We start from the raw sequence: 72,089 nt of genomic DNA, 5'->3' as shown, positions 1-72,089 counted from the left end.
TCTTAGAGGATATTTTACCTGGCAGGAAATGGAAACAGGAGAACTGAAATTGTCTGGTTGCAGGAGAATGCTAGATGAGAACTGAGAAATTTCCATTGTTTGGGGACTGGAGGCTGAGTTGTTGGAATGGATGGACTTTCTAAGGGAGAAAGCTTGTAGATAGGAGAGAAGATGGTTGAGGATGAATTCTGAGGGAAGCCCACAGGGAGAAATCAACCACAGAACATGGAGCAGAGAGTGAAGATGGGTGAGAATGGGTGAGACAAGAAGCCGCAGGCTGGAATAGTTTTGTGCAGAATTCAAAGTTAAGGAATGAAAGTATCATCAGAGAAAATAATGTGCCAGGAAAATGAAGAAGAATAGAAGCCAGACAAGCAAAATGAAGGGTTTATACTTTTTCTTCTTGCTTGTATTTCTAAAATAAAAGAGGATTTTACTTCTAGATGCTAAAATAAGAAGACATATGAACCCTATGTCATTACCATGCTTACTATAATAGCAAGGACATGAAAACAACCAAAATTTTCAATGACAAATGCATGGATAAAGTAGTTATGGTACCATGACAATGCAATGCTATGAAGCTATAAGTTGAAATCATTCAGTTTCCTGCAACTTAGATAAAACTAATGCGTATCATGTTGTTATAATAAGCTATAGGATGCACCTTAACCTCAGAGCTACTGGCATTCTTGGATAAGCAAGGTACTGATACTAGCGCCTCTGAATCAGTGTTCATTCTTGTCTTTCCTCTCTTGGTGTCCCTATTGCCACCCTGAACCCACTCCCTCCCCCAACTCACTTGGGAGAGACACATAATTAACTTCTCTCCACCCCCTTTAGATTCTCCTCTTCCCACTGTTTCCTTGATGCAGCTTTCTTTATTTTCTTTTTTTTTTTAATTTAATCTTTCTCCAACCAGTTTGCTAAGGAAAGGGGTGTGTGTGTGTCTGACTAAAACCAGGCTTTTTGTGGCTTGTGCAATCTGTAATCTGATGACTTCCTGAGGTAACAGGTGCACAATAGCTGGCTCTGTCTCTCCAGGGATATTTTGTAGGTCTGCCCTCCCAGGGCCTCTAATTGTAGTTCCAAGTGTTAGGAGAACTTCTCCTTAATGCCCACTGTAGTCCCAGCCTCAGCACCTGGACTTCTGGCTGCACACCAGCAGGTCTCATTATTTTTTTTCAGGAGATATTCTTAGGAATAACCACAATTCCAGTCTGATTCCCTCCCATCTGGCCACCATAACTCATCCTACTGTGGGCACAATGGTATTTATTCTTCAGGTATAGCTTCTCATCATGTTACCCTGAAGCAAACAACTCTAGCTGTAATTTTTCCCTGTGCTGTTTCCCCAGGCAGGAGAGAATAGATGATGAGCTTTCTGGTTTCAAGTCCAGGGAAGAAGCATGCAGCTTTCCTCACATTTGTCCCTGGAAGTAGGTCTCATTTGAGGCAATGGAGAGGATAGTCTTCCCTTTCTCCCAAAAGAAGAACAAGGGATGCTATGTATGGTATATTGCATAGCAAAGACCAAAGAACTATTTGGACTATTCTTAATCAGTGGGAGAAAAGACTTTCTGATAGTCTAACTCTGTTCCCTATCAATTCATTTGATATAGCAGGAGGCAGGAATGTCTCAGTTTATTAAGACATGCAACTCTCACACTTCACGTTAGGTCTGAGATCTCTCTCTCTCTCTCTCTCTCTCTCTCTCTCTCTCTCTCTCTCTCTCTCTCTCTCTCTGCCTTTTGGGCTACACCGGGTGACGCTCAGGGGTTACTCCTAGCTATGTGCTTAGAAATCGCACCTGGCTTGGGGGACCATATAAGACACCATGGATCGAACCTTGGTCCATCCTAAGTTAGCAGTGTGCAAGGCAAATGCCCTACCACTTGTGCCACCGCTCCGGCCCCAGAGATCCGTTTCTCTTAATCACAATGTTCTAGAATGGTCAAAGCATTCATTTTGAACTAAGTCAGCAATAGTATAGTGGATAGAGCATTGGCGTTGCATATAGCTGACCTGGATTTGATCTCCAGCAATCTATATGGTCCTCTGAACACACCAAGAACCAAATGTAAAAGTAAGCCCTGAGCTGGCAGGCTGTGGCCCCCAAACAAAACAAATCAAAACATTTGACTTCAGGGTTCACTGTTACAGGACATGATATAAAAGAAATAGTGTGACATTGTCAGTATTTATATCAATTTAGAGTGCTGTCAAAAAAGCTAAAGTATGTGTTGAGCATCAGATAAATAAGTTTTTTAGTTTTGCTCTGCTACATACTAGCATGTAACCTCAGGTAAGTCACTGAATAATTTAGAATTTTGTTTATTTGGGGCCATACCTGGCAATGCTCAGGTAGTATTCTGAGCATTATAAGATAAATTACTTTGTGCCTGCTAAAGAGTCAGGTTTGAAGAGTGAGTGGGAAACTGAAGGCAATGGTGAAGGGAAGGTCATATTGGTGATATGAATGCCTGAAACAAATATATTATGAACTACCCTGTAAACCATACTGTTTAAATAAAGTCAAAAATTTTTATAATTTTAAAATATGAGACATAACATATGTGTGCCAGAGTAGTAGCACAGTGGGAGGGCATTTGCCTTGCTGACCCAAGGCTGACCCAGGACGGACTTAGGTTCAATTCCCAGCATCCCATATTGTCCCCCGAGCCAGGAGCAATTTACGAGCACAGAGCCAAAAATAACCCCTGGATGCCACTGAGTGTGGCCCAAAAAAACAAACAAACAAACAAACAAAAAACATGAAATATGCATATTATAGAACATTAAAAAGAGTAAATATCTAAAAAAAATTGCCCAGTTTTTAGACTTACTTTGATCAGAGAACTATGGGAGAAGTGATGACCACTAAGTACAATTTTCTAATGATAATTCTCAAGACTGATGACTGTTGATTTAAAATTCTCCCCTAGGCAGACCTCCGCATGTGCCAGCGGCCTCTTGGCCTGGCCTAGGGTAGGGGGGCCCGGACCTGGGTCACCCGGCCCCCCTCTCCCCCTTTCCTCCGGATCTCCAGGTGGGTTTCTGGAAAGAGCTGATGGGGCACCCTGGGTTTTCCCCACTTAGGGGGTGGAGTCTGATCTGGGGGGTGGCAGATAGCTGCTCAGCTATACTCAGGCTGTCACTGGCAATTTCATACCAGTCTACATTATGCTCCTCCCAACCATCAGTACCCCAGATTTACCCTTCTTAACTTCAGTAACACAGAGTTCTATTCTCTGACCAAAGACATACAGTAGATCTAACAAATCCCAGAACTATTTAGAAGGACACAAATTGAACACATATTGAACACATATATCTTTTGAATATTTTATGGGTATTTTCTTTAACTGATGTAACTCTCTATATATTCTTCTACCATGATGTTTCTATCCACTTTTCATCTTGTCTTTTCTTTGTAAGCTGTTCAGTAAGGATTGTTGGTGGAACTGTCCCTCAGTTTGACACCTATGATTGAACTATGTCATGGAAATTGCTGGTCTTGTTCCTATTGCCTCCAGATGCACCAATAACGTTTCATGGCATTGATCCTTGTTTGCATAGACACATTAAAATGGGAAAACACTATACATACAGATAAGTTCTTATCTAATAAATCTCAGTACAATGTACCTTACACCCTGAACATTGATATAACGACCTGGCACAGGCCTCAGAAGAATGGGCATCCTCCATTCACGCCGGAACCAGGCAAGCTATCTACGAAACATCCAAGGTCTTTTATAGCAACAGCTGGAAGCAGTCCTCTACCAGGAAAGACACTACCAAGGGTCTGACATCGACCTCCTAAAAAGAGACTTCCGTTTACACTGAGAAGACTTGACAACAACAATGACCTGCTCTACAGGACATGGTTCTCTCTAGTGCCCCTTAAGTGTGAGGTGAAACGAGAGGATGCTCTGCATCATCCTGACTGCAATATGGGATATGCAGACTCCAGGATCTTTAATACAGAAGCATGATACCAACAACAGAGACTATGTGAGGAATGGAGGTGTATTGCTACTACAGACGATGACTTGAATTGGACAAACTAGTGTGCCTGAAGCCTAGAGTCAGTCCTGTGCCAGGAAACTTCAGGGGTAGGGTCTCCTTGTATTTAGACCATAATTTGTCTTTCCATGTCCTTTATGTTTTGGTGGGCTTATGAAAACAAATGCCACTTTAATACTGTTTTTTACTATGTTCCTTTGACTCCAATCCTTAAGAAAAACAACCCACTAAAACTTTTGAGGTTAACTTAAACTAGTAAGCATGTGCATGGAACTAGAGAAATGTACTTTGCCCTCAATGTTTAAGGAGTTACATAAGTCTAATGTCTTTAGATTATATTGTGTGCTGCTAAGAAATAGTATGTACTACAACTGGGGATTTGAGGGACAAAGTAATTGTATTGTACATGGGTTCAGTTTTGTTTTTCTTACTGTTCTTTGGCTGAAAGTTCAAGGCTGGGATATCATCGATGGGACTACCGAGAATTCTGTTTATGGGTGATTGGGCTTCCACTGTAACTTTACCCTGTCCTCTTTCTTTGCATCTTTGTTGTCATAATTAAAATGATAAAAAAAATTAAATTAAAAAAATTCTCCCCTAGTCTTAAAAATAGTTTTCTTTGGTCTGTTGGAAGATGAGGGACACTTACCTGATGAATAGACCTAACTGAGGCCATCTGAAACCAGCTAGCCACTAGCTCAGTGTTTTTCAACCTTTTTTGTTCAAAGGCACACTTTTTTCATAAAAAAAAAAAATCACGAGGCACACCACCATTAGAAAATGTTAAAAAATTTAACTCTGTGCCTATATTGACTACATATATAGAAAGTCTCTTGAATAGGAATCAAATAAACACAAAGAACTTATTTTATTTACTTTATTTATTTATTTAATTACTTTATTATGTTGATAAAGTATTTTATAATTGTTCATATTTCTGTTTACTTACTCAGTGTGAAACCTGGACCTGCTGGGCTGAACACAAAGCTGATATTCTGGCAGGAATCAAAGAAAGACACACATGTAGCTCTTGTCAACAGCTCTCAGTCTCTGTTAACAACTATGTATACCAGCTCAGTGAGATCAGTTAAATTCACCCTAGTCTAGTAAGTGTGATGGGCAGACTATTAGATTTATTTATTAATTAATATATGTACTTACTTAGAAGCATTTAGAATGTCAACAAAACAGCTGCAACATTTTTTGCAATTAGAGTGGTATTCAATTTACGAAACAATTATTTCATATAAGTTGCATATGAAATAATTAGTGACATCTTACATTTTAATAATAATACCTTACATTTCAAACTTTTTTCTTTAAAAGGAGTGAATTGTATACAGGGATGTTGGATGCTTTATAGACAAGAAAGAAAAACACTTGTCCTTGAACTAACTTATTCATCATCATCTTCTTTATCCTTCTCTTTATTCTCCTCATTTTTTCTTCTTTTCTTGCTCTCAGGCTTTAACAACTCCTGTTTGTGTCTCATAAGGCTTTCCTTTAGCTTTGTATGTATGTATGTAACAATGTCCTTTTCATATTTTCCCTTCAGTTTTAGAAACCTTCTTTTCATAAGACAGCAGTGTTGTTCCACATCTTTCCTAATTTCCTTTTAACATCACCAATAGACAAACCAGTATTGTCTCCTTTGATATTTTTGGACAATACTGAAAACAAAATAGGAAAAGGTCAAATTAGGCCTCTTGGATCCATTGGGATCCTTAAACTTCTTTCTGCTTCCCCTTTAGTGAGTTTTCATTTCTCTCTTGCCAGTCTTTGCCTCACACTTTGCTCTTTTTCTTTTTTTCTTTTTCCTTGGGCCACAACCGCTGACGTTCAGGGATTACTCCTGGCTATGTGCTCAGAAATCGCTCCTGGCTTGAGGGACCATATGGGACACCAGGGGATAGAAAAACAGTCCTTCCTAGGTCAGCGCATGCAAGGCAGACAGATGCCCTACCGCTTGCACCACTGCTCCAGCCCCAATATCCTCACACTTTTCATTCTCAATAGCAAGCATGGTTTTCCACTTCTCTAAGAACTTCTTAGAGAATTCTAAAAAGTTGAATAAAGCCTATGCTACTTATTGTGCTTCTTCCAGTAACTTTGTACAAAGAATGACTATGATGGTATTTTACCTCTTGACTTCTTAGGATCTCTTTGTCTATGTTCAATCAGATTTCCTCAGCAAGGAATAAAGTCTCCTGGTGCCTGTCAGACGTTTAAACTCATAGCTTTACAATCAATAATAAAAGTTTGTTTGAAGTCACTGTGGAATGTTTGCTGTCATTATTAGGACAAGAGATGATTGATATAAGTGCATCAAAAAATCATGGGAAGACTGAAAGAATACTCTATGGTCACACCACAGACTTACCTAAGCCAGGAATTTATAGAATTAGAAAACTCTATAGCGACAAGCCACAGAGCCTGTCACTTCTGCCATAACCAAATATCTCAAGACAATGAGATATTATATCACATCAGTGAGAATAGCACATATCAAATAGTAGGAACAAGCTGTGCTGACAAGGATGTGGAGAAAACAAAACTCTCATTCATTGCTGGTGGAAATGTTGCCCGGTTCAACCCTGTGAAAATGGTATAAAAAAGTCCTCAGAAAATTTAAAGTTGAGCTGCCATATGACTCAGAAATCCAACTTTTGGTTATCTACGCCCAGGATTTCATTCAAAAGGACATATGCATATTACCATTCATTGAAGCACAATAGCTAAGATGGAATCAGCCTATGTGTCCATAAACAGACGAATGGATTTTGAAGATGTGGTACAGATACATAATAGAATACTGTGCAGCTGCAAGGAATGATGAAATCATGCAATTTTCTGCAGTCTGGGTGGAACTTAAAGATGTCATGTTGAGCAAAGTAAGCTAGAAAAAGAAATACAGACATAGGATGATCTCACATATCTGTGGTATAGAGGAAAAACTAGATGAATAAATGTAATGTAGTAAGGGTATGTGTTCCTAAATCACCCTTGACTCCAGAGCTTAGGGAGGAGGAGAATAGATAAGGAAAGAAATCAGGGTGAGATGGAAAAAGATGAGAAAGGAAAGTCATGGTGGGATGAGATCAGGTGATGTAGGAGAGTGGTATGGCTATACATTCAAAGCACAGACTCAACAACTCTGGAAACATGAGATCTAAGATGCAACCATGGAACTTTGTAATGTGCTTGTTAAGTGTCCCACGGGGGGTGGGAGGGATAAGCAAAACGATGGAGGATGGGGTGTGTGAGAACTAGTGATGAAGTTGACAGGTGGTGGGATTGGTGAAAATAATATATACATAAAACTCACCTATCAATTGAAAATCAATGTTCTTTAACTAAATAATTTTTTTTTTAAAATAGCTGCTGAGTTGACAATTTAAGACTAAGTTACTTTTGCTACTGCAAAGATTCAAATCATCACAACAGTTACCTGTGTCTTGTCTTCCATCTGATTCAGTTTATGCAAATGCATCTCACCAGCAGAATATAAATTGCACTGGAACTTCTGGTGCAAAGAGGTCAAGGATAAAGGGCTTTCAACTACCCAGAGTCTGTAGTTTATGAGGAGGTTGAGATAGAATTAGAGTGGGTCAGTCTTAGTTTCTACCAGTGTTATGATTAATTAAAATGAGTATGATTTTTTGCCACTTATTCCACATGAGTGTGTTTTGATATTGAAGCAATTTCTTTAAATTGTAAGATTACTAGTGGGTATATGACTTTCTACTTGTTATACACTATTAATTCAATTACAGTACGTTGAGAGATTAGAATATGGACAACATAAGACTAATTATGAATATTTCTCCAGAAAAATGTAAAAATGTCTTAAGGGAACCAATAATTACAAGTTCCTAAAGAGAAAATGGTTTAGTGCTCTGAAATATCTTATCTCGTATTGACACTTCATAAATGGGACAGTTTTAAAAAGGAATAATATATATATATATTTGACCATAATCTAAAGTTACTAAGGTGCATATACAATAACTATGTGACCAATATTTCAAAGTTTATTTTTGCGTGGAGTGGAGTAGAGAAAGGCAAAAGGGCAACTTCATGTGATCTGACTTTTAGGCATGAAGTTGTGTCTTAAATGATAGAATTAGTACTTCTAAGGGTGCCTAAATCTTTGTTCTTAGGGATGATTTTTTTTAGTCATAGTATTTTAAGACAAAGAATAATTAGAGAGCAAAAGACAGAATCAGTAAAAGTGAAGGTGTAAAGAGAATAGAATTTTGTGGCCTCCAATTATGTCCCCTGTGTCTTATTCAGTGAAGGTGCAAAATATTACTATGGTATGAAATACTTGCAGTGATTTATCCCTTATTGAGAATTACTTTACTCAACCATGGCCTGGTAGGGCAAGAAGTGTCTTAGGCACAGAAAGAGAAATCTTTGTTGTGAAGAGACCCTGGAGTCTCACCAATGGATGCTCTACTGATTCAAAAACACTTCTTCATGGGGCTGGAGTGATAGCACAGCTGTATGGCATTTGCCTTGCATGCGGCCGACCCAGGACAGATCTCGGTTTAATCTCTGGTGTCCCATATGGTCCCCAAGCCAGGAGCGATTTCTGAGCGCAGAGCCAGGAATAATCCCTGAGCATTACAGGGTGTGGCCCCAAAACCAAAAAACAAACAGCAACCCCCACAAAAAACCAAAACTAAACCAAAACAAAAACAGTTCTTCATTTGCAGAAAATGGTAGACTGCACCTGGATCATTGGTAAGTTTCTCTCTCAGACCTTATTTATTTCATTCTTTCTGATCAGAAAATAGCAGAAATTTCCTTCTGAGAAGAATCCATGGATTTAATTTTATCCCTCCCAAAGTTGTACAATAAAATTTATTCCTAAGATAAAAAGGTAGTAAATACTTATGGAACAATGCCAAAGAAAGAGTTTGTCATAATAATTATTCAATGGTAAAAGTGGAATTTGAGAATTACCAGAGGAAGCTCAAAGAAAAGAGGACCCAAAAGGAAATTACAGAGGTCAAGAGCAAACTTGGAAACTGAAATTTCAGTTACCTTGCATTTCAGAGAAAAATCACACATATATAAACACAGGGTCGTGTATCTCAGTACACCATAAAAACTACCATAAAAGGGGCCGGAGAGATAGCATGGAGGTAAGGCATTTGCCTTTCATGCAGGAGGTCATCGGTTCAAATCCCGGCGTCCCATATGGTCCCCCATGCCTGCCAGGAGCAATTTCTGAGCCTGGAGCCAGGAATAACCCCTGAGCACAACCGGGTGTGACCCAAAAACCACAAAACACACACACACACACACACACACACACACACACACTACCATAAAAATGGTAGTTTCTTAACTAACTCTACTTGGATTTTGGATGCTTGGATGCTTGAGAGTAGGCAGGGGAAGGGGAACAAAAGACAGTAGACAGCAAGTAATTTGCTTTTGGGGGAACCAATTTTGAATGAGCATTTCTTAAAATCTTTTCCAGGATCATCTGGCCAGGATTCAGCTAGCTAGGGCTGAACAAAAGAGAAAGTGAAAAGTTTTTTAGATCAGGTTTCTCAGGATGGAATTTAAAGGCAGCTTCTTTATCCTGTCTGCTCTTAGCTCCCCAGTCTTGGACTAAATAAACTCTCTAGCAGGAGATTTAAAAGCAACCTCAGAATCTCAGAGCATTCATATTTAGCATCTTTCTTGATTTTTTCCCATTTACTTCTTTTGTTCTGTCTATATTTGTCCCAGTTTTAATGTAATCAGATTTGGAGGCAAAGTATACATCTTTGTATTTTCTTTCTTCAGCCCTTTTCTGACAGTGTTTTCCCATACATGTAATATGAATTTATTTATCTATTTTGCTTATACACTTTATAAGACATTCTTGTTAAAAATGAAGCAAGAGGAAAATACAAATTCTGCATTATTTTCATGATAACAAGAGAATGATTGTTAAATTTGTGAAGTGAGTGACTTCCTATTTTAAATTGAATGAATAGGTTGTATTTATATTTCACGTGTAAATAAAAATTTCTTTACAGAATTCTGATGTTTTAGTCTCTAAAATAGAAGTTTCAGTCTTTCTAAAATCTTAGCAAATCAAAATGCATCTGGGAAAGATAAATGAAATGAGTAATTTTAACTTTAGTGATAGTTATTAATACCATGGTTTGCATAATTCATAAACTAATTAAATATAATATGCTATTTTATAGTTGCTGTTAATGGAGTTAGACTATTAATTAAAGATAAGGTGTCAGTGTATAATGCCATTATACATCATTTGTTATCTTTGTCTCTTATCCCAACTGATGGTACAGTATACCATTTTGTAAAGTATACACACACATTTTTTCTTTTCTCAGGTAGTTTTCTTTTCTTTTCTTAGATGCTTCCATATAAGAACATAATAAAATGCCTTTTTTTGTTTGTTTGTTTTTGGTTCATACCTAGCAGTGCCCAGGGTATACTCCTGGGTTTATGCTCAGAAATTGCTTTTGGTAGGTTCGGGGGACCATATGGGATGCCAGGATTCGAACCACCAACCTTCTGCATGCAAGGCAAACGCCTTACCTCCATGCTATCTCTCCAGCCCCAATAAAATGCTTTTTATAAAAAGAGTTATATCACCTATTTTAATGCCCCAGAACACTATTCTGAAAGTATTTTTGACCTTTGTTGATTATAGCACATATAAAATACCACCACATTTCAACGATCACAATGGGAAAGCAACACAGAACCCCACTACGCATAATGCATGAAGATGGTAGTTCTAAAGACCCAACTAGTATCAGTCACTTATATAGTTTCTCTGATAAGGATTTTAGAGAGGGACTGTTGAGGATATTCAAGGAACTCAAAGAAACCATGGAATGAGTAGTCAATAAGACTCAAGAGGATATGAGAGTATCAATATGAAATTTCAAACAGAAATGACCATTGAAAAACTCATTGAAAGGCCTTGCCAATAGAGCATCAGCTCTGTGAGCTTGAGGATGAGCTGTACAACACCTTCAGACAACAGCAGAAGATGGAAAAGAGTCTTAAAATAACAAAAGAAGATATATAAAATCCTCAAAATAGATAAACAGATGACAATAAAATTTTGGGAGATATTAAACAACAACAACAACAACAACAACAACATAAGAATTGGTGGTGTTCTAGGGAGTCAGAAAGAAAAGTCCTATGAAGAAGAAACAGTCAAAATCATCATTACTGAGAAATTCCCAGAGCTGAAGTGTGTATGCATCCACATCTTGGATGCCCCAAAAGTACCAACTAAAAGAGACCCAAATAAAAGCTAACAAACAGAAATAAAAACCCAAATTGTTAATGTCCTTTACGTGGTTCAGTTTAGTGCCCACCATGGAATAGTATCTCCCACTTTGGGAAACAATGGAGACACCAGCATCATCTAGGCAAGGACATGTTCTTAGAGTCTGACCCACTCCATTAAGAGTTTTTGGAGTGGCAAGTACAGCAAACTCAGCCTTTTCTTTTCATTCTCCCAGTACAACAAATTTTTAGCTCTTCTTTGTTTTTAGCCCTTTTGTGTTTTTTTTTGTTTGTTTGTTTGTTTTGGGGGGGCCACATTTGGCAGCACTGGGGTTTGTTACTGGCTCTGAGCTCAGAAATTACTTTGACAGGCTTGGGGGACCATATGGGATGCTGAGGAATCCAGGTCAGTGACATGCAAGACATATACCCTACCCATTGGGCTATTCTTCTGGCCCCAATCTTTCTGTGTTTATTATTATTATTTTATGTTTTGACTTTTGGGTCACACACCATAGTGGTGCTCAGAGCTTCTTCTGCTCTTTGCTCGAGGATCACTGCTGGGATCAAACTTGGGTCAGTTGCATGCAAGGCAAATGTATTAAATCCTGTACTATTCCTCAGGTCTCCTTTATTGTTTATTTTAATTTTCATTAAATGTATTTAATTTATTAAATTTCATTTAATGTGGGCAGAGGGGCTTGGGATATATCTGTCTGTGCTTAGGGGGACTATTCTTGATTCTGTGTTCAGAAATGATCCCTGGAGGTGCTCTAGGGACCATATGTGGCTCTGGAATTTTGAACAGGGATTGGCTGCATGCAGAGCAAGTGCCTTATTTCTTATACTATCTCTCTGGTACACTGCTCTAAAATTTCATTGAAAACATTATGAACACATTAATCGTACTTTAGAATTTTGTCTTTTTCTTTTTGGGTCTAAACCCAGTGATGCTCATTCCTGACTCTATACTCAGGGATCACTCCTGACAAGGTTGGGGGACAATTTGGGGTTCCAAAGTTTGAAGCTGAGTTAGTTATTCACATGCAAGGCAAATATTCTACAGGATTACTATTACTCCATGAAATTTGCATACTCTGTTATCTATTCTCCATTTTAAGGGAAGACAAAAAAGAAAAGAAAATATGTATAAATCACAACCCAACTGAGTTATACATGAAATAGAACAAAATCTACATATAGTTATGATGTAAGCAGAGATGTGGTTTTTGGCTTACATCTTTGGTTTAAAACAGTCTCTTGCATCTCAAATAAAGAATGAGCAGATAAATTAGGAAAGTGAAAAACCTCTATTAGGCAACAAGATTGACCTCCTACCCCAACGAACCAGTACCCAGCACCCAAGCGAAGGGACACCCAGTCAAACCCACACCTCGTCTCCTGCAAGAAAAGTCAGCCAACTCCCCTGCGGACTCATGCTGCGCGGCCCTCCCTATCAACTCCCCCTAATGTGGACTGTTACTTGAAACTGGTCTTACTTCCAAAAGTAGCCCCAATGCAAGATCTCTTCCAGGACCTCCCTGCCGCAAACCTTTTGCCAATCCGAAGAAGGTCAGGGGGCGTGATGGAAAGGTGCCTGGGAACCCACACACCACAAGAAAAACCCAAAAGACAATGGGAAAAACTGTACTTCCAACATAAGCATAAGACCTGTATTACACCACCTCTTTACTTGCTTTTCCCAAAATGTAAGGTAGTCTATTGCATCACTTTGGTCCTTTAAATACTTCTTTATTTCGTAGTTTTTTGTTTTTTGTTTTTTACTATGTTTTTTAAATGTGTCTGTCCTACATATACATATGTGAACACATATATTTATATTCCTATACATATATATATATATATATATATATTTTACCTTATCTGGGTATGTGACCTGTTTTTGTTTTCCCCTTTGTCCACCCCCAAATGCACCGACAATATAATGTAGCGCCATTTCCCCCTGCAAAGGCACATTAAAAAAAGGGGAAATCTTACATACAAAAAAGAACTCCTATCTACTAGAGATGGGAACTCATAGTTGTTTACAATACAGGGATATCTCCTACCTCGAACAAATATCATGTGGAAGCAACTTAGACCACAGGTGATTAGATACCATCCGTCCAGCCTTGAACCCTGGATCCCAGACATAGAAACGGCACAGTTCTCCACGACAGCTACAAGAAACAAATCCCAGCCAGAACAGCCTTAATACGGCAGGGTCACCAACAAGTCCCAGCTCCAATATGATATCCTGACAACGAGGAAAATGGGAACAACTTGAGCTAAGAGCAGGTTACCTACCTTACCAGCTAACAATAAGACAAAATCAGAAGACTTGTCACCCTTAGGTAGATCCAAAAGCCAAGATCGCGATTTACAGATGACTGGCTGCTAGAACCATGACCAGACGGTATACACCGTGGGACCAATAAAAAAGCCCTAGTCTAGGGTTTGAACTACGACCTGCACAACAACCATGAACCCCACTTCCAAAGGTCTAGCAGAGACAATTGTAATGGAATCTGGCTTCTGGAAGCACAAAGAAAGATGCTATCCTAAGTGCCATCCTAGGTACAGTGCAAAGACCAAGACCACCAACCACAGAAGATGGATTAAAATGACACTGAGGGAACAGAACTCCTGAACCACAAAGACTGACGTCATCATAAGTCCCAACTCTGAATCTGTGCAGATACTGAGATCTCTAGACACAGAGGTCTGATTGTACCACCCAGAACAGAACAGAAGTCTTCCAAACACGACAAAGACCACCGGGAGAGTAAATGATCCTGAACAGAGTCTATAGTTGATCCCATGACAATATACTCCAAGGACGGAGAAACCCATAACTCTTAGGCCAAATGAATTCCTTTTCGAATGACCCCAATATTTACTGTGCCAGGGCAGGAGGGAAAAAAAAAGCACAAAACATTGTTTACTTTTTATATATTATTTTTACCTTTATTTATTATTATTATTATTATTATTATTATTATTTTACTTACCTAACTATTTTTGGTCGATTTCTCTGTTTGGGTGTGGTTATTGAAGCTGTTGTCCCCAGTTATACCTATTTTTTTCTCTTCTTTTCTTTTCTTCCTTTATGGGCAATGTCATGTTTCTTATCTCAAGACCATGGCGGTTTTTTTTTGTTTGTTTGTTTGTTTGTGCGTGTGTGGCGCTTACCATTATTGTTGGAGTCCTCACTGGATATTGGACATTTTTTTTTTTGTACTGATGGAATGTTTCATTTTCTTTTTTCTCCTTCACCCCTCAAATCGATGATAAGAGTCTCTAGAAGGACTCTGCCCACTCTCGGAGTATTAGACTTTTACCCTAGTTTACTACTTTTCTCTTCTTCAAACCAAACCACGCAAATTGAACTAGGTAGGCCTGCCTCCCAGTTAGAGGGGGAAATTAGGGAGGCACCTAGACCAATCAGATGCAAGACTACTATGTAGTAGGATAGGTACATAGGAGACCACATATTCTAGCAGCCCTGGGGGTGAGGGAAGAGGATACGGGAGATAGGACAAAAACGGAGGTGTAGGGAGGACAATTTGGTAATGGGAATCCCCCCTGATGTTATGTAAATATATAACTAAAATATTATTGTCAACAACATGTAAACCACTATGATCAAAATAAAAATCATATTTAAAAAAAAAAGAAAAGTGAAAAACCTTAGTTAGTTGATTTTAAGCATGTTTCTTAATATTTCTTTTCCCTGGCTTCTTACTTTCTATGGTACAGTCTGAATGAATGCTAGAGAGCTGGTAAATAGAGCATGCAGACAGTATCAGCAAGCATTAAAGACAGTCTGGCCATAACTAGTTATCAGCATCAGGCCACATGAATTGTTCAGTCAGGTACCAAAAGATAAATCCAGCTACTGTAGAGAAAAAGAATAATCACCAAAATGACTGTTGAGCTAGTTTTCTGGCTCTTGTGATACATTGGCATGGAAAGCAAGCTCAGATATGCCAGTATGGGAAACAAAGAAAGTGAGCTAAGGGATGAAGGAGTTTGTAATCCAGAGACCAGAGGGGCCATGATCTAATTTCTGCTCTTTAAATTAACCATAACTTCTATTGAATTTTCGGTGTTGAAATGTTTCTGGAAGGTTTTTCATTTAGACCACGATGAATACTTATTCCTGAATCTGTACTCAGAGCTCACACCTGGGATTAAATGTAACAAAAGAAAGTGAAAGACTTATAAATAAGAACTATGACCTTATTTAAAGAAAAAGACAAAAGGAATAAAAATAAAATACTTTAATGTATTGGAAGAGCAAATTGTTTTAAAAGGTCATTTACTGTAAACCAATCTACATATTCTATACAAGCACTATCAAAATCAAGAGCTATTTTTCAAGAAAATAGAAAATAAAACTATTCTAAAATTTGTGTAGAACTTCACACAACTCTATTTTTTAATTTTTTTTCACACAACTCTAAATAACCAAAGCAATAGAAAAAAGAGCTATTCCCCTCCTTCACTTCCTGCTATGCTATAAAGTGATAATAAGGTATCTTACTGGAGCAAAAATAGTTACTCAAACCAATAGAATAGAATTGAGAAAACGGAAGTAAATCCAGTTGATATTTTGTTTGTTTGTTTTTGATATGCAAGACAAATATCCTACCCACTGTGCTATTCTTCTAGTCCCAATCTTTTTATTCCTGGCTCTACCCTCAGCAATCACTCCTTGTGGACTTGGGGAAACATATGGTTTATCCAGGATCAAACCCTGATGTACTATCTATTTATTTTTCTTTTTTTTTGGGGGGGGGCACACCCAGTGATGCTCATGGGTTACTCCTGGCTATGGGCTCAGAAATTATTCCTGGCTTGGGGGACCATATAGGATGCTGGGGGATGGAACCACAGTCCGTCCTAGTTAGTGCATGCAAGACAAATGCCCTGCCGCTTGTGCCACTGCTCCAGCCCCTGTACTATCTATTTTTTGGCCCCACACAGTTGATTTTTTGTGAAGCTTCATACAATTAAGAGAGGGAAGTCTCATCAACAAATGGTATTAGGAAACAGACATAATACAAACAAACAAACAAGAGTAAATCTTTAAACATCATATAAAAGTTAACTCAAAAATGGAATTATATCTAAGACTTTAAACCAAAAAAATACATAGAAGAAACATGATACATTACTGGGCATAAATGGCAGACCTGTCTTTGAAAACTAAGTTTTAATGGCAAAAGAAACTAATGCAAAAATAAAAGGGAGGGGGCTGGAGCAATAATACAGCAGGCAAAGCATTTGCCTTCCACACAACTGACTTGGGTACTATTGTTGGCATCCCATATGGCCTACGAGTCTGCCAGGAGAATTCCCTGAGTGCAGAGCTAGGAGTAAACCCTGAGCACTGCTGGAAGTGAACCTAAAATAAAGCAAATACGGGCCCGGAGAGATAGCACAGCGGTGTTTGCCTTGCAAGCAGCCGATCCAGGACCTAAGGTGGTTGGTTCGAATCCTGGTGTCCCATATGGTCCCCCGTGCCTACCAGGAGCTATTTCTGAGCAGACAGCCAGGAGTAACCCCTGAGCATCGCCGGGTGTGGCCCAAAAACCAATAAATAAATAAATAAATAAATAAATAAATAAATAAATAAATAAATAAATAAATAAATGAAACAAATACAAAACCCCCAAACAAAAATAAATAAAAAAGTTTTTCATAAAAAATTTAAAACCACATAAAAATGGAAGAAAAGACAAATTATGGAATTGGATGATGTATCGAAACATCATATATAGATAGAATGTTAATATCTAAATATATATATATGGAACTCTTATGTTACCAAAACCCCAAATAACCAAACAACTCAATAAAAAAGAATAGAGGTTTTGTTTTTGTTTTTTGGGTCACACCCAGCAGCACTCAGGTGTTACTCCTGGCTCTACTCTCGGAAATTGCTCCTGGTAGGCTCGGGAAACCATATGGGATACCGGGATTCGAACCACCATCCTTCTGCCTGCAAGGCAAACACACTACCTCCATGCTATCTCTCCGGCCCCAGGATAGAGGTTTTGATAGACACTCTAAGAGATTATAGATGATAAATACGCATATAAAAATCTCAACTTTACTAGTTACTAGTGAAATTTATGAAAAAAAAAACATAAGGAAATATAACCTCATACCTGTGAGATGGTTTATATGAAAATGTCTGGAAACACATGTTACCTATGTTGATCAGGTTATGGAGAAAACAGTTGCTCTAGTATATTGTTGGTGAGAATAAAATTGTTGTAGCCTCTGTGAAAAATATTAAGGAGATGCAGTAAAAACTAAAAGTGGGTGGGAGTCTGGGGAGATGACTCATGGGCCTAGAGCATATGTGGGTTTCATCTCTGTCACTATTTTCCTGAATGCTGCTATGAGTGAACCCTTGAGAACTTGGCAGGGATTAGGCCCAGAACACTGCCAGATAAAACAAACAAAATGAAACAAACAGCATCTCCTAAAAATCCATAAACTAAAAATAGAAATACCATTACAAACTATCCCACTATTAACTGTTTATCTAACACTAACTCAAGACTATACAAGTATGTTTATGTTGATATCAGCATTATTTACAAATAGCTAAGATATAGAAAATAACTTAAATTTCCATCAGGAAGATAACTGGATGAAGTTGTGGCCTACATATGTAAGCGATGGAATATTACCCAGTTATTATAAAAAGATAATATCTTCTCTTTTGTAACAATATGGATGAAGCTTAGGTGATCTTGCTAGGCAAAATAAGTCAGAAAATGAAAGACAATTACTGACTTTGTTTCTCATGGGAAATATAAATAATCAAAGAAAGTAAACAAAAAATCATACCAAATGGCAATACTCCTCAAAGCATTGTACAGATTTAGTGAAATCCCTATAAGAATACCTTGGATGGCAGAATTTTTTTCAAATAGCATAAAATGTGTCCACTTACTAGCAGGCATTTGTGGGCTATAAAAATAGTATGGTAGACTACCCAAAAGAGACGACGGTTGGGAGGACCAGTCCATGGTAAGAAGCTTGCCACAAAGAGCAGTGGAATGCAGATAGGGCATAGAAGGGACCACTCTGATAAAGATAGTTGGAACTGATCACTGTGGACAAAATCTGGGTGTTCAAAAAAGATAAAGTGATTGCATGATACTCTTTCAGTAACAATATTGCAAACCACTGTGCCTGAAAGGAAAAAAGAGAAATGTTTGTAAACTAGTGTGAGAAGAATGCAGAGAGAGAGAGAGAGAGAGAGAGAGGGGGGGGGGGGAGGGAGGGAGGGAGGGAGGGAGGGAGGGAGGGAGGGAGGGAGGAAGGAAGGAAGAAAGGAAGGAAGGAAGGAAGGAAGGAAGGAAGGAAGGAAGGAAGGAAGGAAGGAAGGAAGGAAGGAAGGAAGGAAGGAAGGAAAGAGAGATAAAAAGAGAGAGGGAGGGAAGAGATAGAGAGGGAGGAAAGAGAGAAAGTGAAAGAGAGGAGGACAGATAGTGACAGAGAAAGAGAGAGACAGAGAAAAGAAAATGTCTGCCAAAGAGGCAGGCAGGGAGGACAGCAGATCAGAGGGCGGGAGGGAAACTTGGGACATTGGTGGTGGGAAATGTGCACTGGTGAAGGGATGAGTGTTGTACATTGTATGACTGAAACTCAAGTATAAACAACTTTGTGACTGTATTTCAATGAAAAATTATTAAAGATTATAATGGGAAAAATTCTTTTGGGAGGAAGGATCTGGGGACCATAGCATGCAATGTTCAGATCTTACACATGACTTGTGCTCAAGGATCACTCCTGGAAATGCTCAGGGATTAAAGCACATGCCTTACACATTGTACTATCTCTTTGGGTCCCCAAAATAAATTTTATCCACTGCAAGATATACGACTACTAGAAGGGAAGGGAGGAGGGAGAGAAAAAAAAAAAACACAGAAAAAGCAATCTGATCATGGGAACGGTATACAAACACCAACAACCATGTTAAAAGGACTTGTCACCTTGCCATCTCTGCCTAAAACTCAAATTTACAGTAAGTAAATGGAGTAAAATGTGACCAGTTAATATAAATCCTAAAAATCACCAGATTTAACTGGAATCCTGCAGAAGCTATTCTTCTGGGGGGGAAAAGGACAGGTTCTGGAAGTCAAGCTGTACCCTTTGGCAAGAAGGGCTACTTACTATATTGATAGAAATGCTAACACATGCTGGCACCCACTTAACAGAGGGTGACATAAAAAAAGGAAAGAGGTGTGGTTTTGCCAAAAATAAGGAAGTCTCACATTGTGCCCATTGGAACTCAGTGCTCAATTAATGAAGTTGTAGGGGCCAGTGATAAGAATTCGACTCTAAGGGATTTGTAAGATAGTGCAGAGGTGAAGGTCAAGGTTTTGCATGATTCAGACTGATGTTCTTCCATGGCACCAAATGGGCCCCTGAGCAATGCCAGTGTGACATTGGTAGTCCCTTTCACCTAAAAGCCTAACCAGCTCTATACCCTGGGGGTTCTCTGAGAGACTTTTTGGGGAGTCTCCCTGAACACTGGCTGAAAACAAAACAAAACAAAAATTACATGAAGATGTGTGTTTATTGGAACAATGGTAGTGTTAAAATACTTATATGTGGTAGCTGTAAATATTTCTGAGACACATTTTAGGAATTCCACACAATATCATAATCAAACTTTGTAGGATCTATTCCTTGCAGTAGCAGAGAGTATAAAAGTTGGTAAAACACAGGTTACAAACTCGTTTTTGAAGGTTGTACTTTTTATTTTCTGCATCTCTGCCTCACAAACTGAGGGTTTTAATTAAAAGCAATAAAGTGAAATATTCTTTCTTGAGTCCTTATAATACATCTCAGCAAACTCAGATTACTTCTTGTTACTAAGTTTTTTTACCATGTGCTCTCTGATTTTTTATTTTTAATTATTTGTTCCTTGCTTTGCAATAATCACTGCACTTCTTTAGCAAACAGGCTAAATTCCACATGTCTGCTTTTGCTGATTTTTACCTTACTTTCTTGGTAACAAAGCTGTGGGTATAGAAGTAGAATCATGTCCTTCCTACCTTGTAAGATCTGGGCTGCTTTCCAGCAGAGGACTTTTGTTTTATGTTCCACTGTGTCTTGTTTGTGCCATTCTTAATTTACACGAAAGAGATGCTGTCATCACCAATTAACATTTATCAAGGGACCCCTGGAAGCATGGCCACACAGGGATTAATTTAATATTCTCTTTGTTTCACATTTATTAGGTGGTTCTTTCAAATGAATTTTTAAGTATCTCAGTCATGATGAAGAAGAAACATCAATGAGAATTCAAAAAGACAAGCCTCAGAAAATGCTTAAAGGAGAGCATCAAGATTGTCTTTAGTATTTGAAAGTTTAAAAGAAGGTATACTTTTATGCAGTCAACAAATTACTAAAGTCAAAGGCATTATATTCATTATTCCTGGAAGAAAGCTGGCAGCACTCTATTCATACATCTGTCTTTTGATCTTTCTATTTCCCTTTTATTTATTTCAGTCTTTGTAATCTTCAAGGCTGAGTCTGTATAAACCTTCCGGAGGCTTTTTCTAATCAGTCCTACCATGAGGAATGACTGCCACCTCCAGCTTTGACAGCCCTTATCTTTTAATATCTCTTATTTGGAAATTTAGCATGATACATTTATTCCATGAAATCTAATGTATTTGTTCTCTTCACATATATTAAAGAGTCTGTACATTTCATTTATTTCTTGACCCTGAGGGCCAGTATAGCATTCGATCAACGGTAGAATCTCAAGAAAAATTATTCATGATGTGGGCAAGCCTATTATAATTAAATGGAATTTTATTGTGCCTTTTTTAAAAGGTGAGAGGAAATGCAACGAGTTGGAATTTGACGCAAGTATCATGAATGTTCTCTAATCAACGAGTTTCAGATGCATTTGTTTTGTGGGGTGGGGAAAACTGAGAGGCAAAAGAATCAGTGGGAGTCAGCTTCAGTTAGAAAGGAAGATTCAATAGAAAATATTTTTAGCTTGCCTAAGCTACTTATTTTATTGGGTCTCCTCCTTTCATGTGACAATAAGTAATGTAGTTGTAAAACTGATTGATATTCAGGGGACTAGACTAAAATTGAGCATTTTCATGTTAAGGGGAAAAAAAACCCAGTTTCATATATGCATTTTGGAACTATTTATTTATTTATTTATTTTAATTTTATTTGTGTGGCCTTAAGCTGCTGGGCCTAGGGGGCAGGAGAGATGAATAAATTCAGTGGATAGTTGAACAAACAGGGTTTGATCAGGAGCATCCCATTGGGACTCCAGAGCACTGCCAAGAGTGATTCCTGAGTGCAGAGCCAGAAGTAAGCCATGAGCACTGAGGCATATGACTCAACCCTCAGCATCCACTTCCTCTCATCCCCCCAGTTCCTCCCGAAAAAAAGATCCTTCTAGACCCAGCAACTCCCAACAACACAGAGAACCACATCCCAGCAACAATAGCCCAAGAGGCCAACCCAGAATGAAGCTCCCGCGGGGCCACGCCCACTCAGGTTCCAGGACTCTCATTGGTCAGCTTTCCTCCCGCCTCCGTTTCGTTTTCAGGCTCATCGATTGGCTGTACGGGAACGACGTCAAGCGAATCCCCGAATTTCTATTGGTCGATGGGCTTCAGCGCTGCCGGAAGTGGGCGGGGCCTCGCAGCTCAAGGCGGGAAGCGCGGAGTGCGCCGGCGCGTCGTCGGGGACGCCGGGGCTGCGGTCTTTGCTAGGGAAACGGCTGTTGTCGCCCCGCCCCGCCCCTTGGGGGAGGGTGTTGGTCCCCCGTTAACTGTCCGAGTGGCGGGGGGCGCCAGCATCGGGCGACATGCCGGTGCGTTTCCAGGTGAGAGAGAGCTGGGGATCCGGTGCCGAAACGGCACGGTGCGTCTCGCGTGGGGTTGCGGGGTGCAAGGGCTAGTTAAAGGGGTGGGGTGGTTTTCTGTCGGAGGGCAGCGTCGTGGGCCTCCGGGGCGTGGAGAGAGGGCGCGTTTATTAGGGGCATTACGGCGGCTTCCTACCGTAATGTGCTGTGACCCAGTTTTGAGCTTTCCCCTGGAAGTTTCTCCTTTGGAAACTTGCAAAGGTCTTTCTTGGAAAGGAGTGAGAAATGAAATTTGGGCAGGATAAAGAGAGGGTTGAAGGAATGCTCTGCTCTGCTCTTGGTTTAGGACTTTACTCCAGGAGTGCAAATATATATTTATGTATATATATATATATAAATATATTCATATATATAGTTAGGATTTTGAACCAAAAGTTGCAGATGGCAGGTAGCTGTCCCTGTCCAGCCTGCATCAGCATAACAACTGAGCAAACCGACAGCAACCCCTGTCTGTCTTGTTCTTCTATAAGGGTTTGTTTCCAAAATGGAAGGGGAATTCATCTTTGGTTGACTTGACAACATTTTGAAAGCTGCCAGGCATAGGACGTAATATGGTGTGATTGGTGAGAACATAGGATGCATTATTGATAAACTATTGGGAAGTGGTTTATCTCTCCTTTTAGCAGAGGAGAAGGGCTCAAGGGGTGGAGTTCAGCCAAAGGGTAGCCAACGTTGCGAGCCTCAGCCTCAAGTGACTGAGGATTAAGGGATAGAATGTGTGATCAACTTGGCATTGGGTTGCGTAAATGGGCACTGTTTCTAAGAAGCTTGTCTGGGCTTAACGATCAGTCTTAAATTTTTCAACTCCTGGTTACTGATTTGAAAACGTCGTTCACCTGTTGCTCTGTACTCCTCAAGTTGTGCTTTGTGTTACAGGGGCTAAGCGAATACCAGAGAAATTTTCTGTGGAAAAAGTCCTATTTGTCAGACTGTTTTAATCCTTCTGTGGCACGGAGGCACCCATGGGCTGGCCTTAGATCAGATCAGTTTGGTAAGTTGAGCAAACCAGTAGTCATTTGAAATTTAATAAAATCTTCACATTGAGTTGGCAAAATAAAAAAGATTAAGTAAGTATGAAGCATTGGTCATTTGACCCAATCGATTAATTCGCTTATTCAATATTTGTATGAGTATGAGTACATTTGTATTTTGTATGAGAGAGAGCGAGAGAGAGCGAGAGCGAGAGAGGAGAGAGAGAAGAGAGCGAGAGCGAGAGAGAGAGAACGAGAGAGAGAGAGAGAGAACGAAAGAGAGAGAGAGAGAGAGAGAGAGAGAGAGAGAGAGAGAGAGAGAGAGAGAGAGAGAGAGAGAGAGAGAGTGAGTGTGTGTTTTGGGGAATTGGGGAGTGGCTCAGTTCAGGGCATTACCATTCCATCTTTTCAGATTTTAGCCTTGAACCAGATAAGATCTTTTTTGGAGGTGCAGTGGGTTGGCCACACCCAACAATGCTCAGGCACTACTCCTGGCTTTGCACTAGGTAATTACTCCTGGCTGTACTTGAGGGTGGGCCATATGGAATAGGGGTGATCAAACCCAGGTCAGCTGCGTGCAAAGCAAAATAGCCTTATCCTCTATACTATTGCTTAGACAAACAGACCTTAAACTGTGGGAAAAATAGCACGTAGAACGTTTATCAATAAAGGGAATTTTAAATTATATAAAAAAATCATAATAACAGGGTGGAGGGGGAGTTGGACTGAAGGAACTGCACTGCAGTTGAAGTGAACTCTTCTTTATGAAGAATTGTGAGGGGCATTTGAGCTGATAGGAAGGCCGAGGGTAGACAAGCCTGTAGAGGAGCTCTCATGAATCATTGAGGAATGGAAGCTTAGATTGAGTCGTTTCAGATTTCACAGCTAAGTGTCAGAACTGTGATTAAGTCAGTTTTATTCCATGAGTTCAGAGGTTATGGGTAATTTCATCATGCTTCTGTCCCTCCTCTTAGAACAGGAAAGCCAGCGACTTAGAGCAAGGTTTCCCAGTGCAAGGTAGAAGGAGAAACGAGAGAATGACTATAATGTACCTTCTTGTGCAGTTCTCCCTCATTAGAGATATTTAAAAATAATCTTCAAGAATAGCATATTATTTTCTTTTTAAATTTTTTATAATTGAATCATCATGAAATACACATAGTTGCTTATGATTTTCAGTTATACAGTGTGTTCCAGCACCCATCCCTTCACATGTGCACATTTCCTGCCACAAGTGTCCTCAGTTTCCCCCCTGACCTCTAGCCCCACAGCCGACCTATATGGCATTTTTCTTTTCTCTCTCTCTCAATAGCATCTTAATGCACCACATTATTCCCAACAAGTATCTGGCGTGGCCTATACACATTAGTGATCATTAAAACTACTGTCATTTTGTTTTGGGGCCACACCTGGCAGTGCTTAGTGACTACTGCTTAGTTTTTGGGTATTGCTTCTGGAGTGCTCAGAAAGACGTGCAGTACTGGGAATCTAGGCCTCCTTCATGCAAAGCATGTACTCATCCTGTTGAGGTATCTCTCTAGGCCCCCATCTAAGTTTTGAGTTAGTGGATTAAAACTACATATATACCCATATTAGTTTTGTCATTTTGGACAGATTTGATTTGTTTCACAAAACAAGACACTGCTCACTTGTGTTGGGGGAGGCTGCCTGTGAAGGGGCCCCAGGGCCCATACCCAGGACTCTGTGGTTTTCTCTGTTGCCTGGTTGCAAGCACTTGCTATACACTGTGGCAGTCTCTAGTCTCCACTGTTAGAATGTTTGAAGCCAGGAAAAATGTTATGGGTTGGGCGCCCAGCATATTAGTAAAATGAGGGGAATGTTTCTGGGATTAGGTTTGAAGAACAAAGGGTAGAGTAGACTCAAATGATCCAAAGAGGGTTCCTGTGAAGCATTCAGATCCTCTTTCAAGGCCCCCATCCTTTGCTGGATGGTGCTTGTAGTTTTTATCAAGTGACCAAAGAGATTTGAGACTGGGGCCAGAGTGATAGCACAGTGGTAGGGCATTTGCCTTGCATGTGGTCAATCCAGGACGGACCTTGGTTTGATCCCTGGTGTCCCATATGGTCCCCCAAGCCAGGAGCGATTTCTGAGCACATAGCACATAGTCACAGGGAATGGCTCAAAAAGCAAAAAAAAAAATTTTTTTTTTCTTAAACTGTAGATATATCCTACTGAGAGTCAAGATGGACCAGACAGTTGTTAATAATTGAACCTTGATATGAGTGACATTTTTGGGCAAGGGACTTGAAACTATGGGAGAAAAGAAAGCCATTCTGAAGTTTGGTTCATAAGGAAGGATGGTCTGGGGCAGACATGCTAATGGGCTATGGGGTTATGGCTTGGTGCAGAGCATGACCTCCAGGTTATTGGAAAGGGAGATGGAGACTAAGAAGGTTCTGCTATATGATTAACTGGGACCGATCTTTTATTCATTTAACTTAAGTGGACTTTCTGCTGGGGATTTGTAGCTAGCTACTGGGAGATAGGCTCAGAGCAACGGAGGTCTTCCCCTTGCATTTTTTATTTCTCCTGAGGTTCTGCTCTGTGGTAAAGCAAAGAGAAGTCTAGGGCAATAATCTAGTGGTTTTGCTTTCATACTCCTTAAAAGAATGTTTAAAGTCTTTTTATCTCTTCACATTTTTAAGTTGATACTATTTTAAGTTTAATGAAGATTTTTGAAGGATATAATTTGTGCTATACTTAGTGTTGTATATATATTTATATATTATCTTTTGGAGCTGTTAATGTAGTTCCTTCCTTCAGTTTGTGGTATATGCATATTGTGTTTTTTTTGGTAAAGTCAACTTTCATTGGTCAAGAATCAGGCAATTAGAAGGTTATTAGGAGGATGTTCTATGGACCAGAGAGATAGCACAGTGGTAAGGAGTTTGCCTTGCACGCAGCTGATCCCAGGACAGATGGTGCTATAAGTCCCGGCATCCCTTATGGTCCCCCATGCCTGCCAGGAGGGATTTCTGAGTGCAGAGCCAGGAATAACCCCTGAGCGCTGCGGGGTGTGACCCAAAAATCAACCCCCCCCCAAAAAAAAAAGAAATAAAAAAGAAATGATGTTCCATAAGGGGAATAAAAAGAGGCCAAGAGGCTAACTTTATTTTTAACTCAGATAAATGTGCTAAGGCATTCATATGATAACCCTTTTATAATTAATTGATTTTGGGGGAGTTCCTTGTTGGGGAAGGGGCTATACTCACTGTGCCTCAGGTATTACTCTTGGGGCTTGGGAGACCATCTGGGATGTCAGAAATTGAACCCAGGTTGGCAGTGTGCAAAGTGAGCACTGTAACCTCTCCCACTATCTCTGTGATCCACAATATAACTGAATTTTAATTCCCAGATAGGTAGAAAATTATGGAGTAGGATAAAATAAAGTGCTGTTTCTTTGTTAATTCTGATTTCTGCCTCTGTGCTTTGTGGTCAGATACTTTCCCTCGGGACAATTCTTGAACTGTCCCTTTGTCCTCTCCACCTGTGATTCTTTTCTTCTCTTTGGGGGCTGGTTGTGAAGTGTGTGCCTTTCTGTAAAGTGAGAAAAGCATGGCTATGAAGCAAGGTGTGCTGGAAAAAGAAGCTACAGATGGCTGATGCAGTTCTTAAGCAGCTCAGTGACAAGAGAGTACATATGGAATTAGGATGTAGGAAAGATTTCTGTGCTGCTGCTTATTTCTCTTCATCTCTTTGCACTGTTGTTTATGGGTCCCAGATATGCACCCAGTTTGAAAGACCACTGGGGGGGGGGGAATCCATGTTTGAGCAGGAGAACCTAGGTTAGAGTTGAAACATACATGATTGGGGTTAAAGAGCTCAGGATTTCCCCCTGCCTGATCTGGTCTGCATTCTCTTTTTCCTTTCCCTTCTAGTCTTAATTTTTCTCTCCCTCCTGCAGTCTGCTCTGTATTTAAAGAATATCCTCAATCTAGGACAACAGGTCAGTGGTGGCCATTCTTCAGAGCTCCTCTTACCTGGGGAGTTTAGATCTGGGACATTTGCTTGCCAGGCAGATATATAGCCAAGCAGTATCTTTGCTCTTATTGAAAGGATTCATTCTATTTAATTCTCAGGAAATCAAGGCAAATGTAGAACTGAGTTCCTGCCTAATGACATCTCATCTCAGTTACTCTGCACAAGTGAAGCCTTGTGAAAAGTTCCAAATTTTGACAGAACGAGGCCCCATTGTTCTATTAAGTAGCACAAGAAAGTAATTAGAAACGGAGGGAATGTGTCCTGCCTGGCTGGCCAGGTCCTTCACTTGGCTGTTCTAGTGACTGATGTCAGGATAACTCAAACATTGTGACCTCAAGTCAGGTAAATTTCTATTGAGATCAATAGAAATGACAAGTCTTTCACAGTTGTACTTAAGGTACATAGTGACAGTGAATTAGGGCTATTCCCACCACCAGTGTTGACCTCCCTCCACCGTAGTTACCCCATGCATCCCATACCTCCATCTTTGGCCCCCTGGACTGCTAGTGTAACAGGTCCATTTAGTGCAGGGGTCCTCAAACTTTTTAAACAGGGGGCCAGTTCACTGTCCTTCAGATTGTTGGAGGGCCAGATTATAGTAAAAACAAATATTATGAACAAATTTCTATGCACACTTCATATATCTTATTTAGAAGTGAAGAAACAAAATGGGAATAAATACAATATGTGGCCCACGGGCTGTAGTTTGAAGACCCCTGATTTAGTGTATAGCTTGTTATAGTTTGGGTCTCTTGATTCTAATGTCGTTGACTTTGGGTTGGGTATTTAGGTCTGACCCTTTTTTTATTTCTACTCAATGCTCCCGAGACCACTTGGCCCTGGGTCCCATCCACTTTTTTTTCTTTTCTCAATTTGTAGGAAGACATAGAAATATGAGGCAGAACAAGATGATTTATGTTCTATGGTTATGTAAAAATGGCCGGAGCTCCTATCGAGAGTCTATAAGTATAAATAAAACTAAAAGAAGAAAAAAAGGAGGGGGTATATGTGACAAGTTTTTGTTGTTGTTGTTGTTGTTGTAGTTTTGTTTTGCATAGGTACAGTAAACATTGGGAAAATTAGAAAGGAGATTCCCTTAGCCTAAGAGATACAGGTTGTTTCTATCCTTGAAGCATAAGTCAGTCATAAGACTGATTACAGGCTTCAGGCTATTAGTTGTCAACTCCTAAGGTCTTTCTTTATGGTCCCAGGAAACGTTCTGCTCAGTCGCAGTTGTCCAAGTCTGTCTTCTGTTATTATGAATCTTGTTTTTTGCACATATCCTAGGACAAAGCCTAGGATAGAGTCTTTTTTTATGGTCCCAGGAAAAGTTCAAGTCAGGTAGATTTTAAGGGGATCACTCAAAATGCTAGGACATAAACCAGTATGTGGGACCTCTCAGTCTGATGAACCCGGGTACCCTTAGCATCATGCTGGGAGTAGCCAGTCCTCAGGCAACTCTATGTGTGGTTCAAAAGCCAAATATATAAGTAATAAAATAAAAAAATAATAAATAAAAAAGCTGTTAAACAGAAACTGTTAAACAGTCAAAGCTGTTACACTTTCAGAAGTAAAAGTTTTATGTTGAAAACTGAACCTGCAATGTCAAGAATGCTATGTATAACCTCACTGAATTTAAAATTTTTCTCCTTATTAAAATTCTTTTTGTTACTCTATTACCAAAACTGCTGCTGTTATACATTGTATTTTTTAGGAATCACAAGAGAGCCAGGTTTTCTCTCCAAAAGAAAAGTCCCTTACCAAGACCCACAGATTTCAAAATCTTTTGAGTGGCATGGTCCTGTGTCACAGAAAGATGTGGTTCTCTCACCCAAACCCAAAGCTCTAGAAACAGTCAAATCACAAGAAGAAATACAAGATTTCAGCATCAACCAAGAGAGAGTTCCTGTGCTAGAAGCTTGCAGGGTTCCCAAGAGAACAAGATCTCACTCTACGGACTCCAGAGCAGAAGAGGCTTTAGATATTGTCGAGGATAATGAGGACGAAGTGGGAAGCCAGATGCCAGAAAATGAAAGTGTGCAACAGAACCATTCTAAGGAACCTCTTCCAGAAGATGTAGATAATGGGGTAGGTAAATTCTGTATTTCTTTTCAAAAGTGCAACTTCCCCGTATATATCAGAATTTCAGTAATGTGACATGTTATCTTTTACCAAGTTTTTCATTATTTTTTGGGGGCTACTGTCTTACAGACTTTTTGATAAGAGGCTGTTGACTTTAGTTATTAGGAACTAGTTCTAGTCTTCATAGTTATCCCTTTCCTGGTTGATCCAAGGTATCCCTTCATTGGGTGGGCAGTTTGCCTCTGATTTTATTCATCATATATCAGTACCTGAGTCCCAAGGGAGAGGTCAAGTTGAAATGGAGAAGCAGGGAGTAGGCCATTGCTTCTGGCAAGGGTGGAGAGCTGACTTTTTAGTTTTCTTATTGTGTACCAGCAAGAAAACAAACAGAATCTCAATTGACAAAATCAAAAGGAAGGAGAGTTCTGGCTGGATCTCAGAGATCTGGCAGTTCTGCTCTCCTATGTTCCAGCTGGCCTGTGGCACAGTCCTTGCAAGCACATAAGCTGAGGCTTCAGGGGCCTGGGCAGACAGATGACTGCCTCCCACATGTCCCCTGCTCCCCTGCTTCTTCCGTGTTTCATGGCCACTGCTGACTGCAATCATCACGGAAAGGCATTTAGAAGTCCTGGAGAAGAAACTGTGGCTTGTTTAGATCTTCAGAAGGGGTAGACGGGAAACACAGAAGGTCATCTGTAAGTCTGATGGGTAGGGGAAGGGGTGGCCCAGAAACAAGAGTCTGTAGGAGACAAACTGCTCTTATTTTTTCAATATTAGATTCGATGATGGTAGTTGGTGATAGTAAGGAACTGAGAGATGTTATCTTTTTCTGGGATGCATAATGAGAATTAAGAAAGGATCGATGAATAGCTTGACAATTTTAAAAAGGAAGTTACCAGTTGGAATGAGTTTGCCCTATAACAGTGTACTTATAGTTAACAATATTGTACACCTAGATGGTTAACAGGATAGATTTCATGTCGTATGTTTTAACCCAGTAAGAAACATATTAAATAGAAATTTGAAGGACTTAAGTGGGATTTTCTTTTGTGTGTGTGTGTGTATGTGTGTGTGTGTCTACCAGGTGGACAGAGTTCTTCGGAGGAAAGCTGGATTGACTGTGGTTCCTTCAAATAGTGCCTTGAGACATTCTGAATATCAAAGGCAATTTGTTTGGAAGACCCCTAAAGGAATTACTCCAGGTTTTACAGCCAATCAGGTAGTTTTAATGAACTTTTGAATTTTACATCTGATCTGGTACTGCAGATTTGTGTAGAATTAAAAGACTAAAGAAACTTGACATGTAGGCCTGGAGGTAAATTTTTAAAAATTGAAAAATAAAATATTTGCTAAGATGATCTTTTTATACATGATTTTTAGTAATAATATTATACTATCTTAGGCTACTGGTGATCCTTGTTGACAGATCCATCCAAATTAAATATGAGGCAGGATAATGAAAACTGGGACTGGTAAATTTCATGATGTGAGATATTTACCTTAAAATTACTAATGTGCTTTTTTTATCTTAAAATGTTATATAGTTGACTATATATTACATGTTTTCTGACTTTTGAGAAAACAGTAATAGCTTTGAGTATTTATTTTAGGAAATACAAACTATGTTGAAAGTAATAGAAGATCAGACAATTTGTCCTTGTAATAAATGAGCAGTAATAGAACTTGATCTATACTTACAAAATTCTAATGATAAATAATACCAGATTTTTTTATATCTTTGTAAAAATTTAGTGCTGGACTACCATTACTAGTTGGTCTTATTTTTCTACTATTATCTTTTGTATAGTCTTAAGCCCTTACCTCTATTTTATGTTCTCAGTTGAACTTCCTGTGTGTGTAGGATATAATTGTATTTTGAATATCCTCAGAGACCTCTTCATGACTTATTCTCGTCTTTATCCTAATATTTGTGTATTATGTGTACAATTTATCATTTTGAGAACATATAATGACAAAGGCGCTGCAGGTGCTGTTGAGCTCTTTGACCAGACACCTGTTTTGTGGTACGAAGCCTCAGATTAATATGTAAAGGAGTCAGAATAAGTTTTAGGAGCAGTGTCTTTGCGGTTGTACTGCCCTTTAAAAAGGTACATGTTAGATCTGATTGGTATGAAGTATACTATTGTTATATGCAGTAATATGCCTCATTTGCTTTCTGGATCTTTTTCTTTTGCTTTCTTTGAAATCAATGATAACTCATCATAAAATGCAAACCATAGAGGGCGGGTCTCCAGAACGTGAAAACCGGCGGGCTTCCGCAGAAGCCAGCTCCCCTGTTTGGAACATCAGGCAGGGAAAAGCCACGAATCTGCGCCCGCCCAGTGCAGCCCAACTGTGAGTGCTCCTTGTAAATATTTCTCTACTGTCCTCTTGCCTGAAACTCTTGGGACTGGGCAAAAGAGGCTCCAGAAATCTGCGCTCCCAGGCGCCATTTCCAGGGCGGGTCTCCAGAACGTGAAAACCGGCGGGCTTCCGCAGAAGCCAGCTGCCCTGTTTGGAACATCAGGCAGGGAAAAGCCACGAATCTGCGCCCGCCCAGTGCAGCCCAACTGTGAGTGCTCCTTGTAAATATTTCTCTACTGTCCTCTTGCCTGAAACTCTTGGGACTGGGCAAAAGAGGCTCCAGAAATCTGCGCTCCCAGGCGCCATTTCCAGGGCGGGTCTCCAGAACGTGAAAACCGGCGGGCTTCCGCAGAAGCCAGCTGCCCTGTTTGGAACATCAGGCAGGGAAAAGCCACGAATCTGCGCCCGCCCAGTGCAGCCCAACTGTGAATGCTCCTTGTAAATATTTCTCTACTGTCCTCTTGCGTGAAACTCTTGGGACCGGGGCAAAAGAGGCTCCAGCAGAGCACGGCCGCTCCGCTTCGCTACGCGGCCGTGCGCTCTTTCTAAGAAAAGAACACCATCGTAACAAGAAGAAAAAATCACACTAAGAACTGAGCTAAAACACAGAAGAAAGCATTCCTCCTCGGACTGTCTTCTCCGTTGAATGCTTGGGCCTAAGATTTGATCCAGTGTGAGGCTTCACCCACGGAGGACTCCCCCCCCTAGAGACAAGTCAGCCCATCCAGAAAGGGCGGAGCCAGAGAAGTGTGCTGCCTACAACATATAGCCAATGAATACCACCACAACACGTAGAAAAACCCAAAATACAAGTGTGACAATGGGGAAACAACGCAGGCCAGCATCAGACATAGAGAATGAAGAGGACAATTCTGATGACCAGATAATGGCCAACCAACTAATCAACCTCTCAGATAAGGACTTTAGACTAGCAATATGGAATATGCTCAAAGAACTCAAAGAAACCATGAATCGAGTTGAACAGAACACTAATAAGAACCAAGAAAATATGAAGACAGAAATCACAAAACTCCAAACTGAAATAACATATCAATTAACAGGCCTGAAAAATTCAGTAAATGAAGTGAATGACAAAATGGATAAGCTCTGGGACAGGATGTCAGAAGCTGAGAATAGACTTGGTGCTGTGGAAGATGAGATACACAACAATTCCATACAGCAGGAGAGATTGGACAAAAAACTTAAAGTAAATGAGCAGACAACGGAAAAATTAGTCAAAGAATGGGAACAGATGAAAATAGAAGTCTATGATAAGATCAACAGAAACAACTTAAGAATCATTGGAGTCCCAGAGACCCAGGAAGAAAATTCCCAGGAAGAATCAATGGTCAAGAACATCATTAAAGAGAAACTTCCAGAGCTAAAGAATATAGGTGATCAAATCCTACATGCTCGAAGAGTACCAACCAAAAGAGACCCCAGAAAAAACACCCCAAGACACATCCTAGTCACAATGACAAATCCCACAGATAGAGACAGAATTCTGAAAACAGCAAGATCAAAAGGGGAAATTACATTCAAGCAAGCTTCCCTGAGATTTACAGCAGACCTGTCACCAGAAACACTCAATGCCAGAAAGCAGTGGTGGGATATTGTGACAAGACTGAATGAAATGAATGCTTCACCCAGAATACTATACCCAGCAAAACTCACTTTCCGGTTTGACGGAAGAATACATGGTTTCACAGACAAAAAACAGCTCAGAAACTTCACAGACACAAAACCAGTCTTAAGAGAAAAACTAAAAGACCTAATCTAAGACAAGACTACCCAAAAGACACACCAAATTTTGAAATAAAGATGGCGTTAAATCCCAGGACAATTCTTTCTCTCAACGTCAATGGACTAAATGCACCAGTTAAGAGACACAGAGTGGCTAAATGGATCAAAAAACTCAATCCAACCTTCTGCTGCCTACAAGAAACGCACCTGAATAGTCAGAACAAACATAGACTCAAAATAAAAGGCTGGAGAAAAATTATCCAAGCAAACAACACCCATAAAAAAGCTGGAGTGGCAATACTAATATCAGATAATGCAAACTTTATACTCAGGAAGGTTGTAAGGGACAAAGATGGACATTTTATATTAATCAAGGGGTATGTAGAGCAGGAAGAAATAACTCTCCTAAACATATATGCACCGAATGAGGGGCCAGCAAAATATTTAATACAACTGTTGACAAATCTGAAAAATAATATCAACAACAACACAATAATTGTGGGGGACCTTAACACGGCTTTGTCAACACTGGACAGGTCAACCAGACTGAAACCCAACAAGAATATACTAGACCTGAGGAGAGAAATGGAAGAAAGAGGTTTAGTGGATATATATAGGACACTCCATCCCCAGAAACCTGGATACACATTCTTCTCCAATGTACATGGGACATTCTCCAGGATAGACTACATGCTGGCACATAAAACATACCTCCATAAGATCAAGAGGATAGAAATTTTGCAGACTGCCTTTGCTGACCACAAGGCTCTGAAATTATTTGTGAATTCCAAAGGGACTCAGAAGAAAAACATTAACACCTGGAAGTTAAACAGCCTCATACTCAATAACCAGTGGGTCCGAGATGAAATCAAGGAGGAAATCAAAAGGTTCCTGGAAACAAATGACAATCAAGACACAAACTATCAGAACTTATGGGACACAGCAAAAGCAGTACTGAGAGGAAAATTTATAGCTTTGCAAGCACACATCAGGAAGGAAGAAGGAGCTTACCTGAGTAGCCTAATGACACAGCTAATAGAATTGGAAAATGCTCAGCAAAAGGACCCAAAAATAGGAAGACAGAAGGAAATAACAAAGCTGAGAGCAGAAATCAATGAAGTGGAAACCCAAAAAACAATCCGAAAGATCAACGAAAGCAGAAGTTGGTTCTTTGAAAAAATAAACAAGATTGATAGACCACTGGCAAACCTAACAAAGAAAGAGAGAGAGAGAAACTTGATAACTCGTATTAGGAATGAAAAAGGAGAGATCACTACTGATATGGCAGAGATTCAAAGGGTAATCAGAAACTACTTTGAGAAACTCTACGCCACTAAAAATGAGAACCTGGAAGAAATGGATAAATTCTTGGACTCTTATAATCTTCCACGGTTGAAGGAAGAGGATGTAGCATATCTAAACACCCCCATCACCATTGATGAAATTAGAATGGTAATCAAAGGTCTGCCGAAAAACAAAAGCCCAGGCCCAGATGGATTCACTAATGAATTCTTTCAAACTTTCCAAGAGGAACTACTACCAATCCTGGCAAGACTCTTTCATGAAATTGAACAAACGGAAACACTTCCAAATAGCTTCTATGAAGCCAACATCACCTTGATACCTAAACCAGACAGAGATGCTACAAAAAAAGAAAATTACAGACCAATATCGCTGATGAATGCAGATGCAAAGATCCTCAACAAAATCCTGGCAAATAGGATTCAATGCCTCATTAAGAAGATCATCCACTATGATCAAGTAGGTTTCATCCCAGGAATGCAAGGCTGGTTTAACATCCGTAAATCTATCAACATCATACACAACATCAATAACAAGAAAAATAAAAACCACATGATCATATCAATAGATGCAGAGAAAGCATTTGATAAGGTCCAACACCCATTCTTGATCAAAACTCTCAGCAAGATGGGAATGGAAGGAACCTTTCTCAATCTAGTTAAAGCCATCTACCACAAGCCAACGGCAAATATTATCCTCAATGGAGAAAAACTAAAAGCCTTCCCTCTAAATTCTGGTACAAGACAAGGCTGTCCTCTCTCACCACTCCTATTCAACATAGCACTGGAAGTACTTGCTATAGCGATTAGGCAAGAAAAAGATATCAAGGGAATCCAGATAGGAAAGGAAGAAGTCAAGCTCTCACTGTTTGCAGACGACATGATACTCTACTTAGAAAACCCTAAAGACTCTACCAAAAAGCTTCTAGAAACAATAGACTCATATAGCAAGGTGGCAGGCTACAAAATTAACACACAAAAATCAATGGCCTTTCTATACACCAACAGTAATAAGGAAGAAATGGACATTAAGAAAACAACCCCATTCACAATAGTGCCACACAAACTCAAATATCTTGGAATCAACTTGACTAAAAATGTGAAAGACTTATACAAAGAAAACTATAAAACTCTGCTCCAAGAAATAAGAGAGGACACGCGGAAATGGAAATGCATACCCTGCTCGTGGATTGGCAGGATTAACATCATCAAAATGGCAATACTCCCCAAGGCATTATACAGATTTAATGCTATCCCTCTAAAGATACCCATGACATTCTTCAAAGAAGTAGATCAGACACTTTTGAAATTCATTTGGAACAATAAACACCCTCGAATAGCCAAAGCAATCATTGGGAAAAAGAATATGGGAGGAATTACTTTCCCCAACTTTAAACTGTACTACAAAGCAATAGTTATCAAAACAGCATGGTATTGGAATAAGGACAGGCCCTCCGATCAGTGGAATAGGCTTGAATACTCAGAAAATGTTTCCCGGACATACAATCACCTAATTTTTGATAAAGGAGCAAGAAATCCTAAATGGAGCAAAGAAAGCCTCTTCAACAAGTGGTGTTGGCACAATTGGATAGCTGCTTGCAAAAAATTGAACTTAGACCCCCAGCTATCATCAAGTACGAAGGTAAAATCCAAATGGATTAAAGACCTCGATATCAGCCCCAAAACCATAAGATATATAGAACAGCACATAGGCAAGACACTCCAGGACATTACAGGCATCTTCAAGGAGGAAACTGCACTCTCCAAGCAAGTGAAAGCAGAGATTAACAGATGGGAATATATTAAGCTGAGAAGCTTCTGCACCTCAAAGGAAATAGTGCCCAGGATACAAGAGCCACCCACTGAGTGGGAGAAACTATTCACCCAATACCCATCAGATAAGGGGCTAATCTCCAAAATATACAAGGCACTGACAGAACTTTACAAGAAAAAAACATCTAATCCCATTAAAAAATGGGGAGAAGAAATGAACAGACACTTTGACAAAAAAGAAATACAAATGGCCAAAAGACACATGAAAAAGTGCTCCACATCACTAATCATCAGGGAGATGCAAATCAAAACAACGATGAGATACCACCTCACACCACAGAGAATGGCACACATCACAAAGAATGAGAATAAACAGTGTTGGCGGGGATGTGGAGAGAAAGGAACTCTTATCCACTGCTGGTGGGAATGCCGTCTAGTTCAACCCTTATGGAAAGCGATATGGAGATTCCTCCAAAAACTTGAAATCGAGCTCCCATATGATCCAGCTATACCACTCCTAGGAATATACCCTAAGAACACAAAAATACAGTACAAAAACCCCTTCCTTACACCCATATTCATTGCAGCGCTATTTACCATAGCAAGACTCTGGAAACAACCAAGATGCCCTTCAACAGATGAATGGCTAAAGAAACTGTGGTACATATACACAATGGAATATTATGCAGCTGTCAGGAGAGATGAAGTCATGAAATTTTCTTATACATGGATGTACACGGAATCTATTATGCTGAGTGAAATAAGTCAGAGAGAGAGAGAAAAACGCAGAATGGTCTCACTCATCTATGGGTCTTAAGAAAAATGAAAGACATTCTTGCAACAATAATTTTCAGACACAAAAGAGAAAAGAGCTGGAAGTTCCAGCTCACCTCAGGAAGCTCACCACAAAGAGTGATGAGTCTAGTTAGAGAAATAACTACATTCTGAACTTTCCTAATAATGAGAATGTATGAGGGAAATGGAGAGCCTGTTTAGAGTACAGGCAGGGGTTAGGTGGGGAGGAGGGAGACTTGGGACATTGGTGGTGGGAATGTTGCACTGGTGATGGGTGGCGTTCTCTACATGACTGAAACCCAAACACAATCATGTATGTAATCAAGGTGTTTAAATAAAAAAAAAAATGTAAAAAAAAAAAAAAAAAAAATGCAAACCATATTGTGAACTCCTAAGGGTAACAGGAAACATTTAAAGATAGAAGTAGTATCTTAATTACTTGAGGCTGTTCTTTGCTTTAAGCTGAAAATAAACAAAGAAAAAAAACAAGTGAACATTATTAAAAATGTTAAGAGTTTTCTGTTTCAAAACAAAGAAGAATCATGTCAAAGGAAAAATCTGTAGAACTGATAAGAGTTGTAACATTGTGTTTATTATTAAAACATGCTGTGTATTGTACTTAATGCATTTCTAAGCAGATGGGAGGGTGACTGAGAGGATTTTTTTGGATTAAAAGGTAGATGGTTCCTTGTTTCTTTTTGATGCAAACATTTTTATAGTAGCACTACTTGAAAGTTAGTGATGAGTATAGAAGGTAAATCTTCCATTTTTTTGTATTTATTATAATCAACAAACATGATATATTTACAGTTTTTGACATGTGTGATTACATTGTGAAATGATGACCATGATCAAATTAGTTAACGTATCAGTTAATAGTCTTTAAGCAAATCTTAACTGTATAGTACAGCGTTAATTATAGTCACTGTGCTATACTTCAGTTTTTCAAAATTTATTTACTTGAACAACTAAAAATTCTTTGACAAACATCTGTCCATTTCTCCACCTTATTTTCCCTGGCAACTACCATTCTCTTTCAATTCTGTAAGTTTTGACTCTTAGAACTTATGCATAAGTGAAATTCTATAGTTTTCTTTCTGTGCCTGGTTTATTTCTCTTAGCATATGTCTCCAGGTTAATCAAAATTTGTTGTTGCAAATAACAGGAGATGGGGTTTGTTTTGGTTTCTTTTGTTTAAGACTGAATAATATTCCATTATGCATTATGTATACACATAATAGAATGTGTATTAATAAAATGTAACCTATTTCATAGGTTCTTTTTTTATTCACTTATCCATGGATGCTTTGTTTGATTTCCTTTCTTGAATTATCTTGGTAATTAAAAAATACTGAACATGAAAATGCAAATATCCTAAGATAGTGTTTTTGCTGCCTGTGGGATTGCTAGTTCATATTGTGCTTATACTTAGTTTTTGAGGATCCTCTATACTATTTCTGTAATAGAGATATCTACCAATTTATATTCTCATAACAATATACTGATATATTTTTCCTTTTTCCACATCTTTACCAGTATTTACTTGTTTGTTTGCTTATTTATTTATTGGTTTCTGGGCCATACCCAGTAGCACTCAGGGGTTATGTCTGGCTCTGTGCTCAGAAATCACTCCCTGGTTTGGGCCTGGAGAGATAGCACAGTGGTAGGGCGTTTGCCTTGCACGTGGCTAATCAAGGCCAGATGGTGGTTCGAGTCCTGACATCTCTTATGGCTCACCCGTGCCTGCCAGGAGCGATTTCTGAGTGCAGAGCCAGGAGTAACCCCTGAGCACTGTCGGGTGTGACCCCAAAAAAACAACAACAAAAAAGAAATCACTCCTGGCAGTTTCAGGGAACCATATAGGATACTGGGGATTGAACCTGGGTTGGCTGCATGAAGGCAAATTTACTCTATCAGCTATGCTATTGTTTTGTCCCCAATATTTATTATTTATTATTTTTTCTTTATTAATGGCCATTCTAACAGGTATCTATGTAATTGATAGCTTGATTTACATTTCCACAGTTGAACACTTGTTCATGTCCGTTTGGCCACTTGCACGTCATCTTTGGAAAAATGTATTTTCAGTTCATCTGCCCTCTTATATGTTGTCCTTTTATTTTGTTGTTAGTTTTCTTTGCAGTAAAGAAGGTTTTTGACTAAATAGAGTTCTTTTTTTTTTTTTTTAATTTTTTTTCTCTGTTGCCTTTTGGATGCCAATTAGACTTGTGAAATGAAATGATCACAACCATATACAATTTTGCTTTTATTGTATCCTTCAGCTTTTGGTATTTTTTTTAAAGAAGTTGAAGAACTTAATTTATAGTTTTATTTAATCAATTAACAAGGAACCGATTTTTGTTTTAAGGTTTTCCACAATAAAAGCCAATTTATTCCACAATTTAAAGATAATCCAGTCATCCACGAAACTGAATATAAGAGAAATTTCAAGGGTTTATCTCCAGTGAAAGAGCCAAAATTAAGAGATAATTTGAAAGAGAACGAAAAATTTGAAATAATATCTCCTGAAAAGAAGGTATTTGTCAATTCTTTAAATGAAATCTGATGGTTTTCTTTAGGATTTTCTTTTCCTTATCATCACCAGAGAATTTAGTTTTCAGTTAGCTCATTAATGTGTACACGAAATGCCAAATATTCATTGAGCGCTTATTAGAAACCAGGCTAAGTACAATGACCGCCTTTCTAAAGCCCGAAGTCTTCCATGGGCTGTGGGGGAGGCAGAGAACTCAATGATTAAATATAATATTGGATGTTGAATGCTCAGAATACAGCAGGTAAGTCTATGTCAAGTATGAAGTGATTTACTTTACAATGTGAGCTGAGAGTTAACATTGATGGAGACATTTCCTTTAAACTAAGGAAAGAAAATCAAACCCACACACATATATATATATATATATATATATATATATATATATATATATATATATGCCTAGATATATACTTTTACGTATGTATCAAACTAATACTTTAGCTTGACTCATCATAGCCAGTATAATTATGATTTACTTAAGATATACAAATTAATGTAGTTTTGTAAAGTTATAGGTGTTTAAGTTGACACATCAAGTTATAATTATTGTAATTATGGGTAAATGTGGTAGGTCTTATTTTTGAATTTCCTAGACTACCAAACCTTATACTTTATGGGTTCTAAAAAGGAGAAATTATATGACTATATATATATATATACACACAGAAATTATGACTATGCCCATATATATGCGCACAAATATATACATAGTATAAAGTTATGTTTTTGTGAAGAAAATAAAAGTATTACCTAGTAAGAAAGCAATGTGATAAGTTACTCATTGAGATATTTCATTATTGTATCACAGATGTGAATTTATAATATCAAGGGGAAATGTTCATTTGGGGCAGTTCAAGTAGGTTGTAAAATTATTCATTTAAATATTTGCCAATTAAATATTTTTATACCCAAGAGTTAAAATTTTTATTGTTAGAAAACTATATCCTGAGCTATGCTAAATGAACATAGTAGTTTTGAAAATTTGCTTCTGATTTATTGTGAGTACCATACTTAAACATTCATAGTTAAAACTTCTAAAAACATAATTGTAATGCAAAACTCATGTGTTCTTATAAATATGAATGTTTTCATGTTAATGTTTAAATATTTTATGGTTTATTTTAATTTTAGTGTAATAAAATAGATGACCCTTTAAAATTAGAAGCAGAGATGGAATCAAAAGACCTCGATCAGCCAAAACTGAAACTCATTCCTTGGAGACATCAAAGGCTTGGGTATGACTCTTTTTTTTTTTTAATATTAGGAAAATGCCAATTATCCTTTATAAAACAAATTACATAAAAGTGGACATAATTGTGAAAGAGACCCTTAACCAGAGCTGAATGCTTAAGATTTTTAGATGCATCAAAAAGAATGCCCTTCCCCATCTCAAGACAAAGGTATTTCTGTACTCCAAAACTTTTAGAGGACACCCCAAACCAGTCCTTGGTCAGGAAAGAGCTCTGCAGGACTGGTCTTTCCAACCTCCTCCTCACATATAGGTGGAGCTTGCCATTCTCCACTACTGAAGCTCCATCAGATCAGTTCCCATCTACTGCAGTCTTGAGTAGGAATTTTATAAGAAAAATATGGGCCATCAAGATTGCTCAGACGCAGATGGTTAGAGTACGTGCAAAAAGACTCCCAGGTTTCATTCCTGGTACAATGAAGTCCCCTAAGTACTACTGGGAGTGATCCTCAAGCACTGAGCTGGGAGTAGGTTAGGGTGTGGCCTCTAAGCCAACAACAACAACAATAACAGCAATAAAAATATGACATTATATGGTCATATTAACTTTTATTTTATTTCTATTAGGAAGGTGAATTCTGAATATAGAGCAAAATTTTTGAGCCCTGCCCAGTATTTCTATAAAGCTGGGGCTTGGACACATTTGAAGGAAAACATACCAGATCAGGTGGGTATTTATAAGACCAGTAAGGCTACATTTTCTTTGCACTTGTGTACTAGAGTTTCATTTCATAGTAGGTTTTATTTAGTAATATAACCTGGAATTTAAATATGTTTGATGCCTTAATAGGAACTAAAAGCATTTCAAACTTAAAATTCAATATATTCAGATATAATTTTAGCAGTATGTTTACCTTCTTTCATATCAACTAGCACTTTAGAAGAGAAATGTTTATTATGAAGGTCTTTAAAGTGAACAGTTTTACAGCAAATATTTTACCATATTATTGAAGTAGAGAATTGAAACGTAAGTTTGGTTATTTTTAAAATGTCCAGACACTTTGTCAATTGAAGATTAATTAACTTCTAATTCATTAGTCTGACACTGGCTCCCACTGTCTGCGCTGGCTTTTGTAGCCAAGGAAGCTGTGGCCTGTATTGAGAGCTGTGGTTGTAGAGCTGAGCTGGGAGAAAGGGTTGAGGGAATGAGAAATCCGAGACTTAGGAAGTTCTAGATTAATACGAATTTAATAGTCAAAGAATAGGCTGTGGAGCTTTTAGGGGCTGTTGTATCATCTTTTAAATCACATCTTTTCAGTTTTCTGCCATTTTTGTGTAAGTTAAAGCATTTTTGCCTAGAGTTGGCATTAGTATTCCACTCCCATCCTTCCCTTCCCATTAAGAAGAGGCATACTTTAGGTGGAGGCTGAGTCTTTGATCTAGCTTCTTCATGCTTTAAGCCAGGGGTCTTCAAACTACGGCCCTCGGGCCACATGCGGCCCTCAAAGGAGTCTGATCCGGCCTGCCAGCAGTGAGCGCTGTTTGGTTGCCAAGATACCTGCCAGCATATACACTCAGTGTATATCCAAATATCAGGAACCATGCACTCAAAATGGTAACCATCTTTGGTAGCACTTATGCCTGTGAACAGACTTTTTCAAGAATGAAACATCTGAAATCTCCAACCAGATCAAGATTAACTGATGCCCATTTGCATCACTTGTTACGGCTGGCAGTGACAAATGTGGAACTGGACATTGACATTGCCAAAAGCAGGCCCACAGTTCCCATTGAAATACTGGTGTGTGATCTGTTTATTTATAAGTGGTTTTCATTTTATTTATGTAAGACATGTGCAGTGTAAGTAGGAATTAGTAGCTCATATAGTCCGGCCCTCCAGCTCTCTAAGGGACCGTAATCCGGCCTCCACTTAAAAAAGTTTGAAGACCCCTGCTTTAAGCTATGAGGTAAAGTGTTGACACACTATGCTGTTGACCCTGTCCACAGACTTGCATTTTGGTGATTCCTGAATCATTTCCTCCCTAGACTGCTGATAATATGCACTGTGTCCTTGCTAGAGATTGGCTCAGAGATACCACCGGTGGGGGAAAAAAATAAAGCCTGAGTCCATCCCAGATACACAGGGATTTGTATTTTCACCCTGGGAAATTAAGTAAAAAATATGAGTATCAAAAACCACATGATGAAAGGTATAAAGTCAGTTGTACATGCAAGCAGTTTATGGCTTTGCCAGAAATGACTTGGTGGGGAGCTCTGTGTCTGATGTGGAGGTGAGGAATGTTGGGCAAAAGCAAACATAGACTCTGGCTATAGATGGCTAGTGTGGCCCAGAAATAGATGTCAGTCTTGTTTTATAAAGGCATCAGCACCTTTGATCAGCTGCTTGTTTTGGAAAGACTGTCTTTTGTTCTCTGATTGCTTTAGAGTTGATGTTTAGGCCACAGATCTTAACATTGAAAGGATCGAGAGGATGAGAACATTTTTGTTATTCATTTTTAGTTATTAATTTTAGTTTTTTAATTTTTTTCTTCATTCAGTAAAACATGTCTAATTTGAGATTTTTAGTTTTTTTTTTTAATTTTTGTTTTTAAACTTTTTTATTGATTGAGATACTGTGATTTATAATACTGTTAGTGATTGTTTCTTATATATGTACATGTAATATCTATTTTTATGGTGTTCTATTATGAAATCTTGGTAGTTCATTTTATTAAGTTGTTTTATGAAATTCCATTGCTGTTTATAAATATTTTAATTAGTGGTATCATTTGTCTAACCTTTATTAGAGGCAAAGTAATAAAGAAAGTACATTGAAATAAGAAATAAATATCAAATTTTAGCTAAGAGGTCAGTCATTGATACTGTGTGAGACTGTTTTAGCACATAGACATTTAATAATAGGCCACATTTTACTTAAATCTTAGTTTATTTTCTGGCCTGGAGTGATAGTATATTGGTAGGTCTAGGTTTGATCCCCATGACTGAACAACCCCAGGAATGATCCCTTGAGCATAGAGCCAGAAGTAAGTCCTAAACACCATGGTGTGTTGGTTCCCTACCCCACAAAAATCTTAGATTATCTTGAAAAATGCTTTATGTGTTTGCTCATGAGGTTTCTAAACATAAGTTACATTATTCACCTCTTTTGACATCTCATGAAGAATTATTACTTTTCAAGTGCATTTGAAGATCAGTGACTTAGTTATTAACTTTCATGCATTGTCTTATCCAGGGAAGGTTCTTCCACTTGTATATTGAATATTGTTTTTCCCACTCCATCCCTATGCCTAGTGTATGAGTTATTGGACCCCACCACCATACCCTTTCAACTGCCCCTCTCATTTCTGTGTCTTTTCTTTATTACCTTTTAGACAGGTCCATCATGGAGTCTTTGTTGATCCTAGAGGTTGAGATTTGTTCATTTACCAAGTTAGGCACACTTCAAACAGGTGCTTTCTTGCTTATCTGCCGCTCATCTTTCTAGTTCAGGCCTAGCTCAGGAAAGATTTTGAAATTAGTATTAACTGCTATATCTCTCTCACCTCAAGGAATTCTTAGGGTTATGGGAGAGTGACTTGAGCTGAGGATATGTTTCTCCAATGACATTTACAATGCCAAGTTTAATTATATCCTTTTTTGACTTTGAAAATTTAGCACAACATCTGAATACTTATGATGATGGCATTCCATTTCTTATAGAAGAATTATGTAATTTTTAAAAGAACAACTACAGATTTTTTTTGTTTGTTTGTTTTGTTTTTTGGGCCACACCCATTTGACGCTCAGGGGTTACTCCTGGCTAAGCGCTCAGAAATCGCCCCTGGCTTGGGGGGACCATATGGGACACCAGGGAATTGAACCACTGTCCTTCCTTGGCTAGCGCTTGCAAGGCAGACACCTTACCTCTAGCGCCACCTCACCGACCCCACTACAGATTTTTTTAAAGCTTTTTCCCCACAACTGTAGAATGGTACTTAGGGGAGCCAGCAGGTGGCAGTATGTGGTATAAAATGAAAGGGCTTCAGTTGGGTAACCATATAAGGCTCCTTTTCATAGAAAAACATTCTTTGCATAGTGGAAATTAATTAAATTCATTAAAATTAAAACAATCTTATTGTTTATCAGCATTTTTATCCTATAACTTTGTTGGATATATTAGTATTTTTTAGGATTAAAAATATCTTTTTTTTATTTAAACAACTTTATTACATACGTGATTGTGTTTGGGTTTCAGTCATATAAAGAACACCACCCATCACCAGTGCAACATTCCCATCACCAATGTTCCAAATCTCCCTCCTCCCCACCCGACCCCCGCCTGTACTCTAGACAGGCTTTCTATTTCCCTCGTACATTCTCATTATTAGGATAGTTCAAAACGTAGTTATTTCTCTAACTAAACTCATCCCTCTTTGTGGTGGGCTTCATGAGGTGAGCTGTAACTTCCAGCTCTTTTCTCTTTTGTGTCTGAAAGTTATTATTGCAAGAATGTCTTTCATTTTTCCTAAAACCCATAGATGAGTGAGACCATTCTGCGTCTTTCACTCTCTGACTTATTTCACTCAGCATAATAGATTCCATGTACATGCATGCATAGGAAAATTTCATGACTTCATCTCTCCTGATGGCTGCATAATATTCCATTGTGTATATGTACCACAGTTTCTTTAACCAGTCTTCTGTTGAAGGTTGAAAGTTGAGGCTTTTGTTTATTTATTTTGTTTTGTTGAAGATTGAAAGTTGTTGGAAGTTGAGGTTTTCGTTTATTCCAAGGAAATGTTGACTTGGGATGGGGGAGACTCATGATTCTTTTAATAAGGACATATATAACAATAGCGGTTATGTTTAAACATGGGAATAAAGACATTGTGGGGAACTCGAAGTGTCAAGCGGTGAGGAAATGGGACTAGTGAAGAGACTGATTCTCAGTCATATGATAATAGGGCTGCTTTTCAAAGTAATATTAAGATATGTTGGTTACAGGATAATATTACTAAAAATGCTATGAAAATGGAAAGTTTAATATAAATTTGGAAGGAAGAAAAAGGCATTATTCCTGTTCAAATTCAGTTATGGCATTAATCTGTCATTAAGTCTGTTTTTGTATTCTCCCCTAGGGTTCTCTAAATGTTATGTGGTATGCAGAGGTTGGTTTTTTCAAGTTCTTTAAATTATGCTAATGTATTTAATGCTTGTATGTGATTTTAGACCAAGTAAGAAGTTGGTGTCATTATTTTTCTTAGTTGCTGCAAATTTCACCCTGCCTGCTGGCCTGCAATAAAATAATGCATTGTGCTTTAGCTTGAATGTTTTCCTTTCTGCCTAAACTTCTACAGAGTCTGATAAATGTGTGTGGTTATTTTTGCCTTCCTTAATTTTTGTGTGTTGCTATATGTGCGTAATGCTGTTGATATGCAACTTGAGGATATGTGTAGAGGAGCATTCATGATAATACATTGATCTCCCTAACTCCCCTTAATAGGTAAAAGAACTCCGAGAGAAAGCTGAATTTTATAGGAAACGAGTTCAGGGGACACATTTTTCAAGGGACCACCTGAATCAGATTCTGTCTGATAAAAACCGGTGTTGGGATGTCTCTTCAACCACGAGCTCAGAAGGAACCATTAGTACCAACATTAGAGCACTAGATCTAGCTGGGTAAGACATCTTTGTAGATTTTGAAAAGTGCCATCTCTAGCTTTCACAGGATCATAGAATTACGTTGGAAAAATCTCATGACTACTCACTCAGAGTAATGGCAGTTATTTATTACCTTTTGATACTTGTAGGGTTTTTTTAATTGTGTGTGTGTGTGTGTGTGTGTGTGTGTGTGTGTGTGAAATAAAGCCATACAGTTTTTCAGTACATAATTAGGAGACTTTGAATGTTCTCAGTGACTTTAACCAGAACTGCTTGAACTTTTCCACTTGGGGGTACATCAGAATATAAAATGAGTATATAAACCAAACACGTATTGATAATAGATTATATGTTTATTTTAAAACATTTTAAAGTAGGTTTTGCAGCACCTACTGGGGTTGTGGCCCCCAATTTAAGAAGGTAGGGCCTAAAGCACTTGTCTATCAAGTGCAAGATAGTGAGTTCAAGTTTCCAGTAGTCTACAAGCACAGAGTCAAATTCTGACAGAGCTGCCTGTTAAATCCTTAATGAGAAAGGGCCTGAAGAATGCCTCAGTGGCCTAGGAAAGTCCCAGAACAAGCATGAGGTCCTGAGCTTGATCTCTAGTGCTGTGTGTGCATGTCAGACCCCACCTGGCAACCTTGGACTCCCCAGCAGAGAGAATGAAATAAAGTTGCATGATTTAAATCTGCATGATATATATGTTGTTTACAAAGGTTGAATAGTGATAACTATTCAGTAGATGTGAAAAATCTTAACACTTTGTTAAAGTCATTAAATGCAAAAGAAACAAGCAAACCCAAAATAAAAGAATATTTGCTATTTGTGGTTGATGTGATATTTTTGCCCTGATTAAGTGGGAGAATTCTTTGCTGTTCAGATTTTAATTTGAACATGATTTGACTGTAAGAGAAATTGCATATTGATTAGAGTACATAAAATAGTGTTTAGTTTTACAAGATAGTAACTTAGTCATGATTACCGAATTGAACTAAAAATTCTAACTACTTGACATCTTATTAAAAAATTGATCATTAAAAAATCTGTTCTTTAACAATCACTTGAAAAAATTAATAAATGTAAAGTATAAAATTTGAATCAGCTTACTTGACTTATAAGTAAAACTGAGGATTAAAGCTTGCTGAGTATGGAACAAGTCAGACAATTTTGGTTGTAGTTGATGGGTATAAGTGGCAGCTTAGAGGATACAAACAAGCTGTCAGCAGTGGTATAGTTATGCAGCAGTGGGAATAGAAGGATATAAATGTTTTATTTTGAAATATTTTAATAGAAACTCTAGGTGGTAACTTAAATTTTATTATATTGTAAAATGAAAAGACTTGAATCTCTTGTACCACTTATTCCTTTGCCCACAACCCTTCTTGTGGACAGAGTAATGTGTGTGGGAAATAGATGTGAACAGTGGAAGGCACCAATGGCTTATTTAATTAGAAACCTCAAATGACTCAAGTATAACATGAAACTTAATTATTATGCAGGGATCCTACAAGCCATAAGGCTTTGCAGAAAGGCCCTTCTACAAAATCAGAAGCAAACAGACCTCTCTTGGAAGAGCAGCCTCAGACAAAAGCTGTGGGAAAAGTGGGTGTGTCGGATGCACCTACTGTGCCTGTGAGAAGGCGTCTAGCTTGGGATGCAGAAAACCACAGTGAAGACACACAGAAACAGCCCAAAGAGGTGAAGCAGGAGGAGGAAAGGGAAAAGGCCAAGCAAGCTCATCCAGAAGAGCCAGAGAAATGGGAAGTACCTGAAAAATACAAGACAGACAGGATAAAAGAAGGGTGAGGATTTTATGCAGAAGCATTGTTGTACACGATTGATAAGCCATCTCAAAGAAGAGTGATATTTACTTTCAGTTTTATCAAATCCAAAGTTTTATCAAAATTGAGCAGATTTTGTATTGACATCAAGAAGTAGGTTTTCTATATTTATGATTGGATTTACCCAGCTGTAAATCACAAGTAATTGATATAGAAAACCTACTATACTTCCTATACTTGGAACAGTGAGCTACTTGGGAAGGTCATGGGGTGATTTTAATTTATGCTCTGCTTATTATAATTTTGATATGCTAGATGTGAAGATCTCGAAGAAGATTGACTTTCTTAATGACTTAAGTAAATAGCTGATCCTATCAAATGGTTATACCAAAACAGAGTAAGTGATTTTGCAAACAGCAAATTACTATTTATTTACCTGCAGATTGTTTTGAGGAATGGCTCTAATTGATCGTTAATATTCCCTGACCCCATATTTAGTCACTCTTAACTGCATGTGTGTATGTTTCTTTTTTTCAGAGGCAGAATAGCCTTATGAGTTTATAGTGATGGCAAAATATACCTGATCATATGCTTTAGAGGAAATGCTCTCTAAGAGATTGTCTTATGTTGTAGGTCAGATTCTTCCTCTCTGTCCTCAGAAAAAGGAGGCAGGCTTCCTACTCCAAAGCTGAGAGAACTCGATGGGATGCAGAGGACTCATCATGATCTTACCACCCCCGCTGTTGGTAATGGGCTAACACTGTGCAGTCTTGATTTGCCTGGCTTTTTCTCTGCACAATCACCTTGTTTCATTGAAATGTCATCTGCCTTTTTCTAGGTGGCGCTGTTTTAGTGTCTCCATCTAAAGTGAAACACCCAGTCCCAGAACAGAGGAAAAGACTGCCCTCTCAGAATGCCTTAGACATGCCAAAGAGTTTGAAAAAGGTGAATATTTATTTTTGGGGGTCACAAGGAGATATCACCTTAGGAATTGATTATTTTAGTTAGGTTCATTCAGGGTTTTTTTTGTTTTTGTTTTGGGGCCACACCCATTGATGTGTGCTATGTGCTCAGAAATTGCTTCTGCTTGGGGGGACCATGTGGGACACTGGGGGATTGAACTGCGGTCCGTCCTAGGCTGGCACTTGCAAGGCAGATGCCTTTCCTCTAGCGCCATCACTCCGGCCTCAGGTTTATTCAGATTATATAAAACTTTTTGCATCATATTTTAAAGGTGATACTATTAACCTATTTTTAATAAGGAAAAGATATTAAACTTTTCTGATAGCAGCATTGTTTGCTGATGATACTCTTGAATATTAGAATGACTCACAGAGAGAATAAAATAGAGCTTTTATTTATTGAGTACATACTGAGTGGCAGTTATGTTAGGCACTGTTTTAGCACAGAAGATACAGCGGTGTTGCAAGTCAGCCCCTGAAGAGGTTGACTGATGGAGGGATGGAGGAGAGGTCTTTCCCCTCCAGCACGGAGCACGCGTCTGCCACCCTGTCCAGCCCACGGTTCTGAGGTGAAGCGGCGGGTAAACAGCTCGCAGACAGTGAGGCTTGTGGAAATACTAGCTTTATTCAGTGGACAAGACTAAAGTCCAAAGCCTCAGCCTCAGTTCCAGCCAAAAAGCCCCTCGCCTTCCACAGACCCTTGTTTTTATCTCCCAGAATCAGGTACCACCCAATGGTGGGATCAGATACCACCCTAGGGTGGGGGCAGAATGCCAGGTCACACCCTAGGGTAGGGCACAATCACCATCAGGGTAGGGTCAGTAACATAATAATCCCCTAAAATGTTTAGATACACAACACAGCAGTGATAAAAATAGGGAAAAATTCTAACCTCAATGAATTTGTATTCTACTGGATGAGAGAGAACATACATAATACGCTAGGTAAAATTCATTGTATTCATGGTAAATTTTTTTAAAATTTTGCTTTTATTTTTGTCTAACAGAAAATTTTTATTATAGTTTGGGTTAGATAGTTACATTACTGCTAAAGTCTGGTATTAATATATACAATTGATAGTTGTAAATTCTTTTTTTTTCTTTGTTTTGTTTTGGACCACATTGGGCAATGCACAGGGGTGACTCCTGGCTCTGTACTCTGGAATTACTCCTGGTATTGCCAGTATAAAACCTGGGTCAGTCAGGTGCAAGGCAAGCACCTTATTTTCTGTACTATCTCTCCACCTCCAATAGTGGTAAATTCTAAGGAGAGAGATATAGCAGATGAAGTGACGAGGAAGTTGCCAGGGAAGGACTGAGAGGGTGACATTTCAGCAGAATCTGAAAGAGTTGAAATATCTACCATAGGCAAAAGAACAGCAAAATGCAGGGCTGGAAGATCAGACAACAGACAGGGCACTTGCCTTGCATATACCTGACCCAGATTTGATATGGTCCCCTGAGCTATTCCAGGAGTAAGCCCTGAATGTAGAACCTGAATGCTCAGGGTACTGCCAGGTATGACCCCCAAACAGCACAACACAAAACAAAAAGAACAGCAGATGCAGTCCTTGAGGTGCCTAAATTAATACTTTTTTGAGGAACAACCAAGAAGTCTGTTTGTGACTGGAGCAGGGAATATGAGAGAGCAAACCTGAATGCAATTGGATTCAGAGATGTGATGGGACTTTTGACACATCAAAAGTGAAATCAGAGAAGTTGGAATGATCTTGCTTAGGTTTTTCTTAGGCCGTCTACTCTGTTAAAATAGGCAGTTTTTCTGGGAGCAGGAGAGACAGTACAGGGATTAGACTCTGGCCTTGCATGTGATTTTATCCCCAGCACTACATATGGCCCCCCAGCTCTGCCTGGAGTGGTCATTGAGTACATAGCCAGGAATAAGTTCTGAGCACTGCTGAGTGTGGCCTCAAAACAACAAACAAACAAACCAAATAAGAATAAGCAAAGGTATCCAAGACCTTATGTATAATGCTAAGAAGAGTCAATTTTAATATCTAAGCAAAAGGTGGTAATGATATTGGATTATAGTGATCACAGTAGAAGTTATATGATTAAGTTTGGTTCTGGATATACATCAAGGATAGCTTAATGACACAGCTTATAAAATTAGAAAATGGATCTACATCAAGGATGTAGCTGACATTTGCTGGTAGAAAAGATATGGGGTGGGAAAAAAGAGAAGAGTCAAAAATGAATCAAGACTTTTAGCTTGAGAGGACTGGAGGTGGTCATTTTACTTGAAATCAGGAAGATATAAAATGAGTAAAAGATTTACTAGCAAAAATCAAGTATTTTGTTTTTGGCATGTTGAATTTGAGAAGCTTATTAGGCAGTAATAAATAATAATTTCTTAGTAGGGAGTTTACCCTGGACTTGGTGTGTAGAGGTGGTTGGGCTATAGACATGAGATTCCTTATAGTATAGGCAGTACAGGTATGTAAATCTTGAGATTAGAGAAGAACATTAGGGAATTGGTATAGATGGACAAGAATAGATGAAGATTGCTGAAAACTCCAGTTACTAATATTGGGAAGTTGGATAATTAGCAGAGAGATAGAAAAGGATTAACGCATGTGCTGTTGGGAAACAGGAGACTAGTGTCTGAAGGTGTCAGGGGGGGAGGGAGAGGGGCAATGCTTCTGATTGGTCAGTAAAAGGTGATGATGGACTATTTAGAGTTAGCAACATGGAAGTTATTGGCGACCTTGACAAAGGATACTTGGTGGTGGAGGAGCCGAGGATGCCTAAATGCAAGATCAAGAGAAACTAGAAGAGAGTTGGAGACAGCCATGATAGACGATTCTTTCTAGAGATTATTTTAAGGGGAATAGTGGTTGTTAGACAAAGAGAAATTAATATGGAGGGGATGATGATATTTGTATATGATGAGAACATCTATAAAGAAAGAGAAAGGGTGCTGAGGAGGTGAAAAAATTTGGAAAAATGTTTTTGAGTAGGAGAAAGGGCGTAGGATCTTTGTGGCAGAGTTGGCAGTAGGCATTCTTGATAGTTTCTATGACTTGTTCCATGACTTTTTGGGGTACCCATGTGGATTAGTTTTAAATTTAGAAAGCCTGAAATTAGGAAGGTTGACATCATTATTGACAAGGTTTAATATTTAACTGTGGGAGTAAGTAAATGAAGTAGGCTAAGTAACATTCACAAAAGTTACGAAATGGAGGGACTGTCTTTTTTGTGGGAAGGGTATAACAACAATGGAGCTTAAGGACTTTTTTCTGGCTTTTTGCTCAGGATAGTTGCGCATTAGGAACTATATGTGGTTACAGAGATGGAACTATATATTAGGAGCCTCTTGTCCTTTTTAGTTCTTTTGTCCCTCCAGCTGCTACCTGATGGTTTGAGCTTTTAGGCAGCCTTGCCAAATAACTGACTATCCTCAAATATTGACTAAACTTGTGTGTATTATTATTTTTAATGGAATTCACTTCTTGAATAAGTACATTAATAAACAGAAACTTCTCTTTAGCATTTTAAAGCCAAACCTTTATCTCTCTGTATCCATAGTACACAAATTAAACAGAATAGCCAGAAAAAGTTTGGAATGTGATTTTTCTGGAGTGCTTTCTCCTAAAAGGAAAAACCATACAGGGATTCAGGATAGTGCTTATTAGCATTGTATAAAATAGAAAGCACTTTACCACACTGAGAAAAGAAATAAAATGATGTCATATCTATTGTATAGGAATAGCCATTGTTGAATTTTTATTTTATTTAACCATAAATATGTTTATTATAAGGTTTATTATTATTTTTTATTTCTCACTAGCACTGTACTGTGAATATATTTCCATCAGCAAGTACTATTTATAATCTAAGTTTTCAATAATAGTGTGATATGCAATCCATAGTTTTTTTAAACCAGATGCTTATTGAACCGATTTTCTAAAGCTAGATGCCTGCCTTAAATTTTTCTATTTAAAAAATGGTCTAGGGGCTGGAGCAATAGTACAGTAGGTAAAGTGATGACCTTACATGTGGCTGACCTCACTGGCATCCCATATGGTCGTTTCCTACCCCCACAGCCTGCCAGGAGTGATCCTTAAACATAGAGCCACGAGTTTGCCCTGAACATTACCAGGTGTGACCCAAAAACTGAAGAAAAAAAGAAAAGAAAAGAAAAAGAAATCGATTTTGACAACTAATCTCAAAATAGATGTAAGCCAACCAGTTAATAGTCATGGTACACCAATCTTCAAGCTGAAAATTCTCTGGAGTGTCCTGTGGAGGGGAGCTGGTCTAGTTCCTGCCCCCACAGAAGCCCCAGAAACTATACCCATAGCCCACAGCTGCCACCAGTTACCAGCACAACATCAGTGCTTCATGTCTATGAACTCTGGGGTTTTGGACTGGGGACAGGCAACCTTCCCCATGTAATCTCAGCCCAGTTAAACAAGTCCTGGAATTCCTTGGGTGCAACTGCAATGTAACCCTGTGCTATCTCCAAGTTCCTCAATACTGACAGCCTAGTATGAGCACACGCTTAGATGGGAAAGTAAAAAAGAAGCCAACTAAGCTCAATAAAAGCAACATGGAAGGCGTGACTCACAGCACCCTTAGATATGACTTCATGAGCCCATTGTGAAATATAATCATGATCACAAATTTTTTTAAGGAAGTATTTTATGATAATTTCATTAGCCTTTCATTGTGATAAGCAATATGTGACAAATTATTTTGTGCCCGTTAAAGGAGCAGGCTTGGATTGTGGGTGGGAAATAGGAGGTAGTGGTGGAGAAATTGGTATTGGAATATTGAGTGCCTGAAATAACTGCATTATGAACAACTTTGTAAATCATGGTGTTTAAAGTATTTAAAAAATGCTCTACAGAGATCCACTCTTTAGCTCCTCATTTTCCTCCTATTATTATTTTTGCTTGTAAATGTTTCCTAAGTATTTCAGTGTAGTCAAAAAGCATGCAATTTTAATTTTTCCCCACTCCCCACTGTATTTTTGCCATCTCTGGGCATTAAGGGGTCTTAAAAAAGTCATTGTAATTTGATGAGTAACTAATGCTTCAGTATTTTTATTTTGAAGTTACAGGATTATTAGTGGAATAAAACATGCTCGCCACTTATAACTTGTGTGCTAATGAATCGCATAGCCTTTTTCTACTTCCTTATGAAGCTTATTTTTCTATTCCTCATTTGCCATCTTATTTTTAATGGTTACATGTTTTTATGGTTATTTTATTATTTATTTTATGGTTATTTTTATGATTATATATTTTTATTTTAATAAATACAAATGTAAGTTTTTATAGACTTTTGCATTCTTCCCCACTTATAGATTTCATAATCTTTATATAGATTTTATGTTTACATGTTTATATGTGCATGCATCTGATTTAGTTTATTTCCTCTCTTAGAAAGAAGTTCGTGCTATATCCCTCCTGACTTCTCCAGCTGCTGGTATGAAAACAGTTGATCCCCTGCCTTTGAGGGAAGATTCTGAAATCGATATCCCCAAACTTGTAGAGACAGCTTCTTCAGTTTCAAACATTTCAGAACATCCTGCAAACATACCTCAGAAGTCCCCTTCTCCTTCTCCTCCATCCTACTGGAATCCTGCTTGTCGAATTCAGGGATCTCTAAGAGACCCAGAATTTCAGCATAATGGTGATTATTATTATTCTTTTGTCTTTAAATGTGTGAGTATTTATATGGGTCAGGCTAAATGAACTATATGGTTGCAGTGCCACTTTGTTTATGTATTTTTTATTTTTTTAGGCCTACTTAAGTAGGAAAATCACTTTGAAACACTCTACCCAAGTTCACTTTTGTATATAGCCTGAGGTGTTAAGTACCTCAAGTTCTATACCAGATGCATACAGAGAAGCCCACCAGGTTACTAGTGGACCCCTCCTTGCCCTGATGTGACAACTAATGTCTTGACACTGCCAGATGTCAACCCAATATAGAATTCAGGGCCTTAGTTATTTTTCTTTAGTTTGACTGGCTATCCTCTCTTTTTTTTTTTTTTTTTTTTTTTTTGGGCCACACCCGGTGATGCTCAGGGGCAGACACGGGGGACCATATGGGACACCGGGATTCGAATCAACCACCTTTGGTCCTGGATCGGCTGCTTGCAAGGCAAACGCCGCTGTGCTATCTCTTCGGGCCCCAGGCCCAGGTATCCCTCTCTTTTTCTAACTTCCCTCTATCTAAGTTGAGAAATTTGGTCTTTAAGTTTGATATTTTGTTTCATGGCCTTTTTTCCTTCTCAGCTCTCTAGGATCTAATTGTATACCTTGACGTTCTCTCTTCATTTTGCTTATCCTAAGTAGTCTTTGTAACAGGCACACCGTGTTCTTTACCTCTGGAATTTTTTTTTTAATTTGTTCTTTGAGCCACACCTGGCTGTGCTTAGGAACAACTCCTGGCTTCATGATCAGGAATCACTCCTGGCGGGCTCTTGGGACCATATAGAATGCTTATGTATGGCAAAGACCGTACATATTGTATGGTATTATATTTCAGCCTCCTGGAAGTTTTTTTTTTTTTTTTAATTATTTAGCCAGTTGTTTTTGTTTTTCTATTTTCTGTTTTTCCTTTTTGGCATGCCTGTTTTTCAGATTGGACATACTCTATTCTTCTGCTTTTTTCCATCTCTTGTTTTAAAGTTGATAGGCTTTAAACTTCTTTTGAGTTTGTAAAAGGTATTTTACTTTGTATTCCATTTCTAAGGAACCTTTGGACAGTGCATCATTTTATTGTTTTCTTATTCCTTGGGCACCATGTTTTATTTCTTGGTGGAGATACATAACCCCTGTTTTTAATATGGAACCCTACCTAGTCTTCAGCTGGGCCTGGTGTCCTCCAGTCCTCAGAGGTCTGGTTTAAAAACATCCTTTAGAGATAAAATCCCCAAACATCTTATGGAGAGAAGGGGCAGTTATCTAGCTATGCAAACATAAAGATATGATTGAAAACTAACTGGCCCACGAAGATTTTGCAGCAGTTTTCTGTTTCAGTAACAGACTTTCAGTTTGTCCTTAGCATTTCCAAACCCTGATCTACTAAGGGGAAGAATTGGTTTACCTTGATTTACATCCACTGATAATCCAGTATTCATCTTTCTTGAAAATTGTAATAACCTACTTAACTCCCCTCCCATTTGTTTCATGCTTTCCTAAAAGTTATCACTATTTTCTGTCTCTCCTCCTTGATTTTTTGGGGGGCTCAGAGGCTTTATTTTTAATAAACATAAGTGTTCTGTTTATCAATACTAAACAAAAGACAGCTGTGTTTTGTTTTGTTTTTGTGGAGATGGCATAGCTAGCAGTGTTCAAGAACTTTTTCTGACTCTGCCTGAGTGACTCCTTGGGAGACTATCTGTAGTTCCAAGGGATTTGACACAGGATCAGTAGCATGCAAAAAAAAAAAAAAAAAGCAACCTGGCTCCTGTACTGCACTGTCTCTTTATTCCTGATCTTTTTTTTTTGGTTTTTGGGTCACACCGGGCGGTGCTCAGGGGTTTCTCCTGGCTGTCTGCTCAGAAATAGCTCCTGGCAGGCACGGGGGACCATATGGGACACCGGGATTCGAACCAACCACCTTTGGTCCTGAATAGGCTGCTTGCAAGGCAAAGGCCGCTGTGCTATCTCTCCGCATTCCTGATCTTTTTTAAAATTAAAATAAATTATTCTATCATTCAGAGTTATTTATTGTTCATTTAAAGTAATTGCTAAGCAGACTGTAAATTAATGATTAGCCCTTTGATATGACTTTCTATTAGATACATAAAAATCAATGTTTCTTTTATTCTTCTTTTATTATAAATATGTACTGTTCAGTTTTAAAAATAATCTATTTTTACCTTATTTTTTCAAGTGGAAAAAGCAAGGATGAAGCGTTTCCAGTTACCTCAGCCTGACACCTTTAATGAAGGTATTTCAGAAGTCAAATAAGACAAAATAAAAATATGAACTTTTATTATATTAGATGGTAGTTTGTATGATAGTCTAATAGCCTTCTATTTGATTAGCACTTTATAGTTTATAAAGTACTTCCTACAGACATTATTTTAAAAGGTCCACAAATTTGTGAAGTGGGTTGGTATATGTGTTTGTATTTTTTTTTTTTTCATTTAATAAGTCAGTAAACCAGGAATTAAAACCTTAGTCTTTTAGTCTTTTTTAGGCAAATGTGATGATTTTACACTTATCATTACACTTTAAGTTTTCTGTATTCTATTTTTTATCCTGGCTGTCTGGGATCAGGAATTTGCATTGGTACCATTATGTCTGTTTTGTTTTTTTTTTCCAATGCCTCAACAGACTTGTGAATTTTATATTCTAAAAAAATACAGTTAGGGAAAATGTAATTATTTTCATTTTTGTTGATTTTTTTCTAGCAAAATACATAGTGATAGGAGGAATTTTGTACTGTTGGGGTGAAAAACCAGAATTACTATTTTAATTTCTAAGGATGAAATTACTGAATTTATAAATTATGAATTTGGAAGTAAAATTGAATGAATACTTCGTTTTATAAGCTCACAGCCAGTGAAGCTTTTCTCAGCAACTTGGCAACCTTTATCAGGATTTGTTAAGTGAACTAGAAATGATATTCTTTAGAAATACGAATGTCTGCACACTGAATTGAGTTGTTGTTGTTGTTGTTGTTTTCTATCTATAATGGAAGGAACATGTTTACAAATAATCTTATAATGGATTTGTTGAACAGAAATGATAGCATATTAAATTAGCATGCTTTCAATATTAAAAGAGATTGTTTTGAAAATAAGATGCAAATGTACCATGATATAAGGAGTTTGCTTTAAAATTTTTTTAGGGGCTGGAGTGATAGTGCAGTGAATAGGACATTTGTCTTGCAATCAGCTAACTTGGGTTTAATCTTTGGCATCCTATATTGTCCCCTGAGCCTGCTAGGAGTGATTTCTGAGCAGAGCCAGGAGTAATGCATCTGAGCATCACTGGGTGTGGTCCAAAGACAAAAAAAAAATCTTTTTTTAAACTTTTTGCTCGGAACATCTGTGTTTTTTAAAGTAGGCCAAGACAGTATGATGACAAATTATTTCCAAGTAATAGTGAAATCATAGGCCATGTGTTTAGGTAATGACATTGTGGGATTTTAGGAAGGAAACAAAACGATTATTTAATATTAAGATGTTTCATTTCTAAATGTAATAAACTTAACATTGTTGTAAACTTCCTGAAAATATTAGTATCAACATTTCAATAAATTACATTTTTGTTAGTCAACATTAACATAAACTTCTACTCTTAATTTTATGTTAATTTTATAAATCATGGTAATTTTAAAGGGTGTTTTTTTTTGCACTGAATATAATTTTTTCATTTGTAGATGAGGACAGATTATCTGAGATTTCTGCTCGTTCTGCAGCTTCTAGTCTCCAGGCCTTTCAAACTTTGGCACGAGCTCAGAAAAGGAAGGAAAATTTCTGGGGTAAAACATAAGTAAATATACAGCTTGTTGAGTTCCTTTTATCTGGAGAAACAATTGACATAATTTTCTTCATTGCTTACTATATTGAGAATTTTCAAGTATTTAAAATTTTTTAACTTTTTTTTTTTTTACCAAAAATTGATTTTAAAAATAGTTAGGTTTTTGGATAGCTTATTCTTTTATTTGAAAAAAATTAAATGCAAGAGTATACCAATTTAACTTTTAAAGAATTCTTTTCATAACTACTCCAAAGTATGAAGACATAGATAATACAGTTTTTCACATGTTCTAACTTGTATATTTATTGTCAGCACTAACTTGTTGAGTTTTGAAATTCATCTATTCAGAGAATGTTCTAAAAAATGGACACAGTGAAATAAGCATTAATATCTAAGTGAAGTATATATAAACCTTAAAGGTGGTTATTTCTATCTTTATAATTGTAGAAGTCATAAAATAAATATTTTGTTTCTTTAACTCTGTTACAGTCTTTGGAGGATTGGTAATTGTATTTAGACTGAAAATACCAGCTGTATATGTACATACATACATCTATTTTTATGGTAACATGCTGAGAAAATATGTATATTTTTGATTTTTGTGTGTATTCTCTTTGTAAAAAAGATTTTGGCTTACATTTGAATAATGTCTTAGTTTTGCTGAATTATTTGTACATGGTGATCTGAAGGTTTGTAGATATTTTAAATAAAAAAAGTGATCAAGTGTTTCAGTTGTTTGCTTCTTGTGTTTGAAGTGTTTAACTTCTCCAGAAGATTACTACATATAAAATACATTTTATCTTTTAGAAACAGACTGTTACAACAGGTTAGTCAAATGCTAGACTTCTTTTGAAACTGCACAAATGTCATTAAGCAGGGGCCGGAGAGATTGCACAGCAGTAGGGCATTTGCCTTGCACGCAGCTGACCCAGGACCTAGGACCCAGGTGGTTTGAATCCCAGCACCCTATATGGTCCCCTGAGCCTGCCAGGAGCAATTTCTGAGTGCAGAGCCAGAAGTAACCCCTGAGCGCCACCGAGTGTGACCCCAAAACCAAACCAACCAGCCAACCAACCAAACAAACAAACACACAAACAAATATCACTAAACAGTCCATAATGTTTTTATATAACTGTAGGAAAATACAGAATTTCTGTGCTGGACTCATTTAAAAGTTTTGGCCCAAGAGCATTATGTATTTAAGTCATGTATAAAAAGCATTGATAAGTTTCAAAAACATATTTATTTCATATATGGAATACATAACATCTTAATAATAATGCATAAAGTAATAAAGATAAAATATTTGTACCTATTGATTTAAAAACAGAACAATTTGTTTTATTAAGTTCATTTGCAAATCTTTCACAATAAGTCATAGACTATAAAATCCACATAACCCAGGAGAGTAAGACATTCCACCTGAATTTGATCTATCAGAGAAGCCAGATAGTTCAGGGTATGGTTCTCATAAGGCCACAGCTATTACCTCAGTTTCTGTGTGACAGTTTAGCTTTGTGGAACACTACCGACTAACTCTTAAAAGCTTTACTCCATGGCATAGGGGACTATTGAAGAGTCTGTTTCATCGCTCATACTAGATAGATATGCATTTGAGTTGGTGGGTAATTTTAACTATGTGAAATAGTCCATAAGATTTTCTGGCATTTTGGTTTTGGGATTATTAACTTAAAAATGAAGCTTTAAGGTGAGAGCAATAGTATAATGAGTAGGACACTTGTCTTGCTCACAGATGACCTGAGTATGATCCTGGCACCCCATATGGTCCTATGAACCAAAGAGTAATCTCTGAACATAAAGCCAGGAATAAGTCCTGATCACAGCTGGATGTGGCTTAAAACCAAAAATTCAGTTTTATTAATGCATACTTTTATTTGCAATAAACTGCAGCTTTTCAAATGACCCCTCAGTGAGTGTGGAAATGTTTACACCCATCAAAGCAGCACCACACTGAATTATATTGTATTCCTATCATTCTAAAGATTCCCCCAGTCATCTCTCTACTCCTGGCTTAAAAATCACTTTCACTTAGTACATGGTGGAACAATTTATTTGATAACTAATCATAACTATGTTAATTTTGCAGATGACATAATATTTGAATTACTGACCAAAAAAATAATAGTAACTAAATCTAGGTCTCAATTAAAAATCTACCCATGATGCCAACTCTGGACTTTTTTTTATATTGATAATAGTCTTTTGGGAGGGGAGGTGTTGGGTCACACTCAGTGACGCTCAGGAGTTAACTCCTGGCGGGCTTAGGAGACCATATGGGATGCCAGGGATCAAACCCTGGTCTATTCCTGGTTGGCCACATGCAAGGCAAATGCCCTACCCACTGTACTATTGCTCTGCCTTCAATATAGTTTTACTATGATCAGTTCTCTCATTGATTCATTGGGAGTTATTTATTTTTTATACCCGGCAGTGCTCAGGGGTTACTCCTGGCTCTGTACTCTGAAATCGCTCCTGGCTCGGGACCATATAGGATGTTGGGGATTGAACCCGTGTCTGTCCTGGGTCAGCAAGGCAAATGCCCTACCACTGTGCTACCACTTTGGCCCCTTTTACTATTTCTTTTTTTTTTGCTTGTTTGTTTTGGGTCATTCAGAAGTTAACTTTTTTTTTTTAATTTGCTTTCTTAAAATACATGAGATGTCTATCTTTGTAGCTAGGAAACAGAATATTAGACATTAAATTAATATACAATGGATTCAGCCAGGATAAAGTAGTAAACATGCAAGTCAAGTTTGTCTTTATATAGAAAATCAATGTTGGTATTGAGTATTCAGGAAGCACAGGAGTGGACTATCTGAGTTTGCTATAGTTGTGAATTTCTGAATTTATGTTGACTTTTTGGAAACCTACCAAAGAAACAAATATTTTTTCTTCTTAAAATTTTAATTTTATTCTCCATGAAATTACAAAATTATTCATAATTGGGTTTCAGGTTTGCAGTGTTTCAACACCAATCCCTTCAATAGAGCCCACTTTCACTAATGCCTCCTCTCCACACCCAACAGTCCGCCTCTGAAAGGTACTTTTTAAATAAGTTTTTTCACCATCCTTTCCAGTACTCTTACTGATAAGCGTTCATGCATAGCACTTTACCACCTTTCAGCACCACCACCTCCTGACTAAACACTTCCCTCCACCATAATCAGACTTTAATAATTCTTAAATGGGGCCGGGCGGTGGCGCTGGAGGTAAGGTGCCTGCCTTACCTGCGCTAGCCTAGGAGACGGACTGCGGTTCGATCCCCCGGTGTCCCATATGGTCCCCCAAGCCAGGAGCGACTTCTGAGCGCATAGCCAGGAGTAACCCCTGAGCGTCACCGGGTGTGGCCCAAAAACCAAAAAAAAAAAAAAAAATAATAATTCTTAAATATGATAAGTGAGAAATTCAACAACTATAAAGTACTCTATAGAATGCAGTTGTTTCATTAAAATTTAAAAAATATATGGTAAGTAATCCTAGGAAAATTTGCATTTTGTTTTGATATATTTTTATGTGGCAGCATTATTATATTAGCCTACTCAGGGCCCAGTCTATCAGCTACAATCATCTGCGTCCTACTCCAGGCAAAAGAACAATCTGTCATTCAACCTGCAAGGGCTGTGTCTTGTTGGTAGTTTTAGAACTTGGAGAAGTCAGTCTGTCCCTCTAGCTCTATTTGTGGATTAAAGCAGGCCAGTGTTATTACTCTCATCCCTAAATTGGTAAGCTTCACACTAATATGGACTCTGTACTCATATCTGATCTTTATTTTCAACATGCTAAGTGAAGATAAAGAATAAAAAGACCTGAATAAAAGAATAAAAAGACCCAACCTCTTTTTTTCCAGGCTCAGAGAGAAACCTATAAAAGAGTACTTTTCTCAAGCAGAGGGCCATTCCTTATGGTGACTATTTTCCCTTTGTCATGGTGGAGATGGTGCCCACTTTTCTCCACTACTGCACCATTCATCAGTCCTAATATGATTTCATGATCCCCTGGATCCATATCAACATGTCCTTGAAAGGACAAGAAATGCCCTTGAAAGTGAACAAGGAATGCTCAACTATGGGGCACGGTATTGTCTTTGGAAGTTAGACTGTAAGGTTAACATTCCACAATCAATTTGAGCCACATGATGGATGTTTTGGTTAGTGTTGAGAACTTGTTCATTCTCCCCACAACGATTCAACACCCTGTCCTATGCTGGAGCTCACTTTTTTGTCCATTTCACTGGTCTATTAAATATTCCAAAAATTTGTAAGGTTAGTAAGCTATTTGCAATTTGAGATTGGCCTTGGATTTGATTTGACATTAGGGATGTGAGCAAATGCTGTAAGTCAATGCCCTTATCCTCTTAGGGCATATTACAAACGGATCATAGCAGCCACTGCACCAGAACCTGCTTGTCTCTTCATGTGATTTGCATGATGGAGAAAACATTACTTCCGAAAGGAGAGACAGTTAAAGAAAAGACATATAAGATTTATACCATTCACATCTTGACTTGCAAAATAAAGTACTCTGGTTTTGTTTTCAACTTGAGCTAAAATTCATTTTTAAAAAGACACAATAGCATATCATAGAGGGAAATTACTCACGATCCATGGGACTAACCAGAGATGGGGCCTGGAAATCTATAATTAATCTTATAGGTGATTCTGATAGGTAGATTAGGAACCACAAAACTATGGCTAAATCCTAAATTATTCTTGAACAAACTGGTTAAATGTCTCCGAATCTGTTTTTCATCTACAAGATTTTAAGATAATATGACTTAAAGTCTGTAAGGTAAAATTTTTTTATATGCTCTTCAGATATTTAATTCAAATATTTTGTTCTTGTGTGCTGAAGGCAGAGTTTTGTTAAAACATTGGATAGTGGAAGGAATGGGAGTACTTTGGAGGGGCTAGATTTAAATCTATAAAGCTTGAAACTATAGATCCTGAAGATGCAGCATTTCTCATTACAGCTCTTTATGATGACCTACATACATAGAGCTCATACACTCAGTTTGGGGCAGGCACGCTAAAATGATTGGTCTGTTTCCATTATGTGGTAAAGCAAGAAAGCCAGACTACATTGTTGTGGCTCATTAACTCGGAAAGGTGGTGGAATCCATTACCTGACATGTACTAACTGTATTAGTGTACAATGAATCGGAGATACTATCATGTATGAGTCAGGGAATGTGGAAATATAGAACCTACGATAATTACAAAAGGAAAGAGATAAGCCTGGTTGTCCCCTAATGTGTTTATGTACTATATGTTGACTGTTGCTAATTTCTAAAATGTAATATAAAAATCTAAGAGTTTTTAATTTTAAGAATAAAACACAAATTCAGTATATTTGCTGCACATTGGAACATTTAGATCTTGATGCTAAAAAATTTATTTGCACTCAGTTTCAGAGTTGAGGGCTTAGGCATGTCACACAGGAAAGTTTTGCCCACAATGAGGACCTTAGTATTCAATGTTCCTGTGAAAATGTTATTCAGGTCAGAACAGTTACAGTTCTAGAAAACCCAGAGAAAACTGAAATCACATATGACAGCTCTAAATCTTACTGATCTCAATAAAATCTTTATAAAGTTAAATTTGTAATTTTGCAAAGATAAAATCCCGAAGTGCTTTGTTAATTAAAAAGCATTTGATGTTAATTTCCTAGCATGATTGATTAAATTTAACAATTACTCTGAAGTGTAGCTGCCAAGTCCAAAAACATCACACATTATTGCTCTACATTTTAGGTTTTTGTTATTTAAAATGAAAATTACAGACAAAAAATTTCAGATTTGCTTTAGAATATGAATAAAAAGTATATAGACTAGTAGAGACTAACCTATTAAATTAACATTTACATTTATTTTTTCTTTATTTTCCTTTCTTTATTGTTTTCACTTTTTGGCTATACTCAACTTTTCCCAGGGTTACTACTGGCCTTCATGAGGGATTACTTCTTGTGGGCTTGGGAAAGCATATAGGGCACTGAGGATCAAACCATATGCAAAGCAAATGCCTTTATCCCTGTACTGTAATTCTGGCCCCTCTGATTTCTAAGAAAGAAATTGTATCTCCCATTATAAATTTACATTGTGTAATTAAAAGTATTCTAAGTTATATATATACACATACATGTCTACATGTATGTATACATATACATAATCATATGATTTGTATTGATTTTTGAACCATATTCAGATGTGTGGAAGGCAATTCTTGACTCTGCTTGGGGATCACTCCTAAAGTTACAAGGGACCATGTTGTATCAGGGATTGAATTGAACTTGATCATGCAAGGCAAGTGCCTTGACTCCTGTACTATCTCACTGTCCCAAACTTACCTGTTTTAAATAATACTTTTTTTTTTTTTTGTCTTTGGTCTCCATGCTGTTTCATTGATCTATCCGGATAAGATTTGCTTAAAGCTCACCTTATTCTTGGCCTTATAGCTATCAAATCTCAAATATGGGTATGGTGATGATAAATTGTTAGATATGGGTATGATGAAATAAATTGTTAAATTGTGTTTGAATATACATTTGAATATGCAATTGTATTTCCTCTAAGAGAAATACTCAGAATTTCATATCATAGATTTTCCAGACAATCTTAATACCTCAGTGAAGTTGGGAAAAAGATATGCCTGCAAGTATTTGTTTTGTTTTTATTTTCATGGTCTTATTGCTTGGCAATAAGAAATTTGGGGGTTTTAGCTTCCTTCATCAAATTGCCTCCATTCCCTCCTCCAAAGTTTCAGAGTCCTCCCAACACAGAAAATTTTCCTCTATTTATTCTTATTTTATTGCTATTATTGGGGGGGGGGATTGGGCCACACCCGGTGATGCTCAGGGGTTACTCATAACTATGTGCTCAGAAATCTGCTTCTGGCTCGAGAGACCATATAGGACGCTGGGGATTGAACCGTGGTCTGTCCTTGGTCAGCCACGTGCAAGGCAAATACCTACCGCTGTGCCACTGCTCCAGCCCCTGCCCTCTATTTATTCTTCTTATCCCTTTCCCTTTCCCTCTGGTAATCAATATAAATTTTAATCTAGGAATTATTTTTTTGCTTTGCTTTAGTGATTTATATGAGTGAAGCCACTAGAGACAATTATCTTTCACTCTTACTTGTTTCACTTAGCATAATCACCTAAAGACCTCAAAATAGATGCATTTTATCCCCAAAGGCATGATTTAATTTTCATAAATGGTAAAAAAAAAAACCACCCCAATTTCTGAGTATATATTGTTTCCCTATCTGGTTCTCAAACACAAGGATGCAAATATTCTTTTATTTATGTTTTCAAATTCTCTAAATAGAGAGTTAGGAGTAGTTGGATCAGATGGAACATCCATATAAAACATTTTTTTTATGAATGGATTTCCCATGTTGTTTTCCGAGAGGCTCTACTAATTTACATTCCCACCTAAGATACACCAGTTTCATTGTCTCTACGTCTTTACCAGTATTTGTTTCCAGTGTTTTTGATATAAGTTATACTCAGTGGTGTGAGGTGTTATCTCATTGTGGTTTTGATTTATATTTTCCTGATCATGAATGAAGCTAAGAGAACATTTTATTCACATGTCTGTGAATAAATTACAATGAACATACAAATGTTCATTTTAAACAGCTTATGCTTTTAGATCAGACAAGGGAATTTTTGAATTTTAATTCTGTTTCTTGACTGTGTAATGCTGGGCATGTTATTTAACTAAGTCTCACTGATGAATATGTCAGATAGAAATAACCTAAATTGTTTCAGATATTATGAGAAGCCCATGTTTGTAAAGTATTTAATAATGCATACAGTTTAATAATTATAGCTTGCTGGCTATTTTCTATCTTCCAATTTTTCTCTAATTTACAGGACTTGTGAGATAAAACATGATTGGAATAAAAACGATTGGAAATTAATTACAAAAATTTAATTACCAAATGACAGAGGATAGGATGGCATTGACCCAATAGGTTCACTGTGAGAACAGGCTTCAATGGTCTGCACCATTGACTTATTCCAATCTGAACAGAACTTGAAAAAGAAGAGAAAAAAGGGAAGAGAATGAGTGGTGGTTGATGCATATAGCTATGCCACTCTATCCGGATTAATTAGAGGTTAATCTGATGTACTAGAGATTAATCAGGGAAGCATTCAGAATAAAGGTGTACTCTTTTTGAGGTTAGGTCACATCTGGCTGTGTTCCAGGCTTACTCTTATGTTCAGGGATCACTCCTGGTGTTGCTTTGAGGAACCATCTATTGTGCCAGAGATAGAACTGGAGTTGGCCATCTGCCAGGCAAGCACCCAGCCTTATGGAGCATTCTTACACTCATTACCATATCAATTAACGGAATTTTTATACAGAGTCAAGGTTGAACTAAGTGACAGATGCCTGGAAAGAGGAGGAAGGGATAAGCAGAGAAAGCATCAGTGCCTCCCCTTCTGCCATGGAAATCAGAAGGCCTAGATGATCCAGTGTCTCAGTAGAAAGTCAACAGGGATGTGGAACATAGAGAGAACTTGTTCCCTGGAGTATTATTGATTAATTTATCTTTTGTTCTTCTGGTTTTGTGAGTTAAGTTAAAATTTTTGAGTACTGTCTTATAAATAACAGCTTTCTAATATTATGCAACTATAATATAATTTCTAATAATTATGCAACTACTAATTGGCTAAGGACCCTATAACTAAACACTACTGAGGAGAATGAACAATAGCAGTTTATTTTTAATCCTGGAGTCCAGATATCTGAGTTCAAGGTATTGGCAGTATTGGTTTCTTCCAAGACCACTCTTTCATGCCCTGTGTCATCAGCACCTTCCCTCCATGTTCTGTTCTCCACTTCTTTTGAGGAATTCAGTCAGATTAGATTGGAGTCCATCCAAATGGACTCATTTTAAATTAATTATAATTTTAGGGACAGTATATTTAAGTTTAGTGTGGACTTAAATGGGGATTAGGACTATAACATACACATTTTAGTTATGGGAGAACCATAAATCATCCAAGTATAGCTTATGAAATTTAGGAGTCAAAACTACATACTTAAGTTGTGTTAATTTGGCCAAATTTGAACAAAAAACCATACCCACTGAATACTAATGAAAATAAGGAAACCTTCTCCCTCACTTCTAGGTTGAGTAGAGAGGTAGCAAATCATTAGAAATGTGTGTACCAACATTATGTGCCAGTGCTAACATATAACGTGTCAGCCCATTGTCTGGCAAAAGTATAAATGACTGTGTCACTTTTTAGCATAAGGGAATGTAATCAGCACCTCTGAAGTTTTTAATTACCATCAATGGGTATGAGAGAATGCTTAGATTTGTTTGAACTTTTGAGAAGATCTCTGAAGTCATTATAATTTTAAATGGAACTCTAGGAAACAGACAATGATCAACAATCAACCAAGGAAATTTCATCAGTTAGAGTTGGCAGGTAATAAGAGAGGATGAAGTTCTTTTAACTGCCAAGATAGGAGCCACATCTAATGGTGTTTAGAGCTTACTCCTGACTTTGCACTCAGAAATCCCTCCTGGCAGTCACTAGGGCCTATACTTTTATTCCTAATGGGAAGGAGTAGCATTTGATACTGTATTGCTAAGAAAGCTATTACAGTGGATCCATGTTTTGGATCAAATATAAATGGATCCATGAATTTTAAACATAAAATTTATTTTAATTTAAAATAAATATCTTTTTATTTTTCACCAATTTATATATTTTTTATATTTACCAGATGTTTAGTGTCTAGTAAAGCTACTTTTGCTAGGTATTCATAAAATTACATGCCTGGGAAAACCCAGCAGACTTTTATGAAACCAAAATGGAAGTATTTAGAAGCAGCTCTATAATTGCAAAATTGATGCCTTAGATAGAAACACCCATCTAAGGATCTTATTCTTAAAGGAACAGCTAAATAGAGCTGAGTTGCATTCTACTGTTTATGCAGTCATAATCTTTATGCAAAATGGAAATTGAGTTGTTGGGTCCATTTCACAATTTACACTCCTTTCAACAAAGTATACGTTTTTGTTTGTTTGTTTGTTTTTGTTTTTTTTTGGTTCGGAATGGTCTCATGAACACTGATTAATTCTAGTCTTTTAATAATACCTGTTTTATCAGTTTATATTGAATAACACTGAAGTGTTATATCCCATTGTGTTATTACTTTAAATTTTTCTAATAATAGTTCTGTGTTGATAACTTATCAAAAATAAGAGGTAAAGCCTTGATATTTGTGGCCAAGGAATAGAAAAAGACTATACCCGGCCTATCTTATCATACATGTGGATGACAACAAAACAGGGTGTAAAAAGCTTAAGGTGCTAGAGCACATGCTTGTTTGACTAACGCCTAAATATAAGCCTTGCATTTTTATGACCTCCAACAACCACTAGGTGTATGTAACTTTGGATGCTCCTCAGAACCAGAATTGTAGGTCTGGTTACCTCCCTACACCTGTACCTCTGGCTTTGCATTACCAGACCTGAACATTGGACAGTCCCATCTAGTTAGCAGAGTAACTACTGGTGTGGCTCTTGGGGCCCCTGTGCTTGGAAATTCTACTTTCTTATCCAAAAGAAACAAAGAAAATGATCAAAAAAAATCCCAAACCAATACTCAGATACAGAGAACAGATTGGAGGATACCAGAGGTGAGAAGAGCTGAGGACTGGATGAAATAGGTAAAGGAGTCAAACTGGTGATGAAAGGAAAGTAGACTTTTTTTTTTTTGTTTTTTTGTTTTTTTTTTTTGTTTTGTTTGGGTCACACCAGGCAGTGCTCAGGGGTTATTCCTGGCTCCAGGCTCAGAAATTGCTCCTGGCAGGCACGGGGGACCATATGGGACGCCGGGATTCGAACCGATGACCTCCTGCATGAAAGGCAAACGCTTTACCTCCATGCTATCTCTCCGGCCCCAGGAAAGTAGACTTTTAAGGATTATCTCATTGTAGCTTATGTCAAATTATAGTGATGCATACATGAAACTATAAGACGAATAGAACCTTATGGCATTTTGTTTTAAAATGTGCATTCCTCTAGCATCTAGAGCAAGTACTGTGGGTAGGGTGTTTGCCTTGCAATGTGACTGACCCAGATTTGATTTTTCTAAGCCCTGCCAAGACTGATACCTGAGCACAGAGCCAGGAGTAAGTCCTGAGTATACCACTACTAGGAATAGCTCTCTTCAACCTTCAAAAATACAATCCTCTAATATCATATAGGATTTTGGATTGCAATGGAAAAAGTCTCACCTCTCTGAAATTAAATTAAATAAATTTAACGAGATTTAAATTAAATTATTAGGTAGAATAATAATAAATAATAATAAATCACAAATTCAAACATTAGCAGTCATATGGTTCAACATATTAACTAGATTAAAAATTCAATTCCAGGACAACTGTCTTCTTCAATACAGTTGGCCTGGAGGCCTAGATAATAATTATTTGAGTAATAAAAGGAGACATCTTTGTTGTCCTAAGTTTATACTCACAAACTCTTACAATTTCTAAGTTCTCATCTAAATGTTTTAGATACATGAACTCATTTGGTATCACAATATACGTATGAAAACTAGCATTATCTCCTTTTCAAAAATCTTTATTAAGATGTGAAGGGCAGCTTTGACATTAGCTTAACTGTTCTACATGAATGATTTTACCTATAAGTTTCTATTATGGTAACTTATTTCTTCAGAGGAGGGCCTTGAGGTGACAGTGACTCGCTTATTTCCCACTTATTTCACTTTAGTAATGGATAAAAGGGTATTTTGAAATGAGTTGGCTTCACTGTATGCCAACGAAGCTTCTCTATTTCATTCCACTACCTTTTCTATCATTCTGCCATTCCAAATCCATACAGTCACTAAACCCCCATCTCATTCCACACCCCCCTTTTTTCCATTATCTTCTCTGATACTTACATTATCTCAAATAATTCGTCAATAAACATCCTTGCGTGCACATTGATTGCAAATACTGCTGATTTTTGAAAAACAAAACAACAAAACAACCCCCTCCCCCACAGGATTGGCAAACTGCTTGCAAATCAAAGTACATCAATTCCAATAAATTTGGTTTACTAAATTTGATTTTCTCTTGCAAAATTGTGATATGGTCATAGAAAAACCACCGAGCTAAGTATGCTGCATTTCCTTTCATGGGATTTTCAGATAAGCACCAGCTTGAGAGCTTGCAAAATCTCAGAACGTAACAGATTACAGCCCTTGCATTGGCATGCTATTGAACTGATTTCTCTGTATAGTGGCTCAGTTCTTAGTCATCAAGTATTATATTTACTACTCTTATTTAAAGCAGACAGATATTTTTGTTCTCATGTACAGATATTACAGTTCTCATGACTGAACCAATGGAAGAACTCAGGTGATTATATCATAAAGTCAAACTTCTTATTTTTGATAGCATAACAGACGAACAAACGAAGACAGTGACTGCTGGCAAGACTCAATCTTGGTAGAGAAACAACAAACTGTGTGCATTGTTGGTGGAAATATAAATCAAGGAAGCCACTATAGAAAATAAATGAAGGATCCCCAAAGAGATTTACTTGGAAGGAAAAATCTATGATCCAGCAATTTTATGCATGAAGAAGATGAAATCACCATCTTGAAATAATAATATATGTTTATACTAGTCTTGTCCTTAGCAACATTCATTTGCTAAGATATTTCTATTAGTTTTTTTTACTTAGTTTATTTTTCTTTTTGCATCACCATCTCTTTTTTTTACAGCATTGCTATTTACAAAGTTATTCATATTTAAGTTTTAGACATACAATGTTTTAGCACCAATCCCATCAGCAGTGTCAACCTCCCTGGAGATCTATGTTCCAGAGTGCATCTTATATCACCTCTACCTAACCCTCACCTGGGATCATAAAAGGCACCTTTTAAAGTTTGGTTGTTAAAGTTTAGGTTTTATGATTTCATTGCTGTTTATTCCGTAGCTTGGATATTTAATTCTGTCCTTTCTTAACACTACCAATGCATTTGACTTCCCTTGGCCCCTGTCTCCTACTATTTCACATCTGTCTTCTTTCTCCTCCTCCACTCAACTTATATTCTTCTCCTACTATATGTTGGGGCCAAAGATCTCCATTTAAATCATTTCATTCTTTCATGTAGTTATTCTAAATGCCACATAGAAGTGATATCCT

At 37.8% G+C, this 72,089-nt stretch overlaps 1 protein-coding gene across 2 annotated transcripts; it reads left to right on the top strand.

Moving 5' to 3' along the window:
• The first annotated feature begins 22,059 nt into the window (after window positions 1-22,059).
• Window positions 22,060-59,180, top strand: MDM1 (Mdm1 nuclear protein). 2 transcript variants are annotated; one of them, XM_049782745.1, is made up of 15 exons: window positions 22,060-22,198; window positions 23,114-23,228; window positions 28,925-29,298; window positions 30,377-30,511; window positions 39,637-39,804; window positions 40,954-41,057; window positions 41,639-41,738; window positions 46,150-46,179; window positions 46,515-46,690; window positions 48,172-48,474; window positions 49,087-49,199; window positions 49,292-49,398; window positions 54,823-55,072; window positions 57,287-57,343; window positions 58,784-59,180. In XM_049782745.1, the coding sequence occupies exons 1-15, from the start codon at window positions 22,181-22,183 to the stop codon at window positions 58,894-58,896; spliced, it is 2,163 nt and encodes a 720-aa protein (XP_049638702.1). In that variant the 5' UTR covers window positions 22,060-22,180; the 3' UTR covers window positions 58,897-59,180. The 2 variants fall into 2 exon arrangements, with proteins under 2 accessions (XP_049638702.1, XP_049638703.1); XM_049782746.1 differs by lacking the exons at window positions 28,925-29,298; window positions 30,377-30,511; window positions 39,637-39,804; ... (8 more) ...; window positions 57,287-57,343; window positions 58,784-59,180 and adding an exon at window positions 27,309-27,505.
• Window positions 59,181-72,089: the final 12,909 nt, after the last annotated feature.

Source organism: Suncus etruscus, chromosome 11 (assembly GCF_024139225.1).
Source record: "Suncus etruscus isolate mSunEtr1 chromosome 11, mSunEtr1.pri.cur, whole genome shotgun sequence".
NCBI classification, from domain to species: domain Eukaryota; kingdom Metazoa; phylum Chordata; class Mammalia; order Eulipotyphla; family Soricidae; genus Suncus; species Suncus etruscus.
This window is presented reverse-complemented; position numbering and strand designations above follow the sequence as displayed.

What these genes read in the sequence shown, in the direction of transcription:
- MDM1 (XM_049782745.1), top strand. An exon ending in TGGAGACATCAAAGGCTTGG is followed by an intron (nt 41,058 to 41,638) that starts GTATGACTCTTT and finishes TATTTCTATTAG; the next exon opens with GAAGGTGAATTCTGAATATA. An exon ending in ATGTTATGTGGTATGCAGAG is followed by an intron (nt 46,180 to 46,514) that starts GTTGGTTTTTTC and finishes TCCCCTTAATAG; the next exon opens with GTAAAAGAACTCCGAGAGAA.